Source organism: Megalops cyprinoides, chromosome 20 (genome assembly GCF_013368585.1).
Source record: "Megalops cyprinoides isolate fMegCyp1 chromosome 20, fMegCyp1.pri, whole genome shotgun sequence".
In the NCBI taxonomy this organism is placed as follows: domain Eukaryota; kingdom Metazoa; phylum Chordata; class Actinopteri; order Elopiformes; family Megalopidae; genus Megalops; species Megalops cyprinoides.
The window spans coordinates 3027191-3088543 of record NC_050602.1 but is presented as its reverse complement, the minus strand read 5'-3'; the positions used below and the strand labels follow the sequence as shown (position 1 = coordinate 3088543).

The window sequence follows — 61353 nt, the reverse complement described above, 5'->3', positions numbered from 1 at the left end:
TAACTATCTGCCTAAAACTCAGCTGTCTAACTAGTTAGGTAGCACACAACTTAACTAGTTTGTTAGGTGGCATTTGTTCGCAGGTCGTCTGTGTGAAAGGGATATAAGATAAAGGGGAAGCTAGCTACAGTGGGTTGAATAAATGTTAAAACAGCTTGCCATAGTCATGATGCTGAAATCAAAGCTACTAGCTAGGTAACTATTAGTGTTATTAGTTCAAAACTACTATTAGTTCAAAACATGGGATGCCGTGGCCGTGGGAATAAAATCTCATTGAGAGCTTATTAGCTAGCTCAAATGAACAAGTATGCTAAATGCACATTGTGGTGCTGTCGAAATGTTTTCGTGGCACTTCGGATTTTTTTTAACTTTGCCAGTGCCAAACTGCCAGGGTGAGCGGGCATTTCCCTTTTAGGCAGAATAAAAGTAGCATGTGTCAAACACATCTCAGCTCACTGTCACTTATGTCAATAGTGTCAGGCTTTGTCAGACAGCTAGATTTTGAAGATCTACTGGATGATTTTGCGAGGAGGAAGGCCTCCAAAAGACATGTGCCCAGGGGCCTCAGGGGACCATGATCCAGCCCTACATACACCCTTCATATGAAGACAAGAAGGTACCTACACAACTCGAGTTATGTTGGCTAGACTATAGTACACGGGCTTCAAACCTGAACACTCCCTTGGTTTCTAGAACAACTGGAAACTCAGTATCACAGTGAAGTGCGTGTTGCAACTTGCGCATCGTCTCTCGACGGCAAATAACAGTGCATCTTCAACTGCTAATAACCTGTGGCGATCGAGTCTAACGACAGCGCTTTAGTAGATGTGAGATATTTCTGATATCAATTTGGTCAGCTGCAAGGCACCCCTGAAGCCAGCCTGCCTGCCTGTGCTTTCCTCGGAGTGTCCCCACGGAACATGTGAATCTGATTGGTGGATCTAGGCTATCCGCTTGACAACCGGAGGCTGGGGCAGCAGAAACTGGGCGGTGGGAAGAGATGGCAACCGGAGAAAGGGAAACAACGACAATTTGTTGCAGCCACATTGTAACCGCTGAAACGCCGAAAGAACGCGACTCCCAGTTAGGCTTAATCCGAAGAACACATCCCAAATTCATGTATTTGTAGGAACGAGCAGGTAAAGTGTGCTGTAAATGGGATTTAAGGTTTGTGCGTTCAGTGATAGTAGCTATGATTGTTAGCCGTTGTTGCTGATGATGCGCGTCCAGTCGCCGCTTACTTACGATTTCCTTGATCTGTATGTCAATGTATGGGCTGCGTCGCAGAATGCGCAGTGTCATTAGCTATTATTAGCTATCTATATGGTGGGTGATTGTGCGGTAAGTGTCATGCGTTGCATGAAGATTATAGTTAGCTTTGCCAGATATATAATGAAAGCGCATGTATGGATTCCTTCAGTATTATACGCATGGGCTGGGTTGTGGCTGAGATAAAGCAATGAGTTGCTAGTATGCTAGAAAGCCATAATAAACGATAGTTGTGTTCGAGAATTATCATATGCATCCGGCTGTTGACCGGTAAAAGTGTATTGCATATGATAGTGCTCTGTTTAGTTGCGATTATATCTTGTAAATAGGCCAAATCATTCATTATTTAAACGGGAAACCACCCATACAGATTTCCACTGTTACTTTCTCAGAATGAATGCTCTAAGCAGCTATGTAGCTTCACCTAATGTTATAATAACCTTAAGGTATTATACCTGATATTTTTTTTTCTTTAGTTTACTGCAGATGCAGAAGCACAGGAAGCAGTCGTTAGTTACTCGGGTAGTCGCTTTCTGAGTTTCAATTCCATTCCAGTCAAGATAAAAAATGTGGAAGACTATATCATAAAAGTAAGACTAACTGGATAACGGATACTAGAATTTTATCTCTTACGTGCCATGTTGAGTCTGAGAATGAGAATGAAATTTAAATCGAATTTAGTCTGTTTTGTGTCATTGTGTTACTGTTGATAGACAGCATACCAGCATGATCACTATATTTAATTAATCGTCGATGCCATTCGAGTAAAACACACATAGAAACTACTTGTTAATTCCTGTATAAAGCGTAAACATTTTGAAGCTCGCGAATTTCGTGGCAATAAACATCGTGAATATAAAGTCCATGCAAAAGGCATATATACTAAAGATAGAAACAGAAGTAACTTAATATTTATTTCATGATATGTATAGATTTTTTTTCCTCAAATATAAATTTGTTCAATAATTGTTTTTTTTTTTTCTGTGATAGTTTGTGGTTTTGGAGATCATTTTGTAGAACAGCAAGAACAGCTAATACTGGCTATCACTGTTGTACGCTGTTCACTGGTGTGGAGCTCACTGCTTATGACTGGCGTTTTGTTTTCATTGTAATTTCACAAAGCTTGTCCATTGTCAGATAATTCAGGGACACGTCATGTGTTGCTGTGTCATCAGTAGCTATATATTTACAGCTTATTTAATTTACCATAAGTGGTAGACTTTATTTGGACTGTTCAGTTTTGTATTTTCAGTTTTAATGAATTTATCATTTTCAGATGTTCAGGAGCATATAATTGTTTGACTAGCTGCAAGGAATTAGAATCATAATTGGAATTTGGCCAGCATTCTAAAGACTTGATCCGATCTAGCAGTGCTTGATCCGGTCTCAGCAGGACTGCTAGGGTAGTGATAGCTCACCATTTAAAACACCTGGAAGAGTTACGAAGGATTTGCTTTGAGTCCAGTGTCTCAAGTCATTATAGTCTGAAGAGCCCTGCTTGTGGTTATCCCTCTACCCATAATTGATTTCATGAAATTTGGACTGTGTATTAGGCCACAACCCTTGTAATGAATGAATATATTTTTGCTGTAACTCAGCCTGATATATATATATGTGTGTGTGTGTGTGTACATATATATATATATATATATATATATATATATATATATAATTTGAGTCATATAGACATCTGTGCAAAGGAGTTTTCCTCATGCATCTTTTCACCAACGTGAGCCATTAGTCAGGACCTATTGAAAATTTATGAATGAAAAGTTGATGTCCTGTCGTCTCTGTCTGTTTCCCTCAGCCAGTCTAACAGTCATGACAGCTGAGGAGACCATCAACATCAAGGAGGCGGAGATTATCAAAGTGATCCTGGACTTCCTGAACTCCCGAAAGCTGCACATCAGCATGCTGGCCCTGGAGAAGGAGAGCGGAGTCATCAACGGCCTCTACTCTGACGACATGCTCTTTCTCAGGTGACCTGGCCAAGGCAAAGCGAGATGCATACAAAACAATAAATAAATAAAAAAACTCTACAGACGCAAACCACAAATGAACAGCAGGGGAATCATTGCAAAACAATGTAACAAATAAATGAACTCTGCAGTGGATGATCACCTATTTTTAAGTGCAGCTGAACAGATGTGGTATCCAGTGGCTACTGTCCATCTTGCATTCCACACATCCACTCATACGGTGGCTTTGATCTGCTCTTGAAAATCCTCAGATTACATATTTACACAAATACAAGTCATTGAAGTCTGCAAACAAATCATTTTTAAAGTTGGCACAATTATTTCACAACAACTGGGAAGGCTCTCTCTTCACAAAATCTCTGAGGTAACCTTTCTGATAGAAACTTTTTGAGATATGACCAAAATTAGGGAGGCTTTCTGAGGTTAATCTTTCTCAGGGAACCTTTTCTGAGAGTACCTTTGTGAGGGAATCTTTCTGAGGTATTTTTTTCTGAGGGAATCTTTCTGAGGGAACCTTCCTGAGGTAATCTTTCTGAGGGAACATCCTTGTTTCTCTGTTGGCTACCAACATACCAGCCAGCTGGGGGACTCCTCAGGGTTCTGCCAACTGAGGCACATTCGCCAGGCAGAGAAACATAAAGGCTTCAGGAGGTCACCAAGAAGATTCCCACAAAGTGACCATTCAGGCCCAGACTCTGAAGGGCAGTCTTTTACATAACTGAACTAAAAGTCTTTTTAGCCTGTTGGCAGAGAGGCTCAATTAGCACCAGCAATTACCAACAGAGAGAAAGCGGGCCCAGAGAGAGTGGAAGAGAGGCTTGGGCCTCATTGTCGCTGTCATGGTCCATACATCAAAACTCTTCTCCCCCTTCATGTGTTGACAGAACTGAAGGCAGAATGTGACATATGTGATATGTCTTTGAATAGTGTGAGGGTTGGGAGATGGTTTACTTGTTTTACTTGTTACTGTGTTTACTTCAGTTAAATGTGCACTGTTGTATTTATTGTGTTGTTCATCTCTTTCACTGTGGGCAAACAATTCATGTCAAAATGTTTCTTTCAGACTCCTGCAGTCTTACAAACCTTCATCTCCCTCTTTAATTTGTCTGTCCAGGCAATTGGTGCTGGATGGCCAATGGGATGAGGTCTTGCAGTTCATTCAGCCACTGGAGTGCATGGACAAGTTTGATAGGAAGAGGTGAGCTTTCAGTTGAAGAAATGTGACCAGAGTTTTTTTTTTAACCTTGTAGAGAACAATAGCAATTGCAAGGTGCTTCACAACCTTCACCTTAACATTAAAACTATTAAAACATGCCTCAAAATCCATCCAATACCTGGGGTTTTTGTTGAGTTGGAGAGGTCAACTTTGCTTCAAATATCTGACAAGTTGCATATGAGTAGCATAGCTTATTTTCCTGACAATAATTCCTCAGAGGGACCTGGTAGGTCACAAAGCATGCAGAGCTGATCGTTTAAGTGGGGTGCTGCATAGTGGAGCTTTAACTCTGTCTCTGTGTTGTACTGTCATGCTGAGGGGTGCTGGGGGGTTCCCCATGGTGGCTGTCACCTCTTCCCCCAGATTCCACTACATCATCCTGAAGCAGAAGTTCCTGGAGGCTCTCTGTGTGAACAATGCCATGTCTGCCGAGGATGAGCCACAGCATGTGAGTGGCAGAGACCCACCTTTCAGCCCCACCCATATCACATGCCATATGGCCAATAGCTTTCAAGTGTGTGTGTGTGTGTGTGTGTGTGTGCGTGTGTGTGTGTGTGTGTGTGTGTGTATGTGTATGCGTGCATGTGTGAACATGTGTGTGTGCGCGTGCGCGCATGTGTGTGTGTGTGTGGCCATTTTCACTCACCAGCACTAGATGGAACTGCTTTATTGGTGCTTTTATGGCCTTTTTACCATTAGAAAGGCTTACTTGTTTTTCAAAAAGCCCATCTCCAAACATCCTGGTTGTAAGTCCCAAAGGTCCTCTTGCTGGTTTGTTGTGTTAAGAAAATGTATGATCGGGGTAGCATTCTTTCCATCACCAGTTCAAAGAATCTGAGAGACAATACATTTGTAGATATCTATGTTCCCACTGTGACTATAAGAATCAATGATACATGGTGGCAAACCAAATAACATGAAAATAGTCACAATAACTACTGTGTCTTTGAAGACTTATAGTTCAAAATATAAATGAAGTAGGTAAAAATTCATACATAGTTTACTAATCAAACAAACTATATCTGAATCAAACAAAAACCTAAAAGCAGTTTAAATGGAGATAATGAGGTGCCCTCATTGCTGAGACATTTTAAATGTACTTAAGTTCAGAATAGCGCAGGTGAGCCTGGGAGGTGGTCCTGGCAGAATGCATGAGGAAGGTGTTCTGCAGCCCTGCCATTTATAAGTTACTGTGTAAGATGTTAGTCTTATGGTCCTAATCACCCCTGTGCGTTTAACAATTTGATTGGTTTAGAACAGCGTTTCCCAACCCTGCTCCTGAAGGCACACCGTCCTGCATATCTTCTATCTATCCCTGCTCTACCTACCTGACTGAACTCATCAGTGGCACTTTTGATTAGCTGAGCACACCTGATTTAGTCAAGCAGGAAGGATACATAGAAGATATGCAGGACAGTGTGCCTCCAGGAGCAGGGTTGGGAAACACGGGTTTAGAAGATGTTTCATGTCTGATTGGTCGAGAACAAACTGCAGTGCACAATGTTCAATTTTCCATTTATTATATCCATTTTGAATCAGGTGGTTTTTCAGAAAATCATGTTATAAGTGTAGAGAAAATGGATATAATGGGAAGCAGGGTTCGAGCTTTAATTAAGGATATTAGTAAATAGTATGGGAATGATATATTAATATTCTAAAAGTAGATTTGAGGTTTAATGAAAAATGTAACTTTTACTCTTCAGAGTTGTTACCATGGAAAATATAAGTCATTGAACCTTTAACCAAGGGAAAGTGTTTGGTTGGCCATGCCAGGCACATATCACTTACTGTTGATGGCCTTCACAAAGCTGAATGAAAAATGCTTAGCACAGCCAACCAAACACATTCCCAGAGTTTCGACATAATACTGAGTGCCTTTGTAATATCAGAATGAAAACTCTCAGGTTCTAGAAAACAAAAAAGTTAGACCAAGACAAACTGAAATGTTTGGATTTTAAAACATTGGGTGGCTGCTGGGAAGCTGGGCCAATAATTGAATTTCCTAAATGAGAATTCCTCTGCAGGACGTGGTTGGTCATAAAGCATGTAGAGATGGTTTAAGCATTGTGCCGTGTGTCGATGTGTTTGGTCTGGCACTGCAACGCTGACTCCAGTCCTGTGGTACAACTGTCTCCCCCCCGCAGCTGGAGTTGACCATGCAGGAGGCAGTGAAATGCCTGCACACACTGGAGGAGTTCTGTCCATCCAAGGAGGACTACAGCAAGCTGTGCCTGCTCCTGACACTGCCTCGCCTCACCAACCATGCTGAGTTCAAGGACTGGAACCCGAGCACAGCGCGCGTGCGCTGCTTTGAGGAGGCCTGCACCATGGTGGCCGAGTTCATCCCGGCCGACCGCAAGCTGAGCGAGGCGGGCTTCCGAGCCGGCACCGACCGCCTCTTCCAGCTGCTCATCAAGGGCGTGCTGTACGAGTGCTGCGTGGAGTTCTGCCAGAGCCGGGCCACGGGCGAGGAGGTGGCTGAGGGCGAGGCACTGCTGGGTGCAGACGTGCTCTGTGGCAATGGCTGCGACGAACTGGACCTCAGCCTGCTGTCGTGGCTCGGCAACCTGCCGCCAAGCGCCTTCTGCCGTGCCTTCGAGCAGAAGCAGCTCAGCATCCATGTGGACCGGCTGGCGCGGCCGGCCAAGACGGTGCACACCGACCTGCTCACGCCGCTTGTCAGCCGCCTGTCGCCGTACCCGCCATCGCCACTACGCCGGCCGCAGTCAGCCGACACCTATATGTCGCGCTCGCTCAACCCGGCTCTGGATGGGCTCTCCTGCGGCCTGGCGGGCCAGGACAAGGTGGCGGTGGTGGGGGCAGGAGTGGGGACGTCACCAATGTCGCGCTCCTTTGCCAGCTTCCAGTACCCCGGCGGGCCGGCCCTGAGCCGGAGCCTGATGCTGGAGAGCACTGACTGCCACAGTATCTTCGAGGAGTCCCCTGAGAGGTACCTCCACCAACTCCCACCCACCTTTTAATGGCTGCTCTCTGTGTGTGCCAGCTGTCTAAGTACAGCTGAAACCTAGCGCTCGGATGCAAGCTCAATTTTGTTTGCTATGACCCATTTGATTGTTGCAAGGCTTCCTTATCTTTATCTTTATCTGATCGGGTGATTGGTTGGTCACTTGGCTGGTTGATTAGTTGATTAGTTGATTAGTTGGTTGGTAGATTGATGGATTTAAGGGCTCGGTGTGTTTATGGCAACATACCTAACCCTGCTGCTGACTGGCACACGCCTGGTACTCTTTCAGGGATGAGCCCCAGGTGGTCTTTACAGTCAGCTGGTTGGCAGATGTGTCTGGGGTAGGTCTCTGCTGTGTGTGTGTGTGTGTGTGTGTGTGTGTGTCTGTGTGTGTGTGTTTATGCGTATTAGGGCTCTGTGCCATATTTGTGTACACTAGGTCTCTTTGCTCTGTGTGTAAGTGCACTAGATCTTTATGCTGTGTGTGTGCACTTCACCTCTGTGCTGTGGGTGTGCAAGCACCATAGATCTCTATGCTGTGTGTGTGTGTGTGTGTGTGTGTGTGTGTGGAGCCAGTCTCTATGCTATGTGTGTGTGTGTATGTGTGAGCACTAGGTCTCTATGCTGTCGGTGTGCATGTGCACTAGGTCTTTTTGCTGTGTGTGTGTGTGTGTGTGTGTGTGCACTAGGTCTCTGTGCTGTGTATGTGTTTGTGTGTATGCTCAGACTCTCAGAGCCAATCAGCTGTGGCTTCTCTGTAGATTTCTCGATATGCCCACAATAACCCACAATAATCCTGTTATGCTCGTATTAGTAAAAATAAATAAAGAGATTAGCCCATTGAACTCGGGGTAGTCATTGAAACGCATGCTCCCAGCTGGCCATGTGGGATTTCCTGTGGAAATCTGCTGGTACTGAAGCTACTGTTTCTGTACTGACACCCTGCCTTGGAAAACAGAATACCAACAGTGCTAATTCTGCGTGTGTGTGTACAACTAAAAACACCATGTGATGCACTGAAAGTACATCAGTGGATGAAAGATTGTCACTCTGTAAAGCAGCTAAAATACTCATAGGTGTCTTTGTCTTGTACTGTAAATACCACCTAAAATGTTCATAGTCATTAAAGTATTCATCTGGCATGAAGGAGTGACTTAAGCGGCAGTTGCAGTTGGCCAGTCAAGCACCAATCATTCATTTTCTTATCCAGAATGACTTCTGTGACTATCTCACAGTTTTTACATGTTATCCATTTACAGCTGGGTATTCGTTGAGATATTTGGGTCAAGTAGGTGTTCCCGAGGGTGCAACAGCAATGGACCAATTGGGAATCATCCTTATGGCTCACAGGGCCTACTCCTTACCCACTGCATCACACTGCTGCCTGCAGCCAGCCCACCGCTGATTTCTCCTGTTTCAGCTCCAGAACTGACACGCCTGTGGACAGGATGCCGGGCTCTGACCGGCCTGCCTCAACTCCCGGGAGGGAGGCCCAACCCCCAGACTCTGCTGAGAAGAACGAGGTAAGCCACTGATTGGCCATCTGGTTCCCTGAGGTGGTGCCAGACTTTGTCACTGGGGGAACAATGGCAGAGGGAAGGGAAGACATGGTCTGCATTTTGTGCCGGGTCAAAAGTACTGGACAGGAAGTGAGTGCTAAAGTGACCGCAACACCAAAACAATGACGACAGACTACAGGTTATGTGGCGCCTTTTGTGGATCTCATAGCATTTCACAGTGATTGCCCTCATTCTCCACAATAGTGCAGCACAGCAGCCATTTTCCTTAACAGTTCATCACCACACGTCTCAGGTGGAGTAGTCATTTATTCAGCTAATTAAATTGGGGGATTAGATCAAGAGAGTGGCCGGTAAATTGTCCAGGATGCCTGGGTACTCCTGTCTTGTTTTGATGACTGCCTTGGCGATTTTAATGACAATGGTATGTTTAGACTGCTCTGTCCTGGGCCATAGAGAAGACTGCCCCCTGCTGGCACATGAATATCACTTCAGCAGCAACCTAGTTTTCCAGGTCTTCCATACTAGCAAAGCCCTAGCCTCACCTAGCTTCAAACATCAGAGGATATTAGTGCAGGCACAACATGGATTTTGCATGACATTTGAAGAATCAGTCAGACAAGCTTCGTTTTATCTGTCTGATTCTCTGATATATTTCTGATATATTCTTAACATGGTGGGTGTGTCACAGATTGATCAGCAGTAGTGATGAATCTGAACCTTCTCTTCTTAAACCAGGTTCTTCCCAACTGCTGTTCAATAAGGCCATCACAGAAGAGCATCAGGCTGCAGTCAAGCCATTCATTTTTTTCAATTTGGGGGGTTAATCTAAAAACATGGCCCTACTCTGGAGCAGTGTTTCTGAGCCCTAGTCCTGGAGGCCCAGTGTCTGTGCTGGTTTTCCATTTCAGCAGAGCTCTCAGTTAGAGTCAGATTAAACTGTTAGTCTAAGGCCAATGGGGATTTGACATCACTTCACTCATAACAGCAACTAGGGTATTTGTTTGTTTTACAGATATGGGTCACTTTGTTACAGGTGTGGATTGTAGGAAATGTGTTTGCTCAGAAGGATACATTTACCTTCATTTCAGGCCCATAATGAAATAATCTGCATATTACTCAGCTTTATTAAGACTAATTATTTGATCACTGGGAACTAATTTAGATTATTAGAGGAGATGTCAAAGTAAAGATCAACATTCACCTGAGAGCTCAATCAAATCTGATTCTGATTCTGAATCTGATTGAATCTGAGAGCTCAGCTGGACAAACTACTAGACAGTGTAATGTGCTCCCATGATGAGGTTTGGAAAACACTGCTTTGGATTCATGTTGACAATGGAACCAGGAGCAGGCAGACTGTTCTCCTGCTTTAAATTTAGTGCACTATAAATCTGAGTCCATCGCTGTACCCTTGGAAGGTCAGATGAATTATGACATCCCCTTGTTGTCTGAAGGCAGATACCGTGAAGTACCGCTGCTGCCATCTCATTGGTTGTGTTTGAAATTATGAAGACATCGAAGTCATATGTAGAATGAATATCTGCTGTACAGTATGTGTGATTACAGCTTGGCGTCCACCACATAAATCTGCCATATAAATGATAACACTATGGCTGCATCAACAGAGTGACCGACTCTTAGTGCTGTTGCATCGTGGGATAGGTCTGTGCTTAGTAGTGAGCACAGTGATTGGTAGTGGTCATGGGTTCACCAGCCGAGAGGAGTGTTTGTTCGCGGTCCAGGAAAATGCTCTGTGATCACCCTCAGGAGGCTGGCCGCTGACTGATGTTCTGCCAAGGTGGCAACAATCTGATGGCACAAAAAGTGAGGACGGAAAACACAAGCTGGTAGGCTCTAGCCTCAGCAGGTTAACGTCTCAGGAAAAAAAGCATTTCTTCTGATTCTACTCCCACCCTATCTCTGTTCAGTGGACACATCCTTACGGGAACATCCTGTCACAAAGGATTGATGGACTGCAAGATGCTGAGAGGAGCTTTCTCTCACTATTGCTGTAGTAATGGCACATGTAGCATGATGTATACCCTCAGTTAATAAATCTGGAACTCTGTGGGTCCTGGCCAATGTAACGCCATAAACACAACAGAAGGGTTAATTTACAAAACAAATAATTTTACATAATTTAAGTAAATCATTAAAAAGCACTCATACATAAATCAAAAAACCTCAGAGTCTGTATCCTTGTACACTTATATTCTCCTGTTGGGTGTGGCTACACATAGTGCAGGTTAGAAATCTTCACAATGGACATGTTGTGATTTGTTCAGAGATGATGTTATGAAGTAAGAAACCTTCTTTTAAAAGGGATGTAACGCCTCTGTTAACAGTCATTCTCAGCATGGAATATTGTCCCCCCCTCAGGGGGGCAGGGAAGGGTCTGGGTTTGAGGTAAGGAGATGTACCCAAAGGCTAGCTGGGTATTTCACCAGCAGCTGTGTTTTTTTTTTTTTTTTGTGAAAGAAATTAGAAAAAATAGAAAATTAAATAATTTTATCCATTTATGCAGTTGGATATTTACTGAGGCAGTTGTGGGATAAGTATCTTGCCCGATGGTACAAAGGCAGTCACCAGCAGGTAATCAAACCAGAAACCTTTCAGTTGTAAGCCCTGCTCCTTACTACTATGCCACACTGCTTATCCTATTGACAAGGCTTGATAAGTTACCATGGCAATTTCACAATAACACCATGTTCAGGTGTACCTTCAAGCCTGGGATTTGAGCCCACGACCCTCAAGGCTGACTTTGGGGTTTATTCCTTCTTGCCCCAGCTGCGGGACTCGACAGATCAGTTCCAGGAGTACTACCGGCAGCGCATGCGTGTGCAGCAGCACCTGGAGCAGAAGGAGCAGCAGCGGCAGCTGTACCAGCAGATGCTCCTGGAAGGAGGGGTCAGCCAGCCGGATGCGCCCCACGTCCAGCAGAACCTCACTGAGAAGTTCCTCAACAGGTGAGTCCCAAATCCAGCAGAACCTCACCAAGAAAGTTTCTCAACAGGTGAGTCCCACATCCAGCAGAACCTCATTGGGAAGTTCCTTAACAGGTAAGCCCCATGTCCAGCAAAACCTCACCAAGAAGTTCCTGAACAGGTGAGCCAGGGAGAGCAGCTGAGAGGAGAAGTCTCATGCTGTTGCTCATGCCCTGACTCATTTCAAATTGAATTAAACAGCAGAAATGGGTACGTTATTACCAGTGACATGCAATTCACTCTTGAGCTCACTCCTGCACTAGACCAACACAGCTTCACCAGTTATTAGGATGGGCTGATAGAAGGCACAGAGAATGAGACAGAGCACTCAGGTTATATGAAGATCAGTGAATCTGTGTGGCTCTGTTGCAGGAATAACTCTCATAAATACAGGCCTATGCTCTTGTCCACATGCAATATATTAGATGATACTGTGCCTGACATCACAATGTTCTTAAAACCTAATGCGAGACTGTTTTATATTTGATGGTCTAGCCACAACAGGAGCTCAAGAAGACTGCACTAATGAGGTCCGGCCATGAGCCAGAATTAGTCACATACACTCCAAAATGCACACCTTGTCATGCTGTACTCATAACAAAAAACCTTTCATTTCAAAGTTACTGCACAGTCCAATTTTCTGATGTGCTCAAATCAACACAGTGTGAGAGTCCATGGATGAAGTAATGTAATGACTATTAAGGCACCATGTAAAATGAACCCTTCCAAATAATGGCACTATGAAATGTCCACTGTGTCATACTGCTGTGGTCCTGGAAGTTCTCCCTATAGATTTCTGATTTCACTCATCGGAGCATTAACCCTTTCCAGATATGCTGTCCAAATTACTGCCCTGTGTGCTCATGCTTCAATCCTTTCAGAAGCTTTATTTAATCCGTCAGTTTTCTGCATGCACCCGGGGCTGGGAAATGCTGGAACTCTAATTGGTAGTTGGTTAGTTGTGAAAAGTCGATGGGATTCTGAGCTCAGGGTAATGACTGTGCTGTTTGGTGGGTGTTAAAACACTTAAAATGTCAGAAGGAGCTGAAACAACATGCTAAAGCTGCCACCTCACTGTGCCCAGTCTGTTTCACCCCCACAGTACAACTGTATTGATTTACGTTTTGGGGGAGGGGATTTTTCTGGTTAAATTTCTCTTTGTATATTGGTTAGGGTAAAGACACATGAAAAATGGGCTGAGAGTATGGACACCACCCAGAGTTCATGTTGAAATTAGAGGGTGGAACAGCAGGATGTCCCACAATAATGCAGTGACATTAATGATCTCATTGTGCCCAACCCTTATAAATAATGCAGGAAGGGGGAAGGATCAGAGCTTCTTTGTTATATTTTTGCTTCCTGAAAAGGGCCAGAAACAAAAGCTAAGGACTTTGGTCTCCACAAATCCAAATGAAAGTAATCACTTTCTATCAATATATGTTTGGCCTTACTGTTGAGAAATAGGGATTATGCGGCCTGATTTATTCTTAAGGGTAATTATGAAGGAGTGTACATGTGTGTTGTCCCACTCAAATTGGGGAGTGGTAGTTTGTGAGGGAGAGGGGTGGAGGCAGCTGGTGCCTCCTGAAGGACGGGACTCCAGATGGTGTGGGGCACGTTCAGGGGAGGAGGGGGTGGGGGGTCACCAGGGAGGGATAGCTCACTGTCCCCACACTGCATCCCTGTCCTCTTACACCAGCTCAGTGTCACATACAGAGTGCCAGCTGTCCTCACCTGTTCCTTTTGTCATATTGAGAGGTATTCATTTCTCAGGCTAATTCATGCAGGGTGCAGAGTCATTGTCATTTTAGTTTTTACAAGCACCAACAAAGAGCTGATCGAAGGCACGATAGGCTCAAAGATCAAAGGGCATTCTGATGTCACCTTACAAGCCATTCCCAGTTCTTTGTGGTGTTGCGATTTAAATTGAATATGTCTGTCTGTACCCACAGAAAGTGTACGTGGAGGACACTGCCTTGATTTAGCAGGTCTTCCTTGATAATTCATCTCTTTGATTTTACCCCTGAAGTACCCTGGGACTGATTCTGTCTTCTGGCATATTATTTGCCAAAATGTTAAAAAAGTCAGACTGATTAGACTAACAGTAATTAAGAGAATAGGTTCAGGAGAAAGCAGCATTTGCATTGATGCATTTTATAAAAATGCTAGTTTTATTGTTCACATGTTAATATGCTGGTTTTAGTGTTCACACATTAATATGGTAGTTTTAGGGATTACACATTAATATGCTGGTTTTAGTGTTCACTCTGCAGGCTGTCAAACTGCAGACAGCCTTGTTCTGAAATGGAAACAAGCAATAAGTGGAAATCTAAAGCAAACAGTCAGGTTATAAGTTTTGATCTGGGTAAACTGAGGATGGTACATGTGTTGATCTGAAGCAGACGGAGGCAGGGTAGATATAGTATGTTGATCTGGTGGTAAACAGAAGTAGGGTAAAACTGTTGATATTAAGTAAACAGACACTAGTAAACAGATGACCTGATCAGTTGACCTGGTATTGATCAGAAGTAAACCGGGTCAGGCTGCCAGTGTTGATCTGATGCGCAGTCAGGATGTCAGTGTTGATCTGATGCAGTCAGGCTGTCAGTGCTGATCTGATGCACAGTCAGGCTGCCAGTGTTGACCACTCCAGGTAGTGTAAGAGCTGAGAGTGTGCTGGCCCTCTGTGATCAGGTCCATCCAGAAGCTGGAGGAGCTGAACGTGGGGATGGACAGCCTGGGGGAGGACGTACAGTCCCTGAGCCAGCAGTGCAATGGAAGTGCAGACAGAGACAGCACCCTCACCCCTCAGCCCGGCCAGACGCACAATGCCACCACCGTGGCCAGCAGCAGCCCCCAGAGGGGTGGGGCACAGGGCGTGCCTGTGCTGGACGAGTCCCCAGTCTACGCCCCCCAGAGGTGAGCCATGCCCCTGGGGCCAGGACTACCCTGTTGTTTCGGGCATCTGATGTGAGTCACATGACACAGCTGATAGTCCAGCTGCGGGGCTGATTTTAGGTCTCTGATGCCCATGTGTTTATGTTGTGTTCAGCGCACAGAAGGACAGGACCACCCAGCCCATCGCCACGGAGACATCGCAATTCAGGGGTCAGGAGGTGAGAACTGACCGTACCAACTGCAGCACATTTCATCTGATAATATTTTTATACAGAGAATAAAAGATCTGTAGGTACAAATGTCATTCTGAAGTATACGGCATTGAAATTCTGTGCCTGTTACGTTTTCCATTTTTCTTAAAAATCTTAGAACCAGCAATAGTTCTAACACTGGTCCAATGGTAGACATTTTTCTATTTTCCCCCTTTTTCATACTACTTTAGAAGTCAGCAAGTATACATTTAGGCTCATCACCGACACAACAAACGCTGAGCTCACATAGGAGTGTGGGGAGAGGTGCATGCAATCCCCCAGTACACACGCATTTTTCTCACTACAAGTTTCACACTACACTACACTACCACTAGTGTAGTTTTTCACACTACACAGAGGCAAACGCGATCGAGGAGAGACGCAGCCTTCTGATGCAATCTGAATCATAGGCTGTCGCGACAGTAGTGACAAGGGGACCCCAGCTGACCTACTTAGCCCCTTTTCATCAAGTGTGGGACAGAGATCTTGTGAGCTCTCCCTGGCAGATTAGTGTTTTTGATTACTTGCAGCTTTAAGCGGCTTGGCCACCTCCCTTGCACACACTCCAAACTTCCCTTTCGCTGACTGCATATTATCCCCTGCCTAAATCATAATCCCTTATGTGCGATCTATTTTACTTTAGACTTTCTAATGGATGGGACTCAGTGTTGTAAGTATCAGTTCATATGAGAAGATTTGAATGTATCCTGTTGGGTTAAATCGGGATTACTCCCTGTTGATTCACATCCTCTGATTACACTTTTGTTTGAGACAGTATGTTTTGGTATTTATACATTTTTACTACCTATTGTAAAGTAGCCATTACAAAACCACCTGAGAGTAGCCATTCTCTTGATGGTCATTAGTTCATGTAGGAGGAGTTGTGGCAGTCACGGCCACCTTTTACTCAGGGTGGTAAATTCATGTCTTAATTTGTGGCAGTGATGTTTCCTCTCTCTTCAGGGTGATAAGTTCACATTTCTTTTTGTGGCAGCCATGACTCCTCCCCGTTTATTTAGGGTGATATGCCCAAGGCTCGTTTTGTGTCAGCCATGGCTTCTCTCTGTTTTGCTATGGGTGATAAGCCCTGGGCTCATTTTGTGGCAGCCATGGTTCTTTTCTCTCTGTTCAGGGTGATAAGTCCAAGGCTCATTTTGTGGCAGTCAGCACACTGGAGGACACCCAGGCTGTGCGTGCTGTGGCCTTCCACCCCACGGGGGCACTCTATGCTGTGGGATCCAATTCGAAAACACTGCGCGTCTGCGCCTACCCTGACGTTCTCGACACAAGGTGAGCATTTTCTTTTCTTTCCGTATTGCATTATTAGTCTATATTGTGTGTTATTCATACCCAGTGGCGAACCGTACCTATCAGAACTGGGCCTTCTCCCAAAAAAGCAAAAAAAAAAAACTAATGAAAAATACGGGGCGTCCCTGCCCATTTTTGCACTTTAGGCAAAATATAATTTGCGATTAGAACACGAGATTGGAAAAAATTCTAGCTAATTTTACCTTTGAGGAAACAGCAACTTAACATAAAAAATATAGCAAATGGGGCGCTGAAAACTACAAGAAGCTTAATAACACTAAGGAAAACATAACGAACCATGTAACGTAGACTAACACGCGCTATATAGCATAAAATATTTTACGTGCGAAAGGGTTAAGCTGACCTGCTGTGTTTTGGTGTTTTTGTGCAGCAGTTAAACAGCTAAGATTCTTGTAGCCTTTCCAATTCCACGCACCCTTGCTGGTCCCAAACAATAAGCACTCTTGGCAGTAGAGCCTCTTGTGTCAAACTCAGCCTGTAAGCCAAGTGTATCGTTACCAGTTGCTAGCCTGAAAATGATGAACATAGCCTGCTTTTGCAGGTTGGGCGGCCATTTTAAACAATGTCCATCTTTTCATTGAACAGTCGTCTTGAAAAGGGTACTGATAAAAAATCCGCAACAATATCATCTCCAGCTGTTGCCATTTTCGATGTCGGCTATCAATCGCTAGTTAGCACTGAGGTAGGTCTCTTGTCTGAGCGAATGAGCGGGTCTTCTAGAATACCCTGGAGCCGTGGGAAAATCTGAAAGAATACGCCCATTGGCTACAAATCCAAATATGATTGTTTCATGCGTTGGAAGTTCATGTCGAAAAGTGGGGGTAGCACTGGGCACGTTGCTGGGCCCAGAGGGCGTCCTGTCATTGAACATCAAAATTTGATCGGCTGATGATTCTGTCACTAATGCTTGTTATAAATCAGATGTGTGGTCTTTCACAAAAGGCTAGCAGTATCTGTAGTGCTGGCCCCAGCGAGCTGAAATCACTGTGAGGTGTTTAAGTGACTTTTTTGATGTGGGATATTCCAGTTCAACCTCAACAAAACTAACCATAAGCAATTTTGTGGACATTACACTAATGAAACTGATAACTAAATACTCAAGAAAGACATTTTACACACACTTGATTTTATTTTTTACGGCCCACCACTGCTCATACCTAGTGTTAGTGTTGCTAATTGCTAATGTTAATTGATCTCTGTGTAGCTTTGGAATGTTGCTTGCTCCTAGTAGTCTCGTTGCTTGCTCCTAGTAGTCACGCTGCTCTTAAATTTACTGTAATTTCTAATGTAATTTCACTTACTGTTAGTTTTGTGATACTCACTCCTTGTCAATGGTACAAGTGTGGCAAGCCTCAGTGTGACCCAGTGATGTGATAATGTTAATTAGTGTAACGGGAGTGAATATTGAGTATCAGTGTCTTGCAGTTGTGTGATAGTGTTACCTAGCATAATGATGGTACAGTGCTGGCATGTTACAGTGGTGCAATATGTGTATCTTTAGTGGGTCCAGTGCCTCCACACAGCCTGTGGTACGCTTCAAAAGGAACAAGCACCACAAGGGCTCCATATACTGTGTGGCCTGGAGCCACTGCGGCCAGCTCCTGGCCACTGGCTCCAATGACAAGTACGTCAAAGTGCTGCCCTTCAACGCCGAGACCTGCAACGCCACAGGTGAGCTGAGTTTAGCAGGGTTAAGTTTTAACCCCCCCCCCCCCCCCCCCCAATGAGAACTCACCATAGCCATGTGTCTTCTTGAGTTATGGAAACCACAGTGTCGGTCATGCAGGTCCTGACCTGGAGTTCAGCATGCATGACGGAACCGTCCGGGACCTGGCCTTCATGGAGGGGCCTGAGAGTGGCGGGGCCATCCTGATCAGTGCCGGCTCCGGAGACTGCAACATCTACACCACCGACTGTCAGAGGGGGCAGGGTCTGCACGCGCTCAGCGGACACACGGGTACCACCCCACCCCCTGAATACCACTCCACTCCCGAACACCACTCCTCCCTCAGTCCCACCCGTGAATAACACCCCCCCAAATCCCACCTTGGAGTACCTCATTCCACCACCCACTACCCCTGAATACCACTCCCCTGATGTCCATCAACAGAGTTTTACATTTCAATACATTTCATAACAGGCTGTCCTGGGTAAAGCAAACTCTCTCTCTGGGGATTTGCGCTGCATAGATTTACTTAGCAAAGTTGGAGTTTTTGATTTGTGTCAGTTGGATGAGATGGCTAAGTGTTGCCTTTTAAGCAACTTTATCCTACAGGACCTGTAGCACCTGCTCATTTGCACTTTGTGTCCAGAAGCATCACTGAATGCTCTCTAAGGAACACTGGCATCTGCTTCATAACTAATCATGATAAACAGTACTTTCAGTTAGGGCTGGGCGGTCTAGCCTTACCGGTATATCGTATAGCTATTTTTAGCGCAATAACAGCTATCCCCGGTATGCGGCTTTAGGTTTCTTCCCGCATTGTTTTCGCTGTAGTCATACCTGATGCAGGAGCACACCTCCAAAGTTCAATGAAATGCTTCCGGGGCAGAAAAAATTCACTCGTATCTATATGTTGGTTAACTTACCTATTAGCTTTGAAAAACACATAGCATATGTTTTCACTCTTTATCTTTGTAGCCATGTGTTTCTATCTACCACATGGAAGCAGCACAGTGCTGTTGATATCAACATTGAATAGATACGAGCAGTGGCGGCGGGTGAGCTGGAAACAGGGGAAGCCCAAACACTACCTTTAAATCTATCATTACTTTCAATCTGTTTCCCTTTATCCTCACTGATTAACAATAAAAAAATAATTCACAGAATAATTGACACCAATCATAAATAAAGTAAATGATTATGCTTGTGATTTAAATTACATTAAATGCTCAGATTAACAAGGATGGCAATTTGAATAATTAAGTGGCAAGTAATGCCAAAGCTTTCTCTTAAATGTTTCACATTATAGCTTTCTTGTGTTACAAAATTCAAATTACAAAACTGAGCTAAATTTAGTTAAATTGATTTAAATAACTGAGAATAAACTTTTAGGTTAGGTTGAATGCAATGAACAGTAACGTTTAGAACACAGACCTCACAAAAGCTATGATGTGTCATGAGCATTTAACGTAATTTAAATCGATAAACGCCATCCTTGTTAATTAAACTCTCAGTTTCTCAAACATACAAACTACAGACAATCTACGCTGTTTTGCGAGCATAATCATTTATTCTAATTACGCAATTGGTGTCGATTATTCTGTGAATTATGTTTTATTGTTAATCAATGAGGATAAAGGAGAACAGGTTGAAAGTAATGATAGATTTAAAGGTAGTGTTCGGGCTTCCTCTGTTTCCAGCTCACCCGCCGTCACTGGATACAAGTAGCGTTTTTCCCCCGGAAACATTTCACATGGCCTCAGAAAACTGGAGGTGTGCTCCCGCATCAGGTATGACAAAAGCAAAAACAATACTGGAAGAAACCTAACACGCATACTGGGGATAGCTGTTATTGCGCTAAAAATAGCTATTCGATATACCGGTATGGCTACACCGCCCAGCCCTACTTTCAGTAATGATTCCCTTTGGGGGTTGTCAGTAATGCCGTGTATCTGTGTCGGAACCTAGGGCACATCCTGTCCCTGTACACGTGGGGCGGCTGGATGATTGCATCGGGCTCCCAGGACAAGACGGTGCGCTTCTGGGACCTGCGAGTGCCCAGCTGTGTGAGGGTGGTGGGCACAGCCTTCCACGGATCAGGTGGGCTTTTTAGCAGACTGGGGAAGAATCCTGCAGAAAAAATGAACTCATGTGTCCAATAGGGGTCACTACGCACAGTATAATATTTTTTCTAGTAATGAGAGGAGAGAAGCAGACTTATTGGGTGGTATTGAAGTGGTTTGATACAGGCTATAGGGTCATCCTCCTGCCAGGTTCCTTTGATGCCAACTACAGCATCTCATTGTTCCCAGTTTGCAGTAGCCCATCTTTTACCTCTATGCTTATCACATTCTTTCCCAAGAACATTTATATTAGCTAAAAATAGTTCTTGTGTAGACTAATGACTATTGATATACCTCCACATAAATAACACGTAAGTGTTAGTCTCTCTCCTGAGCGGATTGTTGGTGTCCCCACATGTCTGTATTGTCCAATCATGCTATGAATTGTGTCACAACCCCACACTGTTTCAGGCATTCCCACTTTGAGAAAACTCCACCCACTCCCAGTATGTCATACAGAAACACATATTAATAGGGGAACGATTAAAATGGATTAAAGGGTTAATGTCTTGTACTCTCTCCTACAAATGTCCTTGGTCATATACCAGCACAGCTTGGTTGTCATTGGTCCTGCTAGCTTAGAATTTCTCAAGGGGGGCGGTACTGCCCCCCAGGGGGCATTCGGGCAATGTTGGGGGGGCGTTGTGAACGAGGTAGCTGAAAAGGGGGTGCTCAGGCATAAATGGGGGGCGTTAGTGACAGTTATTCATCACAACTTTTAAGCTTCTGTCAATACAAACAGTGTTCATTTGAATTTGAAATAAAAGATATTCTGATGTCTTTGTGCGAATGATTAGGCTATGTAAGCGATTTTTCAGTGCTTTTATTTTGAAAGGTCACACTGAAAGTGACGGTGATGAGTTACGCGGTTTTGACTGATACATGAAGAAGTTAATAAAGCTTGTTGATTGGTTCGGAGCTCCCGTCTCCTTGTTTAATTAATTATTATTAAAGGTATAGGCTTACAACAGAACGCTCGGTTACAATTATATTTTCCTGCTGCCGGTGCTCTGACTTCTCCTCATACACTACCAGCAAATGATCTCCATAGCAACGCCTATAAACTTCTGACGGCTCCAGCAGTCCAGTTTCGCGGGTTAAGATTCCATGACCAATCAAAATGCATTCTAATTCAGTTAATTTCAGCATACTTTTGTCCTTCGTTAGGTTCAGTGAACTGGTCTTCGATCTTCAATAAAACGACCGTTGGAAATTTGGATGTAATATAAGTTAAAGACAGCGCAAGGGACCGCTGCTTTTTCATTGGCCGGGCAATTAGTTTCTGTTGTTCACGTGTTTGATTCCTAGTCTTGGAAAAAAGCTTTTGTGTGTTTGCCCAAGTAGTTTCTTCTGTTATTCCCGTTTTTTGTTCGTGATCTTGAAAACAAAGTTTTGTGTGTTGTCCTGAATTTGTTTGAATTTTCAAATACATATCTTTACACTATTTTTTCGATCAATTCCCAAAGTGTTGTTGTTGTCGTTATTGTTTTTTTTTCCCCAAAAGACAATATTTCCCAACTCATATTTAAAACATCAACCATTCGAGGCCTTTTCACAACCTGAATACATCACTCCAAGGTGACTAGTGTTTTCAACATTTTGACATTAATTTTGACCAAAAACAGTTCTCCATGAATGAGTGTAATAATATGAGTCTGTCTGTCTGTCTGTGTGTGTGTGGGGGTGTGTGTGTGTGGGGTGGTGGTGGGGGGCAAGAGGATCATGATGAGGTCAGGGGGATGTTTGTTCAAAAAAGGTTGAGAACCTAACTAACTAGCTGTTAGCAAGCACTCATGGCTTGTTGCTTCGGTCCCCTCAGGGAGCCCGGTGGCCTCTGTGGCGGTGGACCCCAGTGCCCGCCTCCTGGCCACGGGGCAGGAGGACAGTGGTTGCATGCTGTATGACATCAGAGGGGGCCGGATAGTGCAGACGTACCGCCCCCACACCAGTGACGTGCGCTCCGTCCGCTTCTCCCCCGGTGCCCACTACCTGCTCACCGGATCCTATGACACAAAGGTCATGGTCACCGATCTGCAAGGTGGGATACACACACACACACACACTCACACATGCACACACAGAGACACACACACACACACACACACACACACACACACAAACACACACTCATGCACACACACATGCATACACACAGGCACATACACAAATATGCCAGTGTTCAGAGACTTTGGTTAATCATCAGGATTTTAGATTTTATGTTTTGTGCATGGATTTTGTTTCAGCTGATGTACCCCTATTTTATTAAATTAAAGAAATGTATTTAATTAATAAACATTTTAATAGACATTTGTCATAGATGTCATTAATAGACATATGTCATTTTTGATTGCTAATATTTCTGGTGTTAAGGGGAGTGATTTTAGGAATTAATAATGATCATTAATTGTGACAAGCCTTTTCATCTTTTGAAGTGCGTTTTGAAATTTCAGACAGGACTAGGTGGGTTTTAAAAGGCTTCTTGCTTGTCTGTATGTTACTGCTGAGAAGACTTCATTGTCTAAGGCTTATCTAAAGATTCTGCATGATGTACAGCCCTGTTCCCATTTCTACAGCTGGATCAACTGATGCAGTTGAGTTTAAGTGCAGTGACCTTGTGTGGTACAATAACAGCAATGTCCATATGGGATGTGAACCAGCAACTCCTTGGTTATGAGTCTGATTCCTTAACCACTACATCACGCTCCTCCCCTTAACACCTGTTCCATGTTCTTCGGTCTCGCAGGGGACCTGACGAAGCAGCTGCCGCTGACGATTGTGGGCAGCCATGGGGACAAGGTGATCCAGTGCAGGTGGCACACGCAGGACCTCTCCTTCCTGTCCTCCTCCGCCGACAAGACCGTCGTGCTCTGGACACACCAACAATAGGCCTGGTTGCAGCTGAGAAGCGCAAGACAGAATAGTCCCCGTCCACCCAAAACCCTGCCCTGCCCCTCCCCCCCTTCTAGAAGAACAAACAGGATGATCTCAGCTAGGTGGGGCAGGAAGCCATGGGCCCCTTATCTATTCTGGAGCTGCAACGAGGCTGGTTCACCAAGTGCAGGGTCCAGTTTTGCTTTTCACTGGCCTTTTCACTGCACTGACCTGGTAGCCTGGCCCAGTCAGGCCCTGCCAGGCCCAGCCAAGCCCATCCTGGCCCAACCTGATCCAGTCCAGCCCAGTCCAGAAGTTGCAGAGGAATGGAGAATGAGGCACCCTGCCATTGCTGACCACTGCAAGTAGGCAGAGAGTAACCAGTGAATTGGAGTTGGACTTTGGATGAAATGCAGAAGCATCACCTCACCTCCATCTGGACAGACATATGCAAGCAGCTCTGGCAGCAGATAATGCAGAAGAAACTGGGCTGTACTGGGATCAGGCAACCTGGTTTCAGCTTCACAGTGGTAAAAGGGTAATGAGCGCACCTGTGATCGTGTTTCTGTAGCTAAGTCCTGATGGCAATGTGTAGTATTCCCTTGCTGTGCTTTCAGTCATTTCTCGGGCACCGTCTTATTGAGACTGTATGTAAGAGCTCATCTGTCCTTGTGTCACACTTGGGGAAAAAAAGACCTAGCTATTCCTGTAATGCTGATGTCACATTGCCGCATTCCTAGAGCACAGAGAAAGGGTGAACACTGGGCGTGCTTACCATTCACCCAAACTACTGATCATTCCAGCTCTCATACCACACAAAGCCCTAAGGCCAAGGTGTCTGATAATGTCTGTGTTGGGGTGGCAAAACACAGCATCACTGTATGTTCATCGTATGTATGGTGCCTTGACAAACCAGTTTCCATATAAAGCTTTAACAACATTGGCCATGTTTACATGAACATTAATAACGAGATTTTAATGGAGATAAGATGATACTCTCACTTAGGCAGAAGTGAAGTAAATGCCTTACTTGCTTTTAATGTGATTATACTCTTAATCACAGTAAACTCAATCATGGTACAATATTTTCCAATCTCATTCACATTACTGTAGGATTCTTGGAGCATGTAAATACCTTAATTGCACTTCTTGTTTTTTTATTGAAATAGCATGTTGAGAGAAGAGGAGAAAGTACACTTTCTTTGTTAATGACGTTACTGATGCTAATGTTATATAGCCAGTAAGTTGTCTAAGAAAAAAAAGTGAATGGCAAAAGCCAACTTTTGGAGTGAACAAGAGATGGATTTCATGCTACATGAAGGACATGAATGTTATAGACATGAAGTAACAATACAGCATGGTTGTTATGGCTATAGCTACTTCACCTGAATGAAAGTGGCAAGACAGGATAGGAAATAGTAGCTGCAGTAGTCTGCAGTATTACTCTGGGGCAAATGGCTCTGGCCCCTGCCATTTCTACTCTTTAATCAAATTCTACTTTATCTATGTGTAAAGAGAGTATTTGGAAAACACCCCTTTTGGAGAGATATGTAAACAGTTTAATCCAGCTTAATCACAGTATGAACAATAATATTATTGTATTCATGTAAGTGTAGTCAGTAAATTCACATGCTGGGCTTAGTTACAGTTGTACAGGACATCACATATTTCACCTTTTTAACAGCAGTTATGCTACTATTATTTAGAGATTTCTTCAAGTAATTGATGTTGTGGTGTATCAGCTGTTGAACATGGGCACATGTAAGTGATGTGAGTACCATGATCAGGACACCATCATCAAGAGTCTAGCGCTTTTCATAGTGATTGGGGGGGAGATGTACCTGTAACAGTAAGATTGCACATCAAAACATGCAGTCTGTGGTGATCACTAATGCCTGTCATAGCCTTTGTACTACCACTGTCACTTCTCTCACCTCATGTCCCTGTAAAAATGTATAAAGGAACAGTTACATTTTCTAAAATCAGTGTTTTGCCTCAAAAGGCATGTTTGAGTTGGTAGCTTTGTTCACTGGCTTGCCTGCAAATGGAAAGTGCAGTTTCCAGCACATTTACATTTGGTCATTTAGCAAATGCTCTTACCCAGAACAACTTGCAAAACTGCACAGCTGTGATAACCTTTTCAAGGAGTATCCTGTAACACTGCGACACCTTAGAATAGGCTAACAACTAACAGGCTCAGCAATGAAGGAGGTTTTTACTTTGCCTGTGCAAAAAGGAAGATTTTTTTATTTGCATCCACCAGCTAAATGTGTAGGGAAGCTCACAGAATTCCATCTTTGTAGGACAAAACAAAATAACCACATTTGTGATGGAATATTAACATTTGCTTCCCCATGGAGCTGCTTTTGCTTTTAGATCATGAAGCACAATCCCGGTCAATACTACTCAAGAAACGCTGATCTAACAGCTCTGATTTGTTTTTCTCCTGTTTAGTCTCTTTTTGTTTAAATTCAAGCCAAAATAAACATAGATGTATTTATTTAACTTATTTTGTAATGTAGATTATGTCAGTATTTTATGCAAGAGCTGCCTGTGCATTAAGTTGATTTTTTGAACCGTGTTTAAAATAAAGTGGGGAAGAAGGGTAGTTTTGAAGTGTGACTGCTGCTGTGTGGTGTTAAAGGTCTTTGTGATACTTCATAGAAACTCCTGTCTGCTTTTGCCTTGGACCTGATTCTCTGAAGAACTGCAAAATGAAAAATAATGGGATAACCCAAGAATTAGCTAGTCAAATTAATCTGCAGCCCAGTTTGCTTGATCTATTAATGTATCAATGCAATTATTAAGAGACACTGAAAATGTACTCATAAGTTATGACAACTACCAACTATTTAATCCAAACTAGGTGAATCGTTATTTTTATGTGCAGAATCAAATTTGAATCAGTTACATTTGACTCAGCCATATAGTTTGGAGTTTGCTCCAAATACTGCCACAGAAAAGAGATTATCGGAAAAGTGTTTTTGAGCTCTGAGTGGTATTTAATTGTGGGGTACCAAAATGGAGGGAAGAGGAGGCACCTTGAAAGGTCACATCTAAACCAGATCTGAGCTCCAAATTGAGATTGTATTACATTTTACATGCATTTAGGGGACCGAAAAGGTGACTGAAGAAGTGGATCTTCAGTCTGTGTCAGAAGACAGTTAGTGATTCTGCTTTCCTGACCCCCGAGGGGTGGCCAATACAGACAGGCACTGTGGCCGGGAGGAGCAATGCTGTTGAGAGGGACCATTCAGTTGCCCCAAGGTTGTGAAGTGGAGTGACCTGGCCAATGCATAGGGTTTTAAGGTTGATTGGCAGTATGATGGGGAACAAGCACCACAAAGGTTGTGCACCATCCCAGATTTTGAACTTGATGCGAGCAGTAACAGGATGCCAGTGAAATGAGGTGAGGAGGGGTGGGACTTGACTACATCTAAGAAGGTTCTAAACAAGTCGTGCAGCTGCATTCTGGTGTAGCTGAGATACTGGGAAAGAACTCAGCACCAGAGCAGGCTGAGGAGAAAACTTGTTGAGGCCATGGTAACACCACCACAGAGACTAGAAGGTGATCGATATATCAGATCACATATCAATATCATATGGCTCAGTTACAAGTTATAAAGCATGGATAAAAGTACAACACAGATGATCTGAAATTCCCACAAAACAAATACATTTCTAAAATTTCATCTCATCTCTGCTCTCAAGTGTAACAATGCATGCTGGTCTGCAGGCCAGAAATCTCACCTGCCCAACCTCTTGTCTGACCACTCCTGGGCCAGACCACGCCTATGGAAGGTGACCGATTAAGACTTACAGACTCATATGTCATATGTGCTGTGGGCATGACAAGGAGTGCTACAGGAGGAAAAAAGACAACATGAAGGAAATAGTACCTTTTAAAATCACAGTGATGGATGAATTTGTTGTCATGTTCTAAAGCCAACCACATAACTTCCAAAGGCATCTCCTCAGTGAAAAGAAGCCTATTTCCTACTACTGTACAGTAGATATGGCTAACCTCACATGCTGTACAATTTAATGTAGTGGATATGCTATTCTGACATGGGGTACAAACTAAATTGGGTCTGGATTAGCTCAGAGATCTTCCACTCCCTCTAGCTAAAGCTTGCAAAAAAATCTATCTTGGTTTTTCACTGAAGCTAAAAAGTTGCACAGAGGTTGTCACAGTCTTATGCTGAGTCTTCCATTATGAGCTTCCTTGACTTGCATTCTGGTTGCTTCATTTACCAGATGCCAGTTTTTTCAGGAGACAACACATAATGAGGGCTGGGTCCCTTGGTAGACCTGGGAGAAGGAGCAGCAGTCTTCACAAAAATCTGAAAATCTCTCCAATCTCCCAGAATCTCTCCTGGAGATATTTTACAAAAGTAAGGCCAGCATAGATTGGATGTCAACCAGTTGTCAGCCTTCACAGCAACAAGAGAGACATGTAGCTCTCTGGCTCTCTGACCCTTTGTTTGAGCATGCACAGAAAAGAGGGAGGATTCCTCTCTCTCAGAAGTGGTGCAGAGAGGGAAATGATGAACCTCAGACAAAGACATTGCAAACATTACCTTTACTACAACCACAATCTGAAGACCAACATCAGTAGTTATGAATAATAAAGGTATGTTGTCCCAGAGAAATTGCAGAAGCTCTTGCAGTGCTATTTTGGAATCTTGAAGAATGTGTTTCACCTGTGGGAACTTCACCACTGACTGGCAAAGGCTGGAGGTAGGCATTGTCACTGGGTGCACTGTCTCAGTGATTCTGTTTTCCGCAGCGATGAACCTCCTCATCAAGTCAGCAGAGAAGCTGCGGCGGGCTGCAGTACAGGCAATCGGCATCCAACAGGTGGGTCAGTAGTCGGGTCTGTAGCCCAGGGCAGGCTTCCACAAGGGTAAGTTGGAGTAGGGCAAATCCAAAAGAGTGTTGTGGCATGGTGCAGAGGGAGGCTTGGAAGGCAGAGGAAGAAAACCATAATGTCAAAGCTGTAGCCATGGAAAAACAGGGGAGCTGGACACGGTGGGAGAACATGCGGGAGAGGACACTGATTTAGCAGGACATATGGACTATGGAAGGACAACGGATTAAGTTTCTGCTGCATTCTGTATACAATGTCCTGCCTACACCATCAAACCTACACACGTGGGGTTTGGCACAGAGTCCCTGCTGCAGTCTTTGTGGAAGGCTAGCCAGCCTCACACATGTTCTATCCTCGTGTCAGGCAAGTCTGGTGGATGGAAAATTTTGGTGGCAACATGACCAGATTCTTAGCCAGTTGGCTGTGGGTTTGGAGCAGGTAAGGAAGAAGCCAAGACCACTCACCAGTGGCCCTCGATTTATACATTTCCTCGGGCCAGGGGAGAAAGCAGCGGTGCAGACAAGGAGCAAAGGGATCCTGGCCATGGCAGGTGATTGGGAGATGTGGGCAGGCAAACCTCAAGAAACAACTCAAATTCCCACAAGCCTCAGACCTGACAATGTCCTTTGGTCTAAAGGTACCAAGCAGGTGGTTCTTATTGAGCTAACAGTGCCCTGGGAAGAGAGGACGGAGGAGGCACACGAGCGCAAGCTGAAGAAGCATCAGCCCCTCATCTTAGAGTGCCAGCAGAAGGGATGGAAAAATTGGAATCTGCCAGCTGAAGTCGGCTGCAGGGGCTTCATAGGGCAGTCACTCTGGAGGGCGCTCAGACTGCTTGGAGTTGAGGGAACAGCAAGGAGTAGGCTGGTAGTGAACACCGGCAGGCAGGCTGGCGATGAGAAAACAACGCTGAGTTGAGTGGTGGACCGTGGGGATAGTTCCAGGACGCTGGTTCTACTGTCGAGCCCTGTCGAGATGTCATGGGCTAATCAATGAAACTTCAGTGAAGGGGGGATGCCCATCTTAAGACCTGCAGAAGCCACTCAATTCAACTAGTGTGGGGTTGGTGCCTTGAGGGAGGGAATGGAGGAGAGAGCAATTGCTATGCCACCAGCTCAAGGAAGATGCAGGTGCGAGTACCTGTAACAGTGAGCTGGTTGCGATATCCCTATTGTATTTTGCATATGTCGATTGTGGAATTATTCCTGCATGTTTGCCTCTAAATTCAATCAGTGAATTTTACCTCACTCTAACAATAGATTACTCACACACAGGGGTACTTCACCTTGGTGAAGTATATTCCATATTGACATACCTGTCCTCAATACTTGACCATCTGAAAAATTCATGTGGTCAAGTATGTGAACTCTGTGGCTCGCTCTTTCAGTGATGGGTCATGTGCCCAGCACAGGCAGAGGGGAAACATCTTATTTAGCACAGTGTACTTGGAAACTCCTTGTCTGCTCCTGATGGATTGTTCAATGCTTCGGTCAATGCCAACACAGTTGTGAAGCTGTTCTACACTGATGAGGAAGCTGTATACAAAGCCATTCAGGAATTTCCAGCAGGACAGGTCCATCAAAACCGTGGACACACTAACTGATCACACTCACACAAAATGAAAGTTTAGATGCTGTGATGTTTCCTGCTGTGGCTCAACAAAGTCGATTCTGGAGTGCCAATGTCACACTCAAAACTTTAACTTTCTTACTACTAAAGTTCAGTCTAGCACTATACCTATGTCTCAAGAGCAACAACATCTTCAACTTCAGAGGCAAAGCTAACATTGGTGAACTGATGTGTTGATGTGATGTGAAATCATGCTTAAAGTGAATGAGGCCAAGGCAAGGCAATGCTTTGTGATATTTCTTTGACAACAGAACAGTTCCTCCTCCAAGGTATGTGACATGATGCAGTGGAGATCAGCAAAGCATTTCAGACAGAAACTCCTGAGGCATAAATTAATGACTTCTGAAGCCTGATCAGCCAGTTCAACCCAGGTTGCCAGCCCGATTTCAAAACCTTAAACCAAAAAATCCATCCAAAAAAGATAACACCATAATGCTCAATGGAAAAAATAAAAGTTCTCAGTGGTATTTGCTTTGGAAAATTAGTGGCTTCAAAAGAATTACATCAGAGCTGGAATGGAATGAATGGAATGGAAATTCAGCCAATCTGGCTGAAAATGTCAGACCTGACAGCCCTGACTCCTTCATTTGACAGCTCTCCACTTCCCCCACCAGCACCTCGCCCTGGGAAGCCACACCTTAACACCTAATGCGGATACTGAAAGATAGCCAGCATTGGAGGTGTTTTCCACCTGGCACTCAAAGAGTCAGGACAAGTCAAAATATGAAGTCAGAGTTTACCATCATGCCAGTTAGCCACGTACAGAGATTCTGATATCTTCCTCCATCCTTTGGTATGTAATATTTGAAAATGTGCATGTGACACACCATCTCATTCACGTCCAGCCAGCTACCCAGCACTTCTCTAGCACTTTCTAGGACTTATCCATCAACAATTGCTTTCCTGTTTTATTGTTTATTTTTAAATAAACTGATATAAAAGAGGCATCAAAAGTTGAAGTAACTCTTAAAGCCCATTGATGACGTTTGGGAGAAGAGGCATAGTGAGAAAAAGTAGAAGACAAAACTAGAGGTCTTCACCAGTCCAGGCACTAATTTCAGCCACTGTCTTTACATATGCAATAGACAAATTCATCCTGTTTTAGTCTCTGAACAAGTGAACAGGAAGATTTTTCCATCATTGCTCCTCATGGTAGATGGCAGTACCTCAACCAACCCACCCACCCATGGAGCATGTTTTCAGCCATGGGGGGCATGTTTTACATTACATTACATCATTTAGCAGACACTCTTACCCAAAGCAACCTACATACACTATATGGCCAAAAGTGTGTGGACACCTGACCATTACACCTATATGAGCTTATTGGACATCCCATTCCAAAACCATGGGCATTAATATGGAGTATTATACAATCGGTCTGGCTGAAACACCAGGGACGATATGTATCAATCTTTGTGTACAACTCGCCGTAGGACGATGTGTACGCACAATCCCACGATTTGTGTACGGAGGTTTTTCGTCAGAGTTATCAAACACCACGTACGCCTAATTGTCTTCATAAATCAGATCGTAAATAAAATTAGCGTGAGATTATGTGCAGATGAACGTGGTTAACATCCACTCGCACAATTGTTCTTACATGGACCAAGACACGCCTTTAATTAGTTGAATTAGCATATAAAGATCCCAGGTAAATCTGAGTGAAATGCAGAGATCGATGTTGAGGAACAATGGCAAGACTTAAGAAAAGAAATTATTCGGACATGGAGATAGAGGTGATGGTTGATGAGGTGGAGAGAAGAAAAAAATGTCCGTTTTGGGGGCCAGACTAGCGGCATTTCAAATTGACGGAAAAATGTGGTGTGGCTCAAAGTGATGACTGCTATGAATGTAATTTCACCAGAGGTGCGTATGGTGGAGGAGGTGAAGAAGAAGTGGTCGGATTTTAAAAGAGAGGCCAAAAAAAGAGTAAGCGCACACAAGACCAGTGTGTCCGCACCCGGCGCCACGTGGGGCAAGCGGGAGAGAGAGAGAGAGAGAGAGCTGCATGGCATGGGCAGAAAGACAGACAAAACGATCTGATCATCTTTTTTTTTTTTTTACTTAATGACCCTGACACTGTTGACTATTATTTTGTTTATTTTAGCAGTCATCTCTCAGTGGTTAGAATCATTCATGAATTCTATTATTTTGTGTCTTATGGTCCTGAGTTCCGAGTGCTCCGATTCCCTGAATTGCGTTGGGGCACTCAGGTTTAATACTGGCTTCACCGCTGCTGTGAAATAAATGTATTACCTGGTTTTGAAACAGCCTTGTGTTGTTGTTATTTAGCCTTTCAGAGGTTATTGCATGGTTAAATCAATGAATTTCATTAAACCTACCAGCCCAACCACCAGTTTTAGGTGGTGAGCTAGCAATCTGCCCCAAATATTCCTATTTCATATTATGGCCATGACGCACAAACACATGAAAAACGTAAGGTAGGGAATTGTTCACATCTAGTCAAAACACCACTATATTGTCACCCGCAGAATGAAAAAAATGCAGATATAAGCATAGCAGGATGATAACATACTGTTTTACAATATAAAAAGATTTTCCCCCTCGTCATTTTTAACTACCCCCTCAGTCACTTCATCCTGGTCCCGGGCCTGGCGCGATAATACTCATCAATGATTGACACAAGACCTGTTTTCTTGCATCACCATTAGTTCCTCTTGGAGTCGCCAATCTGCAAATTACAAATTTTATGCGTACACTACCTCGAGACCATGCGCAGAGGTATGCATGTTTTCCTGTGAAGTGTCTTTTCATAAATATCGTTTTATGTGTAGAAAAGTGCTCAGCACGATTTTAGTGCGTACGAACCGTTGATACATGTGGCCCGTTGTGGGAGGACAAATTAGGTACAAAACAAAAGAATAAGAATAAGATGAAGAAATACTAAGAATAGTCAGTTGACTTTTCAAGCCAATTTAATGACAAAACTCAGCTTTTAAAAACAAATACCCACAATTCAAATGGTGCTTTCCATTGCAAGCCATGAAGTAGGCCTAATGTCGGGTTTAGAATACACGATTTTTTTGTCTTTGACGAGGGTCACCATGTCAGACTAGGCATTCATAATTCCATAAAATCTTGCCTCGTCTTGGTCGGGAGACTGGCAACACTACAAGTTTGACCCCGACCAACCATCGTTCACGTCCTTGCGTATCGTTGAGGAGGCGGGTCAAGAAAGTGTCAATCATGGCTACAGAAGCGCTATGTGTGATGTTGGCGGTCGTCTGTTCAGAAAAGAACAAGAACAAAAACGATTGTGGACCCGCGCCTCGGTGTCACGAAAAGGACAGTATGGGCTTTCTCTCCTTCAAAGAGAACTTGAGGTAACGAATGTGTTATGTCAAGAACATTGCATAAATGTAGCTAGCTACCACGTTCGCTGTATGTACACAGAGGGTCTCGCGGAGGAAAAATGATTGGGCTTTGGCAACTGTATGCTCTCTCTGGTAAATGAAGATAAAAAGATATATTTTAATATCAGGTGGTTTCACAATCACTATAACTGAAATCAAGAAAACACTAAATACGGCTCCAGTTCATTTCATTGACCACCGCCTGAAGTGACGCATATGCGTTCAGTTTACATGCAAAAGTCACATAGCCCTAGCGCAGGGCTTCTCAAAGTCCGGACCTCGATCTGCATCTGGACCGATCCAGCCCATACCTCGTGTTATGAATATGAAGTGCAACATTTTCTATTTTGAAATAAATTTTCTTTTGATCAATAAATTGTTAGTGACGTTGTACAGTGTAGCTGGAGTCTCCAGCCTGGAGATCATTCACAGCGATCTTGTCCCCAGATGAATGTGGTTTTAATGTGGCTTATTTCCCTATTGTTGACATCGTTGTCATGGCGACGTTAACTGCTGGAGAGTGTTGTGTGCTGTTACTGCCGAGTTCACGCATTAACGTTACACCGGACAATTTGCTAAGGGCTCCTAAATCGCAGATAGCTACAAAATGTGCCTTGTTGTCTCTAGTACAGGATTTCTACAACTAGTGTAAATTTAGTTGTAAGTTTAACAAATATGATAACAGTAAGACTGATTACTGTTATTACTGTAACTCCATGCAACTGACAGTTACTGTAACACTTTATGTGTAACCACAATTAAAATAATATTACCGACGTTTAACAATAACATACTGTTACTATTCCTAATTTCCATGTTTGCAGAGAGCACTCTGTCATCCTATTGGTCAACTTCAGAACACATCGTAGGAGATTCTCAAAAAATTGTGCCATGCTAGACTTTTCGTCGGGGTGTCGTGGGGCGTCCCAGACCCCACATCGCTGTTCGTCGATTATGTCACATTAAAAGACCCGGTCGTCGTTCAGCGTCGTTCTCGATGTTCACATTCGGGCCCGACACTGGAAATTTGTCGGCTACGACAAAATCGGGCTGAAATCGTGTCTGAACCCGGCATAAACTGGTGTACTTGTTTATTGCGCCCTCTGTTGTTCAGATAATGTTATTAAACTGTAGAAGGTTAACTTTGGATGTTTTCTGTAGAGATTAGTGACAACAGATCGCATCTGATATCGCGAAACATTTTCCGCTCCAGAATGCATATCGTCACGTTCTTGTGTCACGATATATCATTATTAAAATATTGCGTTACACCTTTAGTGAGTCCACATTTTAATTTACAGTCGCGCAGCACAATTTTCATGAAGTGCTTGCACTGCAGAGCCCTGTAACTTAATCCATGCTAAGCAGCTAGTTACTTTCTGGCTAGCTTTGCTAATTAGCAAACCCAACAGCAAACATTATGACATTACGAAGTTGAATTCAACTGAGTAAACTACATTACTAACATCTTCAAAAGCGCTCGAGTGCCAGCAGTTTCAGAATTGAAGAACATGTAGAAAAAATGTTTAGTACATGGAAATATCTTACTTGTTACGGCCTAATTCACAGATATCACAGCCTATCAAAAGTGTATCAGCAGTACATTCATGACGACAACTAGCCAATGGCTGAAATGCTAAAACACTCGAAGCACCTCCCACTGGCCATCTTGGCACAGCGGCTCAGTGACTATGCTGACCATGGTGACTATAGCATGTGACTGACTCTGGAAGACTCGAAATGCCCTCAGTACTGTAGGGCTGCAACTAATGACTATTTTGATAGTCGAATAATCTATCGATTATTGAAACTAATAATTGACTATTCGGATTATGAATTGCACAATTATTCAATGGCTCTTATTTATCTATAGACTTAAATTTATCTTGAGGTTGTTTTAGGCATATGCTAACTAACAAGAAAGACAATAAAGATGAGAACTTCATTCAAAAATACGTCTTTTAATGAATGGTTACTAGGACTAATTCAGTGAGGGCAAGTTGCTTGCTGGGGAGTATAAATCTGCTTCGTTTGAACAAAGCCATCCATGGTAGCATCACAAGATCCAACAAACCCATAGCACGTTCAAATTAATTCGAATGCAACCCACACTGGCCATGCGCACATAGACACGAGTTGTAGAAATCTGTTGCGATTTAGAAAGTATCAAATTCTCCAGTGTTCTCTAAACTTGTGCACTCGGCAGCATCACTATCTCCAGCCTTAAACGTCGCCATGACAACGATGCAACGTTTAAACAGAGAATTTCTAAATTGCAGACAGGCTCTGGTTTAACATTGTAAAGTTGGGGCACATTTGGAATATGAACATGGTCGTTGTCAACGTCCTGAATAATTTATTGATCAAGAGTATTTCAAAATAGAAAACCTTACCGCCTATAATGTGAAGTAACATGGCTTTTAACATTAACATTAGCTGTGCTAGCTAGCTAACTAACTTAACGAGATGAGTCTTCATCATCCAGAGAGCCCGCATGCCACCTCTACAGATGCGCGAGCATAACTGATTTGCTCCCATGCCAGGCAAGGTCAGGTTTGCAAATGTTGCAGTTCACACCCTTCTTGGCAGAGTTAACCCTTTCATGTGTACGGTCACACCGGTGTGATTAGCCAATTAGCGCATACATGCTAAAACCGGTGTGATTAGAAAACTAGATTGGAAAAATTCTAGCTAATTTTAGCTTTGAGGAAACAACGATTTAACATAAAAGAATATAGCAAATGCTAACTGAAAACTATGGGCAGCTTAATAACGCTGATGGAAACATAACGAACCATGTAATACGCACGCTACATAGCATAAAAAACAAGCTACATCCGAAAGGGTTAAGAGTGAAATGCTGCCACACTTTTGAGGTCTTTGGTCGTGACAGTGTTCCCGTCTCTATTGTTCACTCCAGTAAAGCAACGTAGCTTAGACTACATGTCTGAGCATTCCGAGTCAGCACGAAAAACACACGCGATGATGTCACCAACCAATCGACAATTAAATTTGTTGGCAACTAATTTGGTCATCGATTTTAGTCGACTACGTCGATTATTCGTTGCACCCCTAGTGTACTGTGTACTGAATGACCTGATGTACTGTTGACAAGTTCTCAGTACAACGGTTCCTTCAGATTCGAAAGATTCTCTGACTATGCTGATGATGTGGGACAATGCAAAAGATCCGGTGACTACGAAGACTCGAAACTCCCCCTACTGACCTGATGAACTGTTGACAAGTTCTCAGTACAACAGTTCCTTCGGACTCCAAAGATGCACTGACTATGCTGACAAGTTCCCAGTACACCGGTTCGGTTCCCCTCAAAAGAGTCACTGACTATGAAGATCTGGTGACTACATGTTGCCAGAATCGCTAGTTCTCAGTATAGCAGACTTGGGCTACATCCGCCATTGACTGTGATGATGCAAAAGGAATCAATGCGCTTCCGTAACATTATTATAGGAATTAAAAATATGATTAAATATTATTTGGCTACGATTTATTTAATGTTGACATCACATTTCCCTTTAACGTGAATAAAGTCCTTATTAATAAATACTGAGAAATCAACATAGTAGGCTACAAAACAAAACAGAAATGTGATGCATAAGCCTATGCATCACATTTATAGCGTACTATGTCTACATAAACAACAAATAAAAATACGGCATCACTGACTAGGTCTACAAGTATATTAAAATGTTTGGGCTTGGTTAGTTCAAAACTTGTAAAACGAAGTTTTTTGTGTCGGATATAAGCGTGGCTCCTTTTTCCCCCTAGTACATTTTTTAGTTTTAGCATGTACTTAGGCTATTATACACCTTAAAATGTGGGGTTCTATTACCTTCCTAAAGACAAAGTATACTTTGCGGCTGCATGATTGTTTGAATAGCATGGTGCAGTTTCACGTAATGAATATTATGATTTAATTATGGTTAATTTCATTGACATTTGGTTTCAGACGTGCTGTTTTGCCACAGAGCAGGCTAATAATGGACATTATGTTTGGAACAATGTAGAGTAATTTTTAAAATGCAATAAAACTATTTACAGATTTGTGTATGCCGCCTGACCGGATATGGAAATGAACGAATCAGTGAGTCAAAGATTCAAATCATTTTATTGTACTGAACGAAAGGAACCGAATCACTAAAAAGAATCCTTTTGAACACCACTAGTGTAACTGACCTTCAACTTCATCTAAGGGCGAGCAGACCTGTTCTTACCCAGTTAGCACCTCGAAAGGGAAAGCGTTTGTTGGGCGAAACTGGGCACAGATACAGAATCGGTTTAGATTATTTTTAATTTTTACCACATAACACTGAATTTAGGTTGGGAAATCTGAACCAAGATCTGCACTTCCCTGAAGTGGGAAGGAGAGGGAGTAAGGTTCTTAAAGGTAAGGGCCAGATAGAAATGAGCGTTAACTGGTTCAGAGGGGCTAACGTATCCACCGCAGACATCCCCAGGTTTGTCTCAACGAATCTATGCGATTCACATGTCATTGACTTGAGGTTAGCCAGCACAAATTGCTTCTAAACCGGGAAAAAAAAATCATATCCCGGAATAAGAAGCAATGCCATAACAATTGCATTTACGTTCCCCGCACATAATGGACAGTTATCTTTCTGGGAACATTTGCTTAAAGAGCTCCTTCAGTGATCCTTATAAGTGATGTGTATCTGTTGTTTATAGACTACAATATTTCTCAAATGGCCAGTTTTAGCTATAAAGTGACTATAGAGTGCCGTGCAAAAGTTTGGGCACCCCTGGTCAAAATTTCTGTTACTGTGAATAGTTAAGTGAGTAGAAGAGGAACTGATCTCCAAAAGGCATAAAGTTAAAGATGAAACATTCTTTTCAACATTTTAAGCAAGATTAGTGTATTATTTTTGTTTTGTACAATTTTAGAGTGGAAAAAAAGGAAAGGAGCACCATGCAAATGTTTGGGCACCCCAAGAGATTTGAGCTCTCAGATAACTTTTACCAAGGTCTCAGACCTTAATTACCTTGTCAGGGCTATGGCTTGTTCACAATCATCCCTAGCAAAGGCCAGGTGATGCAAATTTCATAGCTTTATAAATACTGACTCCTCAAACCTTGTCCCAACAATCAGCAGCCATGGGCTCCTCTAAGCAGCTGCCTAGCACTCTGAAAATTAAAATAATTGATGCCCACAAAGCAGGAGAAGGCTATGAGAAGATAGCAAAGTGTTTTCAGGTAGCCGTTTCCTAAGTTTGTAATGTAATTAAGAAATGGCAGTTAACAGGAACGGTGGAGGTCAAGCTGAGGTCTGGAAGACCAAGAAAACTTTCAAAGAGAACTGCTTGTAGGATTGCTAGAAAGGCAAATCAAAACCACGTTGACTGCAAAAGACCTTCAGGAAGATTTAGCAGACTCTGGAGTGGTTGTGCACTGTTCCACTGTGCAGCGACACCTGCACAAAAATGACCTCCATGGAAGAGTCATCAGAAGAAAACCTTTCCTGTGACCTCACCACAAAATTCAGTGTCAGAAGTTTGCAAAGGAACATCTAAACAAGCCTGATGCATTTTGGAAACAAGTCCTGTGGACTGATGAAGTTAAAATAGAACTTTTTGGCCGCAGTGAACTAATGTATGTTTGGAGGAAAAAGGTGCAGAATTTCATGAAAAGAACACCTCTCTAACTGTTAAGCATGGGGGTGGATTGATCATGCTTTGGGCTTGTGTTGCAGCCAGTGGCATGGGGAACATTTCACTGGTAGAGGGAAGAATGGATTCAATTAAATACCAGCAAATTCTGGAAGCAAACATCACACCGCCTGTAAAAAAACTGAAGATGAAAAGAGGAAGGCTTCTACAACAGGATAATGATCCTAAACACACCTCAAAATCTACAATGGACTACCTCAAGAGGTGCAAGCTGAAGGTTTTGCCATGGCTCTCACAGTCCCCCGACCTAAACATCATCGAAAATCTGTGGATAGACCTCAAAAGAGCAGTGCATGCAAGACAGCCCAAGAATCTCACAGAACTAGAAGCCTTTTGCAAGGAAGAATGGGCGAAAATCCCCCAAACAAGAATTGAAAGACTCAAAAGCTACAAAAAATGTTTACAAGATGCGATACTTGCCAAAGGGGGTGTTACTAAGTACTGACCATGCAGGGTGCCCAAACTTTTGCTTCGGGCCCTTTTCCTTTTTTGTTATTTTGAAACTGTAAAAGATGGAAATAAAAAGTAATCTTGCTTAAAATATTAAAGAAATGTGTCATCTTTTGGAAATCTGGTCATCTTTTACTCACTTAGCTATTCACAGCAACAGAAATTTTGACCAGGGGTGCCCAAACTTTTACATGGCACTGTAGCATAAGGTAAGACTGTAGGCTGAACTGGTCTATATGGGCCATGAACATTAGCCTTGCTACAATGTGGAGATCCAGCAGTCGAATTACGTGACCTAAAAACTCCTTAATGCTCATACCTTTGCCCTGTTTTCCTTTTTAAGATCATAATGCTTCTGCCCTTTCATATGGCGTTTTTGCGGGGACTCATCCGTGCTGCTGAAATATTTTTTTTAAGCAGTACCTACCCAGTATGTCTTGTTTCATGGAGCCAGTGTTGCACTTCCAAACTCGCTTACCAGGCGTTCTAAGGCGTTCGTTAAGCATATGCACATTCATCACTCTTTTTTCTGCTGACGTTATGATGGTACTACACGTCCATTGAGATCGCACCCAAGAATCTGTTACCTACTAAAGCTGTGATTTCTGCTGATCCTCCCAAACTGAACAGCACTGTGTGAGCACGCACTGCTGTGTATAAAAGGTCATTGAGGAATTTCACTTCATTTAACAGACTGAACTGATTTAATCTAGCCCCTAAACAAATTTCGTAATGTTCAGTTACCTATTTAACAAAATCACAGTTCAAGGACATTCCAATCTTAAATCCTGTTTTTTGTGTGAAAAGCATTGTTCTGTTATTTTTTGCATGTACTGTAGTTCATATGACTCCAATATTTATCTTTCATTCGTACATCCCTGTGGATGACAGCTTTAACCAAATGAGTAAATAAGAAGATAGCAGGTTACAAGTAGCTGTGGAACAACATTTTTTCCTCACCATTCTAAGCATATGAATAACAGAAATGAGGAAGACTCAAATTAAAACACAAAGGTTATTCATTGGTAATGAATGAGGCTTTATTCCTCAATACTCTTGTTTAAAACAGGAAGTATAAAAGAGCACCAGGAACTGTACACCAGCAAATTGTTTTACCCAATCTTTCCATTTTTTCATTTCCTCCCTCACATGTTCCTCAACAAAGCTGCCACTGCCTGCTCAAACCCTATTCCCTGACAAACACACACACACAAAATTAAAAAAATAAAGTTGAGAATGCTGTACCTTTGTTGAACTAATGCTGCAAATCTGGTGTACAAATCACACACCACAACACAAAGTGAAATGAAATGGCAGTTAGGTAGAGCTTGCTATATTACAAAAAAACAACTTAATAAATACAAATAAAAACTGCATTTTGTATCTGGGGATACATTGTGGGATACTGTACAGTAATAAAACTCACTGGAAGGTTGTACCCTTGTGTGGTTAAAAAAAGGTCTGTCCAGTACTGATGTGCAGTGTACCACATCCTATTTTGTGGGAGTGCATGGTAACCGTGGAAATGTTTCCTATTTGGCTGCAGACGATGAGTGACTTCTCTTGCAAGGATGGCTCAGTTTGAGTTGGACCGCCTGGGGCCGGAGGGCAGGGTGACCCGCTGCTCATCCATCCTCTTGGCCTGAGAGCGCATGATCAGGCTGAAGAAGTCCTCATCTGGAACAGTGGGGCACTTGGCTGTGGGTGGCGGTGGGGCACACCTCTGGTCATCCAGCCGGGAGCCCTGTGAAAACCAGGAACACAAGTAAGTATGAGGTTTACTTGTGTTTCAGCCAATGGAAGCGGCTCTTTATGGTCAGTAAAGAACAGTGAGAGGCCTATCCCCAGCTTTGGTATGACCATATTCACCAAATAAGCTCTGTTCCCTGGAAGTCCAAGGAACTCTGCGTAAACCTCTGCAATCAAATTGTATTGAGGCATAGATCTGGGCAGGGGTATAAAACCATTTCTCAAGCTTTGAATGTTCCCAGGAGCACAGAAGGGCCCATCATTGTTAAATGGAAGAAGACTGGAACCACTAGGACTCTTCCTAGAGCTGGCCATCCAGCCAGTAACTAGGCAAGAAGGGCCTTGATCAGGGAAGTGACGAAGAACCCAATGGCCACTCTAACAGAGCTTCAGAAGTTCTCTGCAGAGACTGGAGAACCTGCCAGAAGGACAACCATCTTAGTAGTGCTCCAGCAATCAGGCCTTTATGGTAGAGTGTCTAGACTGATGCCACTGCTAACTAAATGGTATGACAGCTAAATGACAGAGAGCATGACGAAAAAGATTCTATGATCTGACCAGAAAAAAACTGAACTCTTTGAACTGAACTCCAAGAGCTATGTCTGACGAAAGCCAGGTACTGCTCATCACCTGGCTAATACTATCCCTACAGTGAAACATGATGGTGGCAGCATCATGCTATGGGGGTGCTTCTCAGTGGCAGGGACGGGGAGACTGGTCAGAATTGAGGAAATTATAAATACAGCCAAATACAGAGAGGTCTTCGAAGAAAACCTGCTCCAGAGTGCACACAACCTCAGACTGGGAAGAATATTCACCTTTCAGCATGACAACAACCCAAAGCATACAGCTAAGACAACACTGGAGTGGCTTTGGGAGAGGTCTCTGAATGTCCTTGAGTGGCCAAGCCAAAGTCTGGACTTGAACCCCACACAACATCTATAGAGAGACCTAAAGACCTGTCAGTTCACAGATACTCCCCATTGCATCTGGCTGAGCTTGACAGTATCTGCCAGGAATTTTATTTTTAAAAATGTGTCCCAGTATGGGCAATTGGCCTGCATTTTCACCTGTCATTTTTATCACAGACATGGCACCACCAGCCCATGAATGTTAGTGGAATATCCGAACAGTATTCAAATGTTTTGCACATGAGTGGAGGAAAACTGGAACCCAGGCATAAATTCCCAGTGGGTTCAAATCTGAGACCACCTAAGCACAGCAAAAGAAGTCAGAGGCCCATGCTGGGGCATGGGAATGGTTAATGGGAAATGCCATTAAAATCATGCATGTTATTTTGGTACATACCATCACAACTGGAATGTAAACTGACCAACAGGACCAATAGATTTGAACTAACTGTTTTATAAAGTATGTTTTGTCACAGCAGTGTTTAAGAGTAATGGACACAATGAATAAGGCAAGTAAAAATGCAATGACACATTTTGTGGTTTTTTGATTTCATGATTTTGTGGTATTTCATCTCATTCTTAATAACGTGTGGAAAAAATCAAAGGTAATATGCTACACGATAGATAAAAAATAGTATGTGTGTTATTTCTGTTGATTGTCTCACATGATGCCATCCCTCTGCTTATGTCCAAGCTAGGCAGCTTACCGAAGGACAATAACATTAGCAAAACAGTATCTTGGCAGCCTGTTATTACTGTGGTCATACTGGTAAAATAAATGTTATATTTGATAAGATTTGTTAACTGCCATTAAAAAAAATAGCATCACGAAAACCACATAAAAGAAAAATGAGAAACCATGAAACCATCATTAGTCAGTTATCATTGAATCAATCCCACTTCACTGCTGCTTGTACAAGACTCCACCCCTGGCTGAACACTCACCTGGCACTTGACAAGCATGTCGAAGAAGTCCTCGTCGGGCTCAGTGTTGTCAGCGTTGGCCATCAGGTGGCTGAGGACAGACTGGCTGTTTTGCTGGCTGAGCCGCAGGCCGGGGAAGCTACCTGTGGCAGCCCGCTGGTCGTCGAGCCGTCGGCTCTGGGAGCTGGCCACCAGGCTGAGTAACTGGCCGCGGCCTGGAGGGGGCGCCACCGAGTCTGAGCGGGCTAGTGGGAGACAGGGGTGGGGTTAAGTCAGGGACCGCGCCGCTCTCCCCACAGCTCATCAAGGGGGGCCATCCACTCAGTGGCAGTGGAAAGCAATGATAAAGGGCAGGGCTCTTAAGCCAGAAGTTGCCTGTTCAGTTCCCAGGTGAGGCAGTGCTATCGTACCGCACAGCATGATACCTAACTTGAACTGCTTCAGTAAATATCCAGCTGTGTAAATGAATGCAGGCCTCCACACAAGATCCCTCCAGAAGGGCTTCTGCTATGCAAGTAATATAATCCAACCACAAGATGCTAACAACTGAAAAATGATCACTACGTCACGGGTTGTATTACTTTGATTTTAGCACGTGGTTGCACTGAATCCGCCTTGATCAAACGTCTGTGCATTTGCCTTTGGGAGTGGTGTGGAGTGTTCAGGTTGGTGCAGGGGATGTACAATGTACACCTACATTTCCTCATGCCTGTGGGCGGAGAGCTGGCGCCGGCAGGGGTGGACAACCTGCTTGTGATGTCCTGGATGGAGTACCTCTGGTCATCCATGCGGTTGCTCTGGAAGCGGCTGAGCAGGTCGAAGAAGCCCTCGTCCCCCAGCATGTCCAGACTGGACCTCTGCAAGATGAGGTGCATGTTTATGCCTTCTTACGATGGCTGAATTACATCACAGAGTCTCAAATCCAGGAGTGACCTATAGGACTTGGCCCGAGTGGAACGAGCACCTTAACTAGCTGAACCACTCTGACAGCCAGCTGAAGTGCGTCCACTCGGCATGGTCATGTGACCAGTCCCCCCCCCCCCCCCTTCTGTGTATGTGTGTATAATTGGGGGGGGGATCCTAATGACCAACTGTGACTCCAGAGCACCCTCAGCCTACACTCTAACAACACCTAAACCAAAACACGCTACAGCTATTTGGCCTGCACATCTGGAGTTAGCATGGTGTTAGTACTGATGGTTCTACAACCTTAGACTCAAGCAAGAAATTTACCATGAAATGTTTCAGTAATGAATGGATAATACATTAACAATGTCAACTGTGCAAGTCACTTCAGACAACCCATCAGCTAAGCAATTAAATAACATCTGGTGTACAGTGCACTCTGTTTAAAAGAATCACATTCACCTGGAACCCTCCAATTCTTATATGCAGAATCCTTATTGAAGGGTTAAAATGGATAGTTATGTTTTAAATGTTTTTCCTTAATTGAGAAATGTCCTTCATTAATTTCTTTATATGTGGAACAAGACATATTTCAGAATCCTTTATTAAATAATATAAAGGCAACATAATTTAACAGTAAATAGTTCAATAGTAACAGTGCATGTTAATTACTTGCATGTCACTGGTGCTGCTGTTAGCCACTGTGCTGTGATGCAGAGTCTATTAAATTAAACAAAATAATCAAAGAAAGACTTAAGCCATATTAATTAGTTTTGATCACTGTTGGGGTAGTGATTCGCCTGTTTGCATTTGCTTTCATGTTGTTACACTTATGTTCTTCATAACCTTAGAATCTCAGACTGTGGCTGTGGAATGCCCAATGTCTCAGCTGCATTTCTTTCATCAGTCCTAAAACTCAGAAAGGCAGCATATTACTAATATTCTGTTATTAAATTATATATAAATGCCATGTTACCTGGCATCCAGGAATCTAGCTAAACTCCTTTCTCAAAATATATGCATGAGATGTTGCAATCTGAATACAGTGCATCCCTTTATCTCATGCTAATATCTTTTTTCATTGCCTGTTGTAAGTGAGCCTGAATAGACTCTTGCAAGCAGATTGCTACATTCCTACAAGCTGAGCTTTTAAACAGCATTTGTATACAAATGACTGAGTTCCAGTTTTTAATCACTGTAAGAAATATATTCTTTTTTCAGTGTTTCTTATAAGCAGAGCAAACTGCATGAGGCTGAACCTGGACAGCAGCAGGCCAGCCCACCTTCTGCAGCTCTGGAACCTCTGCCTGGGGCACGGCCAGGGTGCTGCTGCTGCCCTGCAGGGTTTTGGTGGAGCCGCTGTTCTTGTGCTTCTTACTCCTGAAGCGGCTGACAAAGGAAAGCTTTGAGGACGTCTTGGACAGGGCGGGTTTGGATGGCTTGGTCAGGATGTCACTCCTCCATTTCTGTCCCTTTCAAAGACACACAACCACACACACCCATACACACAGGTCAATGTAAAGAACATAGTATACACACCCCTGTTTTTCTCTGGGACAGACTGCGGTTTTACGGACAGCCCAGCAAGGTAGGGGCAGGTGGATGAACGCATGGGAGCAGGGACGGGTGGCCAGAACACTCCAAAGGTAATCCTACTCCCCTGGGAAATGCATCTGTCATTCTTCCATAACTACTACAGTTTCTGGCTTGGTGCAAGTCAGGCCTACAGTAAGAGCTGCTACTTCCCCAGTCAGCCATGTGTTTTGGCCACTCCACCTGCACTCACATTCATCTTGTCCGGGGTGAGCTTCATCAGCTCCAGGTTCTCCATGCTGTGGCGCCTCCCAACCCTCGGCCTCGCTCCTGGAAATGAGACCCAGTAAAACAAACAAACAAAAAAAAAAAAACAAAACACGGCTTTAAAACAGACCACATCCACTAAAGTGGAAAAGCATCCAGTCGGCAAAAGGAACAGTCACCACTTACACTAAACTGCATGTCTCAGAAAGCAGTCTCTTATTCCGAGCATGATGTTTATGCTCCTTCTGTTCCACCATTCAAACATTCATTTTCAAATGTAGGTAGAACACTACCTGGCTGAAAACAGATTCAAACTTCAATGGCAAACTGAAGTTCTACTTTTTCGATCACTTCATAACATTTTCTGCTTGCTCCACCACCCACTGAATTTGTAATGAAATGATGTCACTGTTCTTGTGAGCAAAGAAAAAAGCAACATTTGCTCCACTGTGTCCTTCACCGGACCATTTTGTGATCACCTTGAATTATGCGCTGTTTAAACATGACAAGCTTCTCTTGCTCATGTGTTGCTCATGCCAGCAGCTGCTTCTGTTGAGGACCATATGGGAGAGCTTACCATGCAGGCTGTAGTCTGTCTCCTTGTTTTCGGACAGGACAGAACTGTTGGTGCTGTAGCTGAGCCCCAGGACCATCTGAAGGTCGGAGACGTTCATCCTGGCTGTCAGCTCTCCGCTTCGGTCTCCGGTCTAGGGACGGTATTAATGTTATTACCAAGACAACGTGTATCCAAAAATAAAAAAAATAAAAATAAAAAAAAACCCACTGGTTCCCAACCTGTGTGTCACAAGTGAAAAATATACACTGTGAACACCCATTCAAGATGTGCTGTGTGGAAGTATCTCAGAAATATAATCCTTTTTTCCGTATTAGAACACACAGTAAATACTCTTTAGTATTTCACTGATAGGTGTGCCATGGTCTTGGAAAACTTTGGGAAAGTGGTGCCTAAAAACCCAAAGGCACCAAAACTCCAGGCTTTCCTCTGCAGTGAAGATCAGCTTTGAGCTCTTCATCTCTGAGGCCCATAATATGTTCAAAATTCAAATGATCCACGATTTCCCTAACTGGGGCCTGCAGGGATTTTCATGTATTGTGTCAGATATCACCAGAGAGTGGCCATGTGCAGAGCCTGTGCTGTGGCAGGGAGTCTGTGTACCTCTTTGGAGATTTCCAGATGTTTCTCTGCGAAATGCATGGCCTGATCATGGTTCCCCAGGGCGGTGTAGGCATTCCCTAAACTCCAGCAAGCCCTCCCCTCCCCAATCCTGCAAGGAGAACACATGCATTTAGCAGTTCTTATTCAGAGTGAACTCCAGCACAACAGAACTGAAGTGTATCCATCCATCCAAGTTATATGACCAACAGTGACAAACCAGGCTAACACCACTTACAGACCAGCAAGTGCATGCACAACACCACTCAAGCATCACTACAAGATTACTGGTGATAATCTGGAACCAGACAGCCTAGAAAACTATGGGAAGTCTTTAAGTGCATACACCACCATACATCACAATGTCACCAAATCACAATACCACAATGCACGGCAATAATACAAGTAGTACAAGTAACAGGTGCTATGGAGTGGGTACTGAAAGGGAACAGAGATGCAGTCTGAAGAGGTAGGTCTTCAGTCTGTGTCTGAAGATGGCCAGTGATACTGTTGTCCTGAACCCTGAGGGAAGTTCAGTGCCTGAAGGTCAATATTTACCATATATCTCAATGTTCCTAAAATAGTCTTCAGACAATTAGTACCACTGCACACTGATGGATAATCTTGCAATATATTAAGTCATTTCTCAAAAAAACTCATATTTTAATTTGTGTGAAAAGCCTGACAGAGCCCTCAATCTAAAGAAGGAACTTTTTGTCCTGTGTAATGTTGTGCGAACTGGGTGGTGTCATCAGTGGAAAAAGATCACTGTCCCAGCTGGAACTACTGACTAGTAATGCAGTGATTCCAGGTGGACTCCCAGCTGGCCGTGCAGGGCGTGGGGGTGGGGGCAAGACTGACCTGTCGTTGAGGTCCTGCGCAATGATGAGGTGCTTGAGGTGGTAGTCAATGGCCCTCTCATAGTCCTGCAGCAGGGTGTACGTGTTCCCCAGGCTGTAGCAGGCCTGGGCCTCCACTGCCCGGTCCTGCAGCTGCCGGGCCAGCTGTAGTGTTCTCCTGTGGGCCAGGCCAAGCCAAGCCGGGACAAGGAAGCACAGCGCGTCAGAACCCAGTGCCCCCCCAAGCACTTGATTACACTTGCCGAGAACTAGCAAACCACTGAGTACAACACACAACACCACCCTAAGTGGGATTTTCTACTGCAAACAAATTATTCCCTCTCTGCCCTATTTGCAGCTTCCTAGGATCTTTAAAAACTACAATCACTTATCTGCGTTTCAAACAACTTGTAAACTTGAGACAGAACACCAAGTACATGAACACCTGAAAATAAACTGAATGAAACTGGGAAAACACGCCTATACTTTATTTTACCCTTTTTCTCATCTTTGATTGTAGGGTAATAAAAAATAAGTCCAGTGAGCATACTCCATGTTACGCCTGTTTGCAGTTTCCTGTTTTGTTCTGACAAGCCGAATGGCCTCGGCCTCTCAGCTGCTCTCCTAGGCAAAGGGGGTTTGTGTTCTCAGCTGGACCCCCCGAGCGAAAAGGCACAAAGCTGAAGGCGGCCGCTTACTTGTAGTGTTCGGCTGCCTCCTCAAACTCGCCCAGGAAGATGTATGCGTTCCCCAGGTTGCAGTAAGCCCTCCTCTCCGCTGCTTTGTCACCAAACTCCTTGGCAATGAGCAGGCGCTGGAAACCAGAGCCAAACAAGACCTTTTCAGTGCCAAATTCCCGCTAAATTTACTAATGCCAGTCCTCAGCCAAGTCATTCATTACACCATTTGGTTTCAATTTACAAGGAATTGTTTGCAATGGAGCCATTCCTAATAAACAGGGATCCTGCTGGAAAAATGGCTCTAACTTCATAATGAGGAAAATAGTTAAAGAACAGACTCCTTTCAAAATGAGCCGTTCCATTGCGTACCTGCTCATGAGACGCCACAGCTTTCCGGAAGTTTCCCAGCAAGTAGTGTGTATTGCCAAGGTTACCGTAGGTGCGGCCCTGTGCCGCTCGATCCCCTAGCGCCTTCACGATAATCAAATTTGCCCTTCAAACAGGAACGGGAGAAAGGCATCAGAATGACATGGAAAATTTGCAATGGATTTCTACATCCCATAGCATAATTCAGGCAATATTTAACAAACGCAGCAAAGAATGTGTTCCCCAACCCTTTTAACTGCACAGCTGGAGTGGTAAAGATCAGGTAGGGTTATTCAGAAACGCCAGGCCATTTCTGTAGCTGACAAATAAGTGGTAGATACAATGAACACTCATCTTCTTGCTACAATATGCTCCTTATCATCCATTTCTGTCCAGTGTGAGTTCTTTGCTCATCTAGTTGTTCTTCTGTCTGTCTTTGCTGCTGAATGCTCATTTTTCATTGGCAGTCCTTTTCCTGAAACCTGACACTTTGTATGATTCTGGTGAAAATACTTCTGCCCTGACAGAAATGGAATTGCAGCTCGTAGGTGCATGCAAAATCAGATCAGAGAATCAGCATCGGGCACAAAATCTACACCAGAGACGGAGAGGCCCGGAGGCTGAGTTCCTTTATCTCTTTGAGGAGAGTTTTGTCACCAATTGGACTGGTTTGGCAGATGTTGCACTAAAGGCACCCTAGAGCCCCTTAGATACAGCAGATGCCATAAACCTACAGGGGCAACAGTAAATTACACAACATCATTTATTTGCTCAGCAAATGCCCCACTTACATCACTAACATTCTACACAGTGTCCATTGAAACAGCTGGTTATTTGCAAACCAGGTTATGTGGTTCCTTCACCACTATGCCACACTGCTGCAAAACCAATAAACAAAGGAACCGGGTCATCATCCGGTGCTGGTCCAGGCAGAGCTGGAGGACTTTATGGTCACCTGTTCCAGTGTGCAAGCATGCTTACGGCAAACGGGCACATTACTACAGCTAGCTGCTAGATCCACCTCCTGCTGCATCCCACACGCCATCACACTCCTGAACTGTTAAATTAATGACTCACAGAGTAATAGGTGTACTACTATAGTTGTACATACTCATAGCCTGTGCTCAGGTACTTTATCTCACGCTCATTGTGCAATAGCTGTATATAACAGTGCAATAGCTGTCCAAAACAAAGTGTTGTACAGACCCACAGCTTGCACTCCTGTACACTTTAACTTATTGTGCAGTAGCTGTTCATATTTATTTTTTTATACATACCTCATTCATGCCATCCTTATGCCATACGTTATATGTGCCCTGCACTACTCTTGTTGTTTGTTGTTCCACTACTGTTGCATGGTATTTGTTGTTGTCACCTGTTAATTCATTGTGTGAACGCACTACAAGAGACACTGGAACCGGAGTCAAATTCCTTGTATGTGTAAAACCATACCTGGCCAATAAAGACTGATTCTGATTCTGATCTCTACAATATCTGTCATGCTAAACTCACAGAAGGGGAAGTGGACCAAACCAAAAACAACCCTTACCGGGAGAACATGAATTACAAGAAAACCGATTTGATTAACGGGAAAGAAAAATGAGCCTGTGGTTTTGCATGCAGCAAATGTGCAAAATACTTAACTGCAGAAAGACTGGCAATCCTTTACAACAACATACTGGCAGTGTCAATTCCTTCCATACTTAAATGACTCTGTGAATGACATTTGACAGGCTGGCTCTTTTTCCGGCTGCTCCTGTTTAGGGGTCGCCACAGCGGATCATCCGTTTCCATCTCTCCCTGTCCTCTGCATCTTCCTCTGTCACGCCAACCACCTGCATTCCGTCTCTCACCACATCCATAAACTTCCTCTTTGGCCTTTTCCTCCTGCCCGGCAGCTCCATCCTCAGCATCCTTCTCCCAATATACCCAGCATCTCTCCTCCACATGTCCAAACCACCTCAATCTCGCCCCTCTTCCTTTGTCTCCAAACCGTTCAACCTGGCCTGTCCCTCTAATATACTCATTTCTAATCCTGTCCATCCTCTTCACTCCCGACGCAAATCCTGGCATCTTCATCTCTGCCGCCTCCAGCTACTCCTCTTGTCTTTTCGTCAGTGCCACCGTCTCCAAACCATGTAACATAGCTGGTCTCACTACTGTCTTGTAAACCTTCCCTTTCACTCTTGCTGGTACCTTTCTGTCGCAAATCACTCCTGATACTCTTCTCCACCCACTCCACCCTGCCTGCACTCACTTCTTCACCTCTCTTCCGCACTTCCTGTTACTTTGAACAGTTGACCTTAAGTATTTAAACTCATCCACCTTTGCCACCTCTACTCCTTGCATCCTCACCATTTCGCTGTCCTCCCTCTCATTCACGCACTTGCTTCTACTGATTTTCATTTCTATTTTCTCCAGTGCATACCTCCACCTCTCCAGACACTCCTCAACCTGCTCCCTACTCTCACTACAGATCACAATGTCATCTGCGAACATCATAGTCCATGGAGACTCCTGCCTTATCTCGTCCGTCAACCTGTCCATCACCATTGTAAACAAGAAAGGGCTCAGAGCCGATCCTTGATGTAAGCCCACCTCCACCTTTAACCCATCCATCACTCGTACCGCACACCTCACCGCTGTCACACTGCCCTCATATATATCCTGCACCAATCTTACATACTTCTCCGCCAGTCCTGACTTCCTCATACAATACCACACTTCCTCTCTCTGCACCCTGTCATATGCTTTCTCTGAGTCTACAAAGACACAATGCAACTCCTTCTGACCTTCTCTATACTTCTCCATTAACACTCTCAAAGCAAACATCGCATCTGTAGTGCTCTTTCCTGGCATGAAACCATACTGCTGCTCGCTAATCATCACTAGGGGTCGACCAGAATCAGGGCCGATATTTGCAAATTTTTGATTAACGGTCATCGGTATATTTTTATCTAAATTCCCGATTAAAAAAAAAAAAAAAGCAATGTGTGTACTATCCCGACACATCTCCTGTCAGAAAAACTGCTATAGAGATTATGCACTGATGTCACTTTCCCGCCGGAGTACGCCCCCTCAGTTGTGCTGAGTGGCAAAACATCCTGCAACATAGCTGCCTTTAGTAGGGGAAACTGCGAAAGTGGGAGTAAAACAAACAATTATCTGGCTAAATTAAAGGCAGTTGGACTCGACAGTGATCTTTACAACTTACCAAAGAACCAGTGGTCCATGGACATTGACATGTGGCCAGGAATCGGGTTTCCTGACATTTATATATACCTGATTTCGACACCGAAGAAATACAAAGCAAAGCCTGAAGGCATACAAAAGCCAGGACATTCTAAAACGCTCGTGGCTTAGTGTTCCAAAACTGCGATCAATGATCACCAAATTTATCTCGGACATCTCTTGTCAGAAACACTTCTTCCTGTCAAAAAATCAAAACCGAAATCCTAGGAGTATGGTTGTTATCTCACGTTAAGCGTTTTCCTCTCCACTGACACTGTTAGGAGACAGTTTTGTGGAATGGCATAGCGTTTGTTCTGGAGACACGCGATGTGTATTCGAATACAAACGCTGGAGACAAGTGATGTGTATTTGAATACAAAGCGATGTCGCTACATCCGACTGGAGCCAAACGGCGCCTCTTGTGAACCCTATGGAGCCAATTAGGTTACAGGGCTCAGGAAATACCCAATTAGAGAGGGAGCTGTTTAGCTATGCACAGCTCCGCAAGACCAATCAGAAACAGCACCCCTGCTGGTTATCATAACTCATATGCAAATGTGACTGCTATTAACTGTATAAAAAATGAACGGAATTCTATACCTGTTGAACTTCTGCTCAATGCTGATGTTCCCACGGCCGGCTGTGCTAATAAACTTCCTGTCTTTTGCTACGAACATCGAATCTGCTTCTTGTCGTAACGAAACACTTTTTGGTATCCCGGACTTTTACTAACAACACCTATTGTAAGGAAAAAGCTTAATATGGCTTAATGTCCCAAAACAGCGATCAATGATCACCAAATTTGTCTGACATCTCACATATCATATACAGTCTCCTATCAAAAAAGCAAAACTCTCCATTGACGCCCATTATAAGGAAAATTCTTCGTAGCTTAATTTTCCAAACAGCGATCAACTAACAAAAAAGCAAGAGGACAGCGCTTAATGTAACGTCGGCCTAAATACCATATTCCTTGGGTTTTAGTTTTGCTTTTTTGTGACAAGAGATGTCCGAGAGCAATTTGGTGATGAGAAGCGTCCTAGATATGTAATCATGGAAGCGCTATTTTAAAAAGTAGAGAGCGGGAGAAGTAAAGCAAAGACAGAACCTCAAGTACTCACAACTCAACAACTTTGCTGAACATGTATTTTAGCAAACAACAGAAAAAAGTTCTGGCAATTACTCTGATAGTTCGCCAAAGGAGGAAAGAGCCCGTAGAACGTGGGTTCACGAAATGTTGCCATCTCGGGATCTTTAATGTTCAAAATGTTTCGGATGTTTTACTTTTACCCATAAGTTGTTGTTAACCCGTAGACATTCAAATTTGATGACTCAGAGACGTCTTTCATATGAGCAAACGCTCTTTTAAATACTTCTTCCGGCATACATCGCATAGACGTCTCGGAGATGTATGTGTGCTTACAGGGACACTAGCTAGTTACCAAGTTTTTTGTAGCTCTGTTACGTTAATACTATAAACTCATGTTTGGATTTGGCACTTTGACAGTACAACTAGCTAGCTAATAACCAGGGACGTAGCAAGCTTCTGAGTATGCTGGGTATGTAGCTAAATAACTATAAATTATTACAGCCGAAACTACAAACCTGGTAGCCCCATCTCGATGCTAACTTTGCGCCATGCATTGTTTTTTTAGCAAGGTCGTGGTACCACTTCGAAGTGGTGTCATACAACTCTGAAAAGCCTGACACACAGTATAAACTTCTCCAGTCCTCCATTTTGACTTTGACTGGATCTTTAAATTTATATTTCACGCCAGTGTGGCACAGCCCATGTTCCAGTACGTCACACTGTGAAATCATTGGTTACACTCAGAAAGGTCAGCAATGAGCGGTAGAAAATAATCAATCGCGGATGAAGTTGTTCTCTCGGACGGATGAAAAATATATAAATAAAAAATGGTAAAACAGGTCGGCAAATATTCTTTGGCTGCTGTTAATATACCTGGGCGGCCCGCCCAAGTAAAGTCTATGTGTGGGAAACACTGGTATGCCATCTGGACCAACCACCTTTCCATTCTTCATCCTCTTCATAGCTGTCCTCACTTCATCCTTGCTAATCTGCCGCACTTTCTGATTTACTATCCCCACTCCATACAACCTTCTCTCCCTCTCATTTTCTTCATTCATCAGCCCCTCAAAGTACTCCTTCCATCTTCTCAACACACTCTCCTCACTTGTCAGTATGTTTCCATCTTTATTCTTCATCACCCTAAACTGCTGCACATCCTTCCCAGCTTGGTCCCTCGGTCTAGCCAATCGGTACAAGTCCTTTTCTCCTTCCTTAGTTCCCAACCTCTCATACAACTCACCATACACCTCTTCCTTAGCCATTGCCACTGCTCTCTTTGCCTTACGCCGCATCTCCTTGTACTCCTGTCTACTGTCTTCATCTCCCTGACTATCCCACTTCTTCTTCGCCAACCTCTTCCTTCGTATACTTTCCTGTACTTCCTCATTCCACCAAGTCTCCTTGTCTTCCTCCCTCTGTCCAGATGACACACCAAGTACTTTCCTAGCTGTTTCCTTGACCACTTCTGCAGTAGTTGTCTAGTCAACCAGCAACTCTTCACTACCACCCAGTGCCTGTCTTAACTCCTCCCTGAACTCCACCCAATAGTCTCCCTTCTTCAACTTCCACCATTTGATTCTTGGCTCTGCCTTCACTCTCTTCCTCTTCTTGACCTCCAAAGTCATCCTACAGGCCACCATCCGATGCTCCCTAGCTACGTTCTCCCCTGTCACCACCCTGCAGTCTCCAATCTCTTCCAGATTGAACCCTCTGAATAGGATATAGTCCACCTGTGTGCACCTACCTCCACCTCTTATACGTCACCCTGTGTTAATCCCTCTTCTTGAAATACGTATTCACCACAGCCATTTTCATCCTTTTTGCAAAATCCACCACCATTTGACCTTCCACATTCCTCTCCTTGACACCATACCTACCCATCACCTCTTCATCACCTCTGTTCCCTTCGCCGACATGCCCATTGAAGTCCGCTGCAATCACCACTCTCTCCTCCTTGGGTACACTCTCTACCACTTCATCCAACTCATACCAGAATTCTTCATCTTCCATCTCACACCCAACTTTTGGGGCATATACGCTGACAACATTTATCATCACACCTTCGATTTCCAGCTTCATACTCATCACTCTGTCCGACACTCTCCTCACCTCCAAAACACTCTTGAAATACTCTTCCTTCTAGATAACCCCTACCCCATTTTTCCTCTCTGGCCCCGGTGGGGCTCGGATGCGAGTCATCAAGGCTCAGGTTGTGTGTCAGGCTCTGAGGACTCACTCGTAGTACTCGGCCGCCCTGCGCAATGCAGCCATGGCCTCCTCGGGGAAGTCCCCCGGGTCCGCCCCGTTCCAGCAGATGCTCTTGCCCTTGGCGTGGTACACATTCCCGAAATTATACAGCGCCCTGGCCTCCCCCACCTGCCAAGAGACAACAACAAAAGTCAACGAAGAAACCCTCCATCTACCTGCTATAAGACCGGCATTGATGCACTGAGACCCTACGCTTGGGTTACCCAAATCCCACCCACCAGGCAGGCGGTGAACGGCTTTCATAACATCACCCCACTAGCCATTGCCAATTCCTGATCGATGGGTCAGTAAAAAATGGGACAGCGCCTCACCTTATCACGGAAGTTCCTGGTGATGTCCAGGTGCCTCTGGCAACAGACCACCGCGTCGTCAAAACGCCCCAGAACCTTTAGCGTGTTGCCGAGGTTACCGCTGGCTTTGGCTTCTCCAAGGTGATCTCCAATTGTCCTGAAAATATCACCAATATCCTTATCTAAGTAACGTGTGAAAATTCAGAAATACACATTGCTGGCATTTTTAATGGTTGGGAGCGTGGCCAGTGTTAGAGCTCTGTAAAATGCTACAGCTGGATGACAGGCAGTACCTGGTCAGGGTCAGGTCGTGCCGGTGGAACTCCAGGGCTTTGTCGTAGTCGTGGAGGTGGAAGTAGGCATTCCCCAGCTGGCTGTAGATGGCGCTCAGGATCTGGAGGTCTTCCGTCCCGACCTGGATGGCTGCCTCGAAGAAGGAGACTCCGGCACGGAAGTCGCCCACCTTGCACAGCCTCTCTCCCTCCAGCGCCAGCTCCAGGCAGGAGGCCTCCATTCTGCGAGGAGGGTGGAGGCAAGGAGGAGGAGATGAGGTTGAGGTCAGAGGCAGGCTCGCAATGTGGTCAGTGGCCGGAAAAACCCAGCTGCAAACACCACTCTGAAGAGGGCACAGAAAAGCCTGGCGTGCGATAATCATGTTTTGGCCTGGCAGCCTGTATTGATGTGCTGAGCCAAATAGTTTAAAGTGCTCCTTACAATGCTGGGATGATGGGAAAACAAATGTTGGAAGCTACATGTAGACAGACAGACAGACACACACACACACACACACACACACAGTGTATACATAGGATTGCCACCTCCCTTTCATTCTCTTCTTGCAAACATCAGAGCTCCTCTTGCATTTCTTCCTCAGTCACTGCCCATGTGTATGCTTTATCCGGACCAGCTGAAAACACTGGCAGCCATCAATTGAGGAGTTCTTGTTCATTTTATGAAGCGTCACTTCCTCTTAGATGCCTCCAACAATGATTGTCTTGCTTAATTGCACAGTAATCCCCTGCAGCTCCACTCAGGCTGGTGCAGCAGATTATCTTATGACTAAAGGATCAGGAGGGCTATTATTATGGCAGTTTTCATGCACACGTTTCCCTGGACCCAAGTCAAAGCATCGCACCAATCCCACATTTTTACTTCTATCTTGCAGAAATTCTAAAGCTTGTATTTTTTAAATGCCCAAAAGTACCTACAGTATTGTTAGTAACTTCTAGCCTATTAAATCAACATTTGAGTTATGTCACATTAAAATGACCGATAATGTCAGACACTCACAGCATATGCAATAAAATCCACTCATTCCTAATTGTATTTTAATGTACTGGCTTCAACTGAAATCAAATTGCAAGGTGATAAAATTCAGTCAATACTGCAAAATGATAGATTTTTCAAGTATATAACATGCTTATTTAGTAACAAGTAAGTTATAATAAGTTCTTATTATCATACACGAACAACCACAATAGTAATAGCAAAAATGTATCCTGACAATAAGATGGCATGCTGTTAATTATTATCAGAGCCACAGATCTGGTGCTAACGAACCACCAAGCCAACCCATACCTGTTGCCTTTGGCACAGAAGCAAAATATGGACCTCAGAGACATTTTTAGATTTCTGACGTCTTTGGACCAGTTCTGACTGCGAGAGCAACTTAGTCCTGCTGTCTGTACCAATGCTTCAGCGGGAACCAATTCCACAAACAAAGCCTTCTGGAGCACATACACACAATGTACTGAAGATTGCCATGGTGGCTATCCACCGAGAGCCTCGCGGAGATTCCCATGAAAAACAAAACCACCGCAAACTCCCCTTCCAGTGTGGGCCATCTCTCTTTAACAAGTCACGGGACCTGCGTCCCCTGTACAGCAGGCAGTGGTTGTCACCTGTCATTATCCAGGACAGTCCTGCAGTGATTACAGGCTGTAAGGAGCTCTAGGGTATATTAATGGACTTTGCCACAGCTGCCTGCAAACAAAAAAGAATATTTAAAGCCTTCAGGATGAAAGCTGGGTTTCCATGTCTGTTCTTAAATGAACTGAGTGTTGAAAATTGATAAAATCTATTTTTCTGGTCTTTTCGAGTCAAGGAAATAAAAATCAAGGAAGATAATTTAAATACAAAATACAAGTTTTTTTTTCTTTGAAACCACCCGTATGGATTCACGTAAGTAAACATGCTTGCAAATTCATACAAAGCAAAATTCAATGGCTAATTATTTGTGTGGTGTCTTTCGATTTTCTATGCGTGGATAAAAACGGGCCACCAGTCCAGTATTTGACATAAATCTGGGAAAATCCACATGTTTTCTTTCGGAAGCACAGCCAGTTCTCAGACAGGCGAGCAAACCACATTCCGGAGCTCAAGGGGCTGATGCAACCTTTCAGTAAAACCTCAGCATTTTCAAAACGCCTTTCTGTTCAGACGTGGCTGCAAGTTTGCCTCAATTCATGCCGAGGAGATGAGCATTTCACCCAGGGGATAACCACATATGGCCTGACACTCAACCAAGAAGGTGACTACAGAACACAACACAAGACTTTAAACTATGTCTAATGTCTCAAAATAGCAACTGAGTGGAAAGACTAACTACCTTAAAGTATGCTTACCTTTTTAAATAAGATTACTTTTCTTAGCAACAATGCACAACATTAACTCAATGAGTGTAGAGGTGAACATGACCAACAGTATTGGTGATCAAAGGTCAGGACACTGAATAGAAACCAGCCATATCAAAGAATGAATAGTTATGAATATTTATAAGAGGGGAGTAAGTGATGCATGTGAATACCACCAGGAAGTAGTGTTTGAACTGGAGGGCAGAGGACAGGGTAGTTCGGCGTCTGTGACACAGTTTCCCCTTATCTCACATTATGGTGGAGCGCTGACATTCTCAGGGGGTTTCCTTTTATGCATCGTGGACTTTCATATCTCTGAAAGGCAATGCCACGCTATTTATCACCCACTGCGTAAACAGCTTCCCTATTATTATAATATGTACAACTGCCTCCATCTGTCCATTTTCTTTGTATTAAGTTACTTCACAGCGCACATTAACTTGGCTAACTGGCCATTTACTAATTCTTTCAAAATGAGATCTCTGTGGGCAGATCACAGAGGCCAGATACATCTGTCCATCTCCTCTGCTGTGTAAACTATGCATTGTTGCACGCTGACAGGTCTTGTAGAAGACATGGAAAGGAACTTATTCTGAGAGGGAGATTCTGTGCGGTTGTGCACCCCTACCTGTAGTGGACATGAAGGGACCGGTCCTCGTCCCTCGTGCTAAGGCAAAGGCTGCTCGTGTCCATCAGGAAGCATAATAAGCGGGGCGATCCTAATGAAGTCCAGGGTGAGGGGGGGAGGGTATGAATGGGAGAAGTGCCCTGGCGGTCTCAGGCGGTCGTATGTGCACGTTAGCTTCACAAACAAGCTCCGTGGATGCGCTGGCCAGTCCTAAGGCACCCTTTTTAGACTGGATGAGGGAGAAGGGACACAGACCTCACCCCCTCTCAAAAAACAAACAAACAAAAAAAAAACCCAAAAAGGAATCCAAGGTCTTCGCGCGAGTGGTGCTCTCAGACTCGTGAGCGGCTATCTGCAAAGTGAACAGAAGATGAAACCGTGGCACCATAGCAGCGCCCAGTGATGTGCACATGCAAGGGCAGGCTGATGGGGGTGTCTGCAAGGCTGTCAATCACGGTGGGACTGTCAATCAAGACGGGTGGGAGAGAGGCTACAGCTGCTCTGCACATAAGGTAACCGTGGAATTTCCAGCAAGTGGGGACACCTCAGGATAAGCGAAGATGGAAGGAGTGCATGTCAAAGGGACCACTCCGTGGTGGTCGGGTACATGTTTTTAGGAGCTTTTTAGTCGGGGTGGGCGTTGAGAAGTGAAAGTACCACAACTGTCCCCGTCTTTTTTTTTTTTTTCTTCATTGGTTCAAAATTTTTCCTCAGCTTCCTGCAGTGTCACCTGCACCGGTTACGTGATGGCAGAAGTGCAGAGCCCCTTGAAAAACAAAGACCAAAAGATTTCCTGATTTTAATTAGGAGTGTGGGGAGGAGGGGTTCCCAGTGTGCAGTCCGCAATAGGCTTTCAGAACCCAGTCAGAACAGAGTTACACTCCCACCCGAATATCTGCTGAGAGTGGGAGAGAGGCAGCCGAGAGCTCTGCGGTGTGGTGCGGTGCATCTGTCAGCTCAGGCAAACAAGCGCTTGGCAAAGAGCAACCTGTCTGGGCATTATAAAAGCCCTTTCACACCCAAGCAGCATGTGGAGGGCACTCAAGGAATACCACACGTATGATCCCAGTCAACAATTCAATCCATTAATTTCCTCCATGCCTCCCTCTCTAGCAATAAACCCCATTTCATTTTTCATCTAGAGTCACTACTGACCCACTCAGTTTTAGAACTGCATTAAAGTTTTGTTCCATTAAAAATGAAAATTGTATTCCTAAGTTTGTTTTCTGCTACATATGTTAGAGCAATTAATGCCTTGCATTACAGGGAAGGCCCTGGGTGAGGATGTCTGTGAAACGGCTTGATGATATTAAACTGGAGCTAGCCTTCCATGTCTCAAATCGTTCAGTGCCAATAACATTGATGGACACGGTCAGATAACACACACTTCCGAAGAGTCATTTTCAGCATTAAAATTGAATGCAATCTATATTACAAAGAGCTTTAGCAGGATATGCTGATTGATTTTACCATAATATGCAAATCAGAGTAGAGGGTAAGACAGGGCTTAATTTTGCAATTGTTGCTAAAAGTCAGTAAAAAAAGATAAGTTAAGCAGTATTATGGGTGTCTAGGCATAGCGGTTGCACTACTGAGAAACACCCTACCATAAAAATGCATGCTAATGTAAAGCAGCACACTTCTGAAAGCTCTGAAAGCTCTACAGATATATGTGATGATTTAACTACAGTGGTATACCATTATATATCCTAACACTTATTTTCCTCTACAGATACCAGTGCATTGAATAATTAGCTATAATATGTCAACAGTGTTTGTTTCATCAGTTTTCTGCCTTTAGCACTACTTTAACATGTCCTGAATGATGGTAGCACAGCAACTTGCAGAGAGAGCGCATTGCTGAAGAGTGGAGCGATGGGGTTGGGCTAACTGAGCAGATTAACGAACCGTCTGAAGCCAAATGACATTCAAAAGCACGCCAAGAGATTTTCTGAGTCATCACTTTCCAAAGCCGCGCCTAATCCTCCCTCGCCTCAGGAGTCCCCCAGTGAACGCCACCCTCGCAAAGACCGCGTGTTAGAGCACAGCACAAATCCATTCATGTAAATTGTTCATCGTGCTTTGTTTACAAAATCTTCAATTTCATTAATCCTATCAGAAATGGCAAACTCATCTGAGTAAAGGTCTTAGTTTTAATTTACGTCACAACTAAAGTAAGCGTGTGAAAAACTGAAAACAATAAACAAATCAGCCAATCAAATAACTGCCTCAAAGAACAAAGAATCACATGAGGCTGCTATGGGATATAAATTAATATCCCATAAAAGGGTTTCCATATCAACAGGCATTTTTTGTTGGGTTTGGGAGACACATCACATCTCAGTACCACCAATTGTGCTTTCCACACTGCCTCCACTGTCTTCCTTCTTGCTGAGCAATCACAGGAGTGGTTCAATTTTTACATGGGCAAACAAAGCAAAGCAAAACCCCAACTAGCTAAAGTAACTGACTGGCCAGTATTCAAAGAATGAAATATTAGATCTCTTCCCAACTAAATATTGATTAAAGATGTTAATCAGTGATCCAATGGCCAATTATTCAAGCAGTCATTCTCATCCTAAATGAATACTAGTTAAAGTAATGAACTAGTGAGCATGGTCATGGTGTCATAAAATAATCAATACAGGTCCTGCTGAGCTGTGGTCCAATTTGATTAATGATTGAATAACCAACCTTATCTCTTCTATGTCACCATGAAGCTCCCCCACAGGTTAGGATAATCTCAGGAGCATATTAAAAACAAGGATGTG

The 61353-nt window shown here is 43.8% G+C and overlaps 2 protein-coding genes and 1 long non-coding RNA gene across 3 annotated transcripts in view; 1 reads left to right on the top strand and 2 right to left on the bottom strand.

The window, feature by feature from the left end:
- The first annotated feature begins 684 nt into the window (after nt 1-684).
- Nucleotides 685-25622, top strand: LOC118795862 (WD repeat-containing protein 47-like). The gene is made up of 15 exons (XM_036554616.1): nt 685-1139; nt 3077-3248; nt 4363-4446; nt 4828-4912; nt 6609-7414; nt 8850-8952; nt 11737-11915; nt 14628-14852; nt 14986-15049; nt 16215-16372; nt 17913-18082; nt 18198-18368; nt 20043-20174; nt 22017-22235; nt 22941-25622. Exons 2-15 carry the CDS (start codon nt 3091-3093, stop codon nt 23081-23083), a joined length of 2697 nt encoding a protein of 898 aa, XP_036410509.1. The 5' UTR covers nt 685-1139; nt 3077-3090; the 3' UTR covers nt 23084-25622.
- Nucleotides 25623-40483: 14861 nt separating this feature from the next.
- Nucleotides 40484-55879, bottom strand: LOC118795721 (G-protein-signaling modulator 2-like). The gene is made up of 13 exons (XM_036554415.1): nt 55615-55879; nt 55343-55478; nt 55000-55139; nt 48446-48569; nt 48095-48210; nt 47419-47574; nt 46561-46669; nt 45961-46090; nt 45370-45446; nt 44867-45055; nt 43375-43534; nt 42699-42922; nt 40484-40837 (listed from the first exon to the last, which is right to left on the bottom strand). The coding sequence occupies exons 1-13, from the start codon at nt 55833-55835 to the stop codon at nt 40670-40672; spliced, it is 1950 nt and encodes a 649-aa protein (XP_036410308.1). The 5' UTR covers nt 55836-55879; the 3' UTR covers nt 40484-40669.
- A 3019-nt stretch (nt 55880-58898) lies between these two features.
- The window catches only part of LOC118795722, a 4871-nt gene continuing 2416 nt past the window's right edge, over nt 58899-61353 (bottom strand). Inside the window, exon 3 of the long non-coding RNA XR_005005824.1 lies at nt 58899-58934. This is a non-coding gene — a long non-coding RNA (uncharacterized LOC118795722). The remainder of the gene's footprint in view (nt 58935-61353) is intronic.

Bases quoted from the DNA above. Each gene is read 5' to 3' on its own strand.
- LOC118795862 (XM_036554616.1), top strand. From the start codon at position 3,091: ATGACAGCTGAGGAGACCATCAACATCAAGGAGGCGGAGATTATCAAA. The intron at 3,249-4,362 runs GTGACCTGGCCA...TTGTCTGTCCAG, and splicing joins GACGACATGCTCTTTCTCAG to GCAATTGGTGCTGGATGGCC. The intron at 14,853-14,985 runs GTGAGCCATGCC...TGTTGTGTTCAG, and splicing joins CCAGTCTACGCCCCCCAGAG to CGCACAGAAGGACAGGACCA.
- LOC118795721 (XM_036554415.1), bottom strand. From the start codon at position 55,835: ATGGAGGCCTCCTGCCTGGAGCTGGCGCTGGAGGGAGAGAGGCTGTGC. The intron at 55,479-55,614 runs GTACTGCCTGTC...TGATATTTTCAG, and splicing joins CACGACCTGACCCTGACCAG to GACAATTGGAGATCACCTTG. The intron at 40,838-42,698 runs GTGAGTGTTCAG...TGGTTTTCACAG, and splicing joins ACATGCTTGTCAAGTGCCAG to GGCTCCCGGCTGGATGACCA.